At 33.4% G+C, this 72,089-nt stretch overlaps 1 protein-coding gene and 2 pseudogenes across 1 annotated transcript; 1 reads left to right on the forward strand and 2 right to left on the reverse strand.

The window, feature by feature from the left end:
• Nucleotides 1-26,221: 26,221 nt before the first annotated feature.
• On the forward strand, nt 26,222-29,363 carry LOC107914434 (zinc finger protein 2). Its single transcript, XM_016843353.2, has 3 exons — nt 26,222-26,473; nt 26,591-26,659; nt 28,461-29,363. Exon 3 carries the CDS (start codon nt 28,699-28,701, stop codon nt 29,149-29,151), a length of 453 nt encoding a protein of 150 aa, XP_016698842.2. The 5' UTR covers nt 26,222-26,473; nt 26,591-26,659; nt 28,461-28,698; the 3' UTR covers nt 29,152-29,363.
• Nucleotides 29,364-30,904: 1,541 nt separating this feature from the next.
• LOC107908033 (alanine aminotransferase 2, mitochondrial-like) lies at nt 30,905-32,213 on the reverse strand (annotated as a pseudogene).
• Nucleotides 32,214-32,293: 80 nt separating this feature from the next.
• LOC107943822 (ubiquitin-conjugating enzyme E2 35-like) lies at nt 32,294-38,535 on the reverse strand (annotated as a pseudogene).
• Between the last annotated feature and the right edge of the window lie 33,554 nt (nt 38,536-72,089).

Below are 72,089 nucleotides of genomic sequence, written 5' to 3' on the forward strand. Positions count from 1 at the left end.
TGTTATTTTTTCTTCCACTCCGTTAGAGTGTCGTCCAACCTAGTGAAAACTCTAGGTATAAATGTTACTCTTATTATTTTTTTCCAGCTTTTCTCAATCCTTCCTCTTCACTTGTCGACCCTCTCCTCTCCCTCTGCCTCTCCCTTTCTCATTCTTTCTCATGTTTTTGTTCTTTCTTCCACCTATTGTCTCCACACTCCTTGTTGCTGTTAAACCTCCATTGTTGTCCCCTCTTCTTCACTTGTGGTTGTTCTGGTTTGTTCCATTTTCCTTCTATTTTTTTCTTTTGTTTCCAATTGTTGCTGCTATTTTTACAACCATTTTATTACTATTTCCAGCTTCTAGAAACAATCCCCTTTTCTTCCAAAACTCATTCCTTGTTCCAACCCAAAACCGTCCCTTTACTATCGTTGTTGGTGGTGTTGTCGCCCTTGGAACACCATTATTTTTACTGCTATTTTACTCTTCTTTTGTCTCCCCTTAGAATAGTTTTTTTTCAATATTCCTCTGTTTAAAGCAATTGTTAACGTCCCCAATTAAGGGCAAATCTCTCTCATTTGACATCTCAAATCTAGTTAACGGGAACCATAAGTACGGAATTATGCGAGATCTTGTATCAATTTAGTCCGGTAAATTTTACTATTTTGGCCAAATCCCATTAGGATTAGGATTGATTTTTTCTTTGTTGATTTTGTGTGTTATCTTAATCTTAAGAACTGATTTTAACATCCTAGATCAATAGTGAAGTCGGATCTCATTTGCATTATTGTTTCTCATCGAATCAGTGCTCTTCTAAGGCTTAAGTGCAGAAGTGCAGATTATACAGTTTAGTGCTACGAATTTTGAAGCTAAGGTGTGGGTCTTACCTTTGCATAATTAGCATTAAATTGATATTGTATTATATAAATTGATAAAATGTGCTTGCTGGTTATGGCACGGCCAAATGGCCTAAAAGCGAATAAATTGAGTGCCGAGCGAGGTATGTACTTATGTAGTAAGGCTGATTGTTAAAGGCCCTATTTGGGATTGAATGATTGTGTATGAGATGTATGTTATGTATGATTATTTTCCATTTTTTTGGTTGATTTTATGTATATTGTGACATACTTCATATTGTTTAATATGTGACTTACTTATGTATTGATCATTGGACGCATGTATAACATACTAAATATTGTGACACTAGTTGTTGTGCAAGCCATGATTGATATTGTGTTTTGTACATATTTATGCTACATACCATGTATGACATTGATTGTATTGAAGGCATGAATACATGTCACTAATTCTGTTAACTAAAATTATGCAATGTTGGATAGTTGGTATGGCCCGTGGCGTAGCGAAAAAATTATTTTGGTGATCATCAACCATGGATTCATGTACAAGGAACGGGTGGGGTTGAAATAGGGTTGAAGTTTATACACATACTGCCTTTAATATTTAACTGTAAAATTAAATTAATTCAATAATTAATTTAAATCATGTGACAACTAAACATAACACCAATTGTGTTAATTCTGATCCCTTCAACCATAGGGTGTGACCCTTTAGGCTATTTTAACGTTAGTAATAATATTAGAACATTTCTAATGTTACAAGCAATGAATGACATCTAGCAATGCATCATTGCTACCCAGGTTACAAGAAGTCGTGAATCGACATAACCTTTCTTTGATAAATTTTTATGTATTATATCCTTTTATCCTTTACATATAGATTGGACACAAGTTATGGAACAATCACACTTGTATAGTCTAATGTCATATATCTTGATATTCTGTACGCACTACAATAAACAAATAAGTGTGATATCTCATATAAACATATTTGAGCATGACCATACATTTCTAGTTTCACTCCATCAAGTGGCCTAATATATTAATCCATTATGTAGGAAGGACAAATCCTATCTTGATCAATCATATCCTATTACATAGATTGTGCTATATCCAACATCAGTCTTTATAGTACAACCTGTTACGGTAGACATTTGGTTGTATCAAAATATACAATTCATAATGTTGGGACAATGTGCAACCTACAAAACCCAGCCTAGACGTTATGATCGAATTTCGAAAGCTAGATTAAAACCATTGGAAACCATTTACTTGTTGAAGGTAGCTAGGTTTTGATTGTTTTTACAAAAAATAAAAAAATGAAATATTAATCAATTTTTTTGGTGGAAAACACTTATGAAAACATGAACATTTGAAAAGTTCATTATTATACCAAGATATTGTCTTAAGTCATTTAAGCAAAGGTTTTGTAATAATCTTAATTGTTTCTTTTAAAATAATTTTCATAACAATCTTTCATACCAAATGCCGCGTGTCAATATGATATGCGAATTGTGAAAGTATACATGTCGGATCAAGTAATAAAGTGATGAGTGAGTATCGCTCGCACGAGAACCGACTGGAGGCACTAAGTGGTTAAGTTATTATAATGAAATTTGATTAACGTTATGGAAAAAACAAAAATAAGAATGCAATGTTAATTTAAAGAAACCAGATAGTGTTCATCAAAATGGAAGGGTCTATTTTGCTCCAGCAGTGTGCATAAGTGTTTAGATATCTTTGACCTTAATGAATCTTCTATAAAATCATGCATGGCCAAGAAAAATTCTAACACCCTTGACAATAGTGGGAGGTGGCAATTTTTCTATGACTTCAATTTTTGCTCTGTCTACTTCAATTCCTCGTTGTGATATCCTATACCCTAAAATAATTCCTTCACGAACCATGAAGTAGCATTTTTCCTAGTTCAAGAAAATATTTGTTTCTTCACAGCGGTACAAAACCAACTGTGCAAGTATGATATATGTATGAATATGATATGCTAATTGTGCAAGTATACACGTCAGATCAAGTAATAAAGTGATGAGTGAGTATTGTTCCCATGAGGATCGTATGGAGGCACTAAAGTGGTCAAGTTATTATAATGAAATTTGATTAACGTTATGGTAAAAACAATAATAAGAATGTAGTGTTAATTTAAAGGAATAATGATATGTGCAATATGCGTAAATGATAAATAATTGTAAATGCTATGGCAATGCAAGAATAAAAATGCGATGACAATTATGAGAATAACTATGCGAATAAAAAATAAATGAACAAATAAACAACAAAAAATGATGTGCCAAAGATACTATGGTAAAAGATAAGGTTACGCGTTGCTGAGTGGGAAGGTCAGGATTACTAAGAATCTACTTTTCCTGTCAGTAATGCCACAGCAAAATCATACTTAACCTACTGTCCAGAAGAGTTTTAAAGTAGTCTGCTTCTTCTAAAAGTAGAAACTTCAAGTTACCTTGCCTATGCCTTAGGCTTTAATTATGGTGCCCTACATTGTTCCCTTCTGTATGAATGTTGCTCTATGTCTAGAGTCAACTACAAGTATCTATTGTGTAGTTTCTCATATCCTTCAACCAAAGTCTAACTAATCTAACCTTTTCAAAATTTCGATTAATTTAAGAGTATGTTGCACAGTCGACTATGTCAGGGATTGCTCACATATATTGCAAAGAATAAAATAATTGTATGGAACAGTAAAATAATTCAGATTTATAACGCAACCATTAAAAATAGTTAAATTATCGTCAAAGTAATCCCAACCCTACGAGAATTAATTCATAGGTCGGCAAATAAAATTCAACTCAAACATCATTTTCATCCCTCTAATTTATGAAGGAATATATTAGAAATAATGGAAGAACGTCAGGAAGATAGTGTTCGCTCATCTAATCCGTACTCTAGCTGTGCAATGTCCTGTGGTGGCTAAGAGGCTTTCTATCTTTATTCACTCGTTACCTACTATTTTGCCTAAGGATCTCTACTCACTGTTTCGCGCTCTAGGGTTTCCTCATTTGCTTCTTTTTAAATTCCTTTATTTTTCTTCTTTCTTCAAGATAATTCCAACAGCCCAAAGATTTTCCTTCTCCTTTTTTCTAAGCATATTTTTCTGGGACAAGTAGAGTTGGGCTAAAATTGATATATGTTGAATGCTAACTGGACACCTTCCCAGCATTGCCATAGCATACGAGTTGGAAATTTGACCACCCTTTTTCCCCAGCAAAACTTCACTCTTTTATTTCTTGTTCCTCATCTTGCACTTGCCAATTCCACAAAACAAAACCATTCCACGAGTAATTAAAAGCACCTAAAATTGAAATGCAGCCCAAGTTCTAATGCAATGCTAAAAAAAACTAATGAAATGTCCTAAAATGAAACTAGATGTACTTAAGTACAGGCAATTAACTAGGTCTAAAGGCATAAAATATAACTCTTTTCAAGAGTTATCACATGCCCAAACCTTAGTTATTGCTTTTCCTTGAGCAAAATATGCATGCATAAATGCCAACATTTTTCCAATGCACCAGACCAACTCATACTGTCAGGCTATTCAAAGAACAACAAGTACATCAATTCTCAAAAATCTCCCTTGTCCTTAAAACTCATTTGAGTGTCAAAGGATTGCTCAACAAAGGTAGTACACCGAATTGGTGAGTATTCAATCACGTCACACTTTAAACTGAAAGTCACCCATGAAGCTCAAACATTTAACTAAAAAGATGGATGGAGCATACAACTACCTCCTTAGCTACTCAGTCCTTTTTGCTACAACAGAGTGCCCCTAATTTTATTTCCATGAAACACGCTCTTGCTCAGACTCACCTTTCTAATCAATAGCACGATGGAGTAAATAAAGTGATGTTGACCTACTTGGCAACTCTAAACATTGGAGTGCCTACTGTCCTGCATTAAATAATGCTATGGAAATATAATTAATGCTTGGCTCTAAAAATCCCTAAGTTCATTAAAAGATACCCACTATATACCAAAAAAAAAACAACACAATGAGTATAAGACATCCTACTTTTAGGAATTAATTTTCAAGCTTCTTGACTTAAGCTAAATTCACTAAATCCACTATCACATGTTCTAGGTATATCGAAAAATATAGAACATCAAAATTATAAGATGTACTTCTTATAGAAAAAACATGACTTTGGTGGTTACAATACAGTGGCAAAATATCTATATTATATCAAGTGCAACCTAAATGCATAATACACCCCCAAACATAATGGATGCATTGTCCTCAGTGCATGTGCATGCAACAAAAATATAGCTATGGATAGACAAATGTCATGAAAAAATGAAATGAAATACATAAGCATCAAAAGAAAAGAAAAAAAAACTTATTTGACTTGGGTTGTATTGTAGGTACTTTATTCAATTCTTTGTGTGGACTTGCGAACACTGACCTTGTACCTCATCTTTCTTTTCAGGGGGTTTACATCTTCACGTTCCTTATCTGTCTCTATGAGATCATCGATCAACTAATCAATTACATGATCTTGTGCAGTCATAGAGGCTAATGGAGATGGTGGCGTAGGAGTTTTGCCTTCTAACGTGGCAGGAGTTGTAGCAGTAGTAGGGTCATTTTGACCTTCCTTTCCTTCTTCTTGATCCTTCCCAAGCTCAACAGATGTTGACTTCTCAGTTTCCTCAACAACTTATCCAATATCAGTATTGGTTTCTTCATCTGCTGAGTCAGCTTCGGCAGTAGTTGGAGTTGGTTCTGCTTCAGTCTCAACAGATGGGAACAAAATCGTGGGGAAGATAAGGAATTCTGGCATTGGTTTCAAAAAATTCTTTTGTAAAGATCGCTTAACTGCCAAATTTCTATCCCTCACATATGAACAATACTAAGCCTGCTACTCTTTAGCTTGAATCAACTCTTCAGCGAGTTAGTACTGCTGACTTTCAAACAAGGATATTATTTGCTCTAGTTGCTTCAGGGAATTCAATATTTTCTAGTTGAATGAGCCCCAAGTGACTAAAGGTGATTTGTGGGAACACGCGTGGCAGTAGAAGCCTGACTTTGTTAAGTTGTCGAGGCATTATAACACCTTAGAGCTTGGCAAAAATTGCCCTTGTTAGTCGACCCTTATTAGGGGTAATATCCTCTATATCAGTGAGAGGAAAATTAGCACTCTTGCATAGTGCGGTAATGAGAGAAGGAAAATTTAAACTTTTAGCATTCTTCTCAGTAGAACGATGAACTTCTTGAAAAATTATTCTTCCTACATTAATCACTCTTCCTTTAATAATAGAATGCAATAACAACATCCTTTCCTTGGAAACAGTGGTATTGTGCGTAGATGGCATAAGTAGAATTTTCAAGAATGATACCATACTTTCCCAACCGGTTTCAATGAAGCCCTTTCAATAGTGTAGCATTCTTAACTAGCGACAATCCATTGTGTGCCCTCAACACATAAATCCTTCAAAACTTGTGTTAAACCCTTAGTTGTGATGTTATCTGCAAACTCAGTATGTTCATATTGTACCTCTCTAAGGCCAAACTGAGCAATTTTTATGGTCCTCATCAAACGTTATAAAAGTGCCCCACTCATAGATGAAAGGAGAGTTAGGGGAGTTTACATGGGGATAGAACTCCCTAACTACTCTGCCCAAAATATCCTCTGGGTGCAAACAGAAAATGCCCATCTATGCTGCTTTACTATCGAAGATACAGATTCGTCATACCCCATATAGGCTTCGTCCTTAAATAAGAATCCTTGCTCAAAACAAAAGGGACGTTTTAGAATATTATTTGAGTACCTTATAGCCACGACAGAGTTGAATAATGTCTTTGGTTGAGAAATGTCAGTACACGATGATTTTTTGGTTTTAGAAGCATTCTTGACTGAAGCCGTTAAGAAAGAATAAAGAGAAATCTTTAGGATATGTAGTTTAAAGAAAATTTAGTAGAGGTTGAAGATAAAGAAACTGTAAAGGTGAGAGCTTTATGAGAAACGTAAAATGTAAATAGTTGGGGAGAGGGAAATAAAGGGGTTAATGGTGATAGTTTTAGGGAAGATAAAATGTGCCAAGGAAGTTTGTGACGTGGTGAGAAGAAAATAAAGAAAGAAATTCTTGAGGGGAATATAAAATGACGTATCCCTACAACATAGGCTAAGTTCCTAAGACTCCAAAACAAATTTATTTGGTTAAACTGCTCGATGACTCTCTCCTTTGGACTTTTCTACCCAGTCAACCCTTGATAATTTAACACCTCATCATCCAGTTTTTCATGGCATAGTGCTCCTGTGTCATGCTACAGTAATCGTCGTCTAAGTCCACACTAATAAGTTTGGTCTTTTATCTTGCCCTTGAAAAGCTGCACTAATGTATAAAAATAAAAAGTGAAACGAAATGAAATAAAAATTTATTACATAACCAACGAATAAAAATAACTAAAAAAATAAAAAATGAATCTAAAGTAAAGCAAATAAATAAAATAAAATAAAAAATATCTAACTCAAGCATCTCAAAGGTTCATTCTTTTTCTGTCGCGCTCTACATGAGCACCCCAGTAGTGCTTCAAGCGTTGTCCATTTACTTTGAATGTAACACCCATTTTCATGTCTTTAATATCAACAACTTCGTGTGAGAATACTTGAACTACTTCAAAAGGACCTGACTAGCGAGATTTCAATTTACCAAGGAACAATTTGAGTCTAGAATTAAACAGCAATACCTGCTGTCCTGGTTCAAATTGCCTCAACATAATTCTATTATCATGCCATCGCTTGGTATTTTCCTTGTATAGTTTAGCATTTCCATATGCTTGTGCCCGAAAATCTTCCATTTCATTCAACCCTAACAATCTTTTATTGCTAGCAGCAGTCCAGTCCATGTTCAGCATCTTGATAGCCAAAAATGCTTTGTGCTTAAGCTCAATAGGTAAGTGACTTGGCTTCCCATAAACAAATTTACAGGCTGACATCCCTAATGGTGTTTTAAATGCAGTCTGGTGGACTAGTCCTTACGAGATGGATTCACCACTTTTTCCAAAAAAAAATTAATTTCTCTATTAGAAATCTCAGCTTGTCTATTCGTCTAGGGATAATATGCCATAGCAATCTTATGATTCACCGCATGCCTGCGCAAGGAATTGGCTACCAGTTTACAATCAAAATGGGATCCTTCATCACTGATAATTGCTCTAGATGTACCAAATCTTGTAAAGATGTTCTTATGAAGGAACTTCAATACTGACTTAGCTTTATTAGTTGCTAGGGCTACCACTTCTAACCATTTAGAAACGTAATCTACTGCCAAAAGTATGTACAATTTGCCTACTGGCAGTGGAAATAGACCCATAAAGTCTATTCCCTATACATCAAATAACTCAACCTCCAGTATACTTTGTAGCAACATTTTATATCTCCTAGGTAGATTCCCTGTTCTTTGACAACGGTCACACGGTTGACAGAATTCATTAGAATCCTTGAACAAATTTGGGCAATAAAATCCTGACGGAAGTACCTTAGCGGCGGTTCTCATTCCTCCAAAATGTCCTCCATAAGGAGTTGAATGATAATGCTACAAAATACTGTGTATTTTGTTGTCAGGGACATACTTTCGAATGATTTGCTCAAACACAATGTTTAAATAAGAAGGGTTCATCCTAATAATTGTGTTTAGCATCATGAAGAAATTTCCTCCTTTTATGGGTGTTTAAATCAGGTGGCATCACACTACTTACCAAGAAATTTACTATATCACCGTACCAAGGCAATGTTTTGGCAAATAACAATTGTTCGTCTGGAAAATCTTCTTTAATAAAGTTATCTTTGCCATCTTTATTACCAAATTTTAACCTTGACAAATGATCAGCCACTTGGTTTTCAATCCTCTTTCGATCCTGAATTTCCAAGTCAAACTCTTGTAGTAACAATACCCACCTAATCAATCTCGGCTTGGCATCCTTCTTATGACCAGGTACTTAATAGCTGAGTGATCTGTGTAAACTATGACCTTAGTACTCACTAGATAATGATGGAATTTGTCAAACACGAACACCATAGCTAACAACTATTTTTCCGTAGTGGTATAATTAAGTTGTGTATCTGTCAGAGTTCTACTATCAGAATATATTGCACATAGTATTTTGTCTATTCTCTGCCCCAACACTGCTCCCACGGCATAGTCACTAGCAACACACATTAGTTCGAATGGAGAGGTCCATTCTAGAGCTATTACAATTGGTGTTGCTACCAGTATTTTCTTTAATTCCTCAAAAGAAACCAGATAATGTTCATCGAAATCAAAGGGTCTATTTTGCTCTAGTAGTGTGCATAAGGGTTTAGATATATTTGAATAATCCTTAATGAATCTTCTATAAAATTCTGCATGGCCTAGAAAACTTATAGTGGGAGGTGGTAATTTTTCTATGACTTCAATTTTTGCTCTGTCTACTTCAATTTCTCATTGTGATATCCTATGCCTAAAAATAATTCCTTCACGAACCATGAAGTGACATTTTTCCCAATTCAAGACAATATTTGTTTCTTCACTGCGGTACAGAACCAATTGTGCAAGTATGATATGCGTGTGAATATGATATGCGAATTGTGCAAGTATATACGTCAGATCAAGTAATAATGTGACACCCTTGAAGTGACCCTAGTCGGAAAGTGGTTTCGGGACCACGAAACCGAGTCTTATAAATAATTAAAGGTTATATTTTGTGTTTATGATGTGAGTAAATGCTTGTGTGATAGTTCCATACTTCAATTTGGTCAGTGTATGTGAAAATTATTAGTAGGGACTTATGTGAGACAATTTAGAAATATGCTAGGCAAGTGCTAAAGTGGCCTATTAGTATATGTGGGAAAGTGCTTGTCCTTGCATGTCAAATTAGCCAAACTATAGGTAGTGGCCGACCATGCTACAAATTGTATAATCAAGTGTAAATTTTATATTAACTTTAATTAACTAGGTGCCATATTAGTATGGAGGATGTAATAAAATAAAGAATTGATAACTAAAGGAAGGGATGGGTGAAAGAAAAAAAAAAGAGATCATCATACATGTTTCTTCCTAGCCGAATCTAAAGAAAAAAAAAAGGGAACAAGAGCATTTGGTGATGAAAACAAGTTGTGTTCTTTGGTTCTTCTTGGCCGAATTGAAAGGAGGAAGAAGAGAGTGAAGCCATCGGTCATCTTAGGTCAATATTAAGGTAAGGTGTTCATATTAGTTCTTGAAATTTTAGTTGATCTTGAGTGAGATATCAAGTTATTTTTTTGTAACCCATGATGAAATTTTGATTTTTGGATTGAGTAAGGTTTTCGACTATGGTAGCTAATAATGGTGAGTTTTGTTGTTTCATGTTAAAGTTAGGTGAATGATGATAGATGAGTGTTTGAACCATAAAAAGAATTCGGCTACCTTGTTATGAACTAGGGCCGATTGTGAGTTGGTTGTGGTTGAAAATTACATGCTTGGTAGAATGGTGGATGAAAGTGCCGAATGTGGTCTTTGGTTTGGCATGAGGTGATAAATAAAGGTTTAAAGGTAGCCTAAGTTAATTGATACTCACTAATGATTTCGAATGGAAGCTTTGTTAAGTGTGAAATGAGTGGCCGAGAGAGAGAACTATAGACTATTGCCGAATGTATGTTGGGTTGATAGAGTCTCCAAATTGATTTTATGTGAGTATGCATGACCGAATATAATCGGCCACATGAGTAAAGAAATGGGTTATTTGATATGTGGTAAAAGTTAAGTGTTAAACGAAATGGAAATGATATCATATTGGAATATGTATACTCGACCACATGAATGAACACATAGATTGGTGTTGCATGTATTCGGTTATAAGTAAGCATATTGGTGGCTTAATCTTGGCTTAGACAATCGACTAAAAGAGAGTGTGGGTTAATATGTTGAGTTGATTCATGATTTCATATGTATGTGACTTTAATGTCTAATGTATATATATATGGGTTAAGTACCTTGATTTTCTCTTTTCGATGTTCAAATGATTAAATCAATTTATTTGTTAAATTAAGCTCAAGAGCAAAGGGGAACTAAATCCGATAAAGGGAAGGAAAAAGTGATCGAATAGCCGCCGAAATCGTTCGACCACATCCGAGGTAAGTTTTAAGTGATTCAACGTTGAGTAAATTCAGTCATAATAGGACATAATGAGTTGATTTAATAAGATATGATGTGACCATGATATGTCTTAAACTCAAATGGTAAGTTCATAAGTGTTTGGACTTGGAAATTTAAGAGCAAATTGTAATAATTCGCTTTGGATAGCAGCAGTAACGTGATTTTAGAAAATCACTATAAATTGTTGATGTGGAATTATAGGCTGAATAAAATATGTAATCAAAGCTTATTTAGTCTAGTTTCTTATAAAAGAGACCGTGGAAGCAAAGAAATTTCCTATAAAGAGATATTTAAAGTTGTGTGGGACAGTATCAGAATGACTCCGAAATCCCCTGTTCTGTTTTTAGAAAAATCATTATAATTTGTATAAAAATGGTTATAAGATAAAATTTATAAGCCTAGACTCCTTAATGAGTCTAGTTTCAAATGAAATCAAATAGAACACATTTTTAATTCCGTACAATGAGAAATTTGATTCGTAGTGAAGAGTGGTCAGATTAGTCAAACAGTGAAACAGGGGAAACTTTAAGAAAAATCTGGTATTGATTGGCCAAACCAAAAATTCTGAAAATTTTCTGGATAAGTTATGTATGAGTCTATTTCCAAGGAAAATTAACGGCACTCCATTTGGAGTTTCGTAGCTCCATTTACGAATAATTTAATGACTGTTGCTCAGAAAAAAAAACAGCTTGTGCTGAATTTGGGATTTTGTTGTAAACCTTAATAAAACCATTTGAGTTGCTTATAAGCTATCGATTAAACATTGGTAATCAAAGTACCAAATCCGTATTAAAGTGAAGCTATAAGCCACAAATGACTAGTATACCTAGTCAATTTTGTTATGATGAAATTGATGTACAAGTATATATATGTGATAGGGCCGAGTGGCCAATGTGATGAATGTGAAAGTATATATATGCGTGATAAGGCCGAATGGCCAATGTGATGAATGTGAACATGTGTATGTGTGATAAGGCCGAATGGCCAATGTGATGAATGTGAACATGTGTATGTGTGATAAGGCCGAATGGCCAATGTGATGAATGTGAAAGTGTATATATGTGATAAGGCCGAATGGCCAATGTGATGGATGTGGAAGTGTATAAATGTGATAAGTCCCGAAGGGCAATTGTGTCAGTGCTATATCCGGGTTAAAACCCCGCAGGCTTTATGCGAGAATATTATCCTGATTAATGTCCGTAGGCTTCGTGCTCGTACTATATCCGAGCTTTAAAGACCCGACGGCTAAATGCTAGGATTCAAGTAAGACTTTGATATTGAGTATCTGCATTAAGTTACCATCAAATAAGTATTATGTATTCAAGATGTTCAGGTACGTATTACTTACTCATCGGTGGAGTGATTTCGAGGTGAATTATCAGTATCAAAGAGGTAGGTAAATGTGATTAATATTATAACTCCAACTGTGAGAATGATCTAATTGGTAATGGTATGTTTGTATAATAAAGTATGCGATGAAATATTCTTATGTATTAGTGCATATTCTGCCCAAAAGCCTTATGATCTGAGTATGGGTTGGGTTGAGCTAGATGTGCCAGTACAAGGTAAGGATTATGATTTGTAAGCTTACATATATGTGATAAGGAATATGTTGGTTCTTTATGTGCCTATGGTAATTTAGTACTTGTCATGTTGAAATACTTAAAAGTATGGATGTGATTATGAACAAGTGGAAAGGATTATTGAGAGTTGAAAATCGATGAAGAATGTGCTTTGGAAATATTTGACCATCTAGGTCATTATTATTCGAAAGTATATATGTGGCAGCCAAGTGCTGCGTTTAATGATATTATAGATCGAGATGAAGCTCTAGATTAACTTCATCGAACAGTTGAAATGAATGACCAATAATAGTGATTGAGAACACTTTGTCTTGCTTAAAACTTACTAAGCATTAAATGCTTACTCCGTTTCTCTGTTTCTCTGTTTTATAGATTTTGGCTCGTCAGCTATCGGACTCGGGATTTTTGGAAGTCGAAGTCTCCCACACTATCAAAGCCCCCTTTTGGTACAATTTTGGTTGAACTTTGAAATGGCATGTATAGGACTACCCTTTTGTTGTTGGTCATGTACCCTTCGGTTTTGTGTAAATTTGGATAGCCATGCGAAAATGGCTTAAATATACTTTGATCATAGCATTATAATCGTTTTGTATGTTGTCCGTCGAGAGGTATGGAAATGTTGGTAACGGTTAGCCATGGGAAGGGTTATTCTTGATCACTTTTGGAATATGTATGACAAACTCTAGTTGATCCATGGAGGATCATGAAATAGGTAAAGTCTACCTTAAAGGCAGATGCTGACAGCAGCAGTGATGTGGATGTGAAAAATCACTAAAAATAGTAGGAATGAAATTAAATAGTGAATAAATTATGTAAACAAACCTTGATGAATCTATTTTCATAGGAAAGTAACGAAACGATCATATGGACAGTATGTTAAGAGATATTCAGGTTCTCGTGAGACAGGGCCAGAACGGTTTCTGGATTCCCTGTTCCCACTTTGGAAATTCATTATAAATTAACCAGAGATAATTAGGAGTCATGCCATATATGTATAGATTCCTCTCTGAGTCTAGTTTCTATAGAAACAAACGGCATCAGTATTGAAGCTCTGTGCAGGGAGATATCCAAATCGTAATGCATGAAGGTCAGTGTAGTCGCACCCTGTAACAGGGGAGAATTTAACTAATAAACTGTACTAATTGGCCCAACCAAAAATTCTAGAAAAAAATATGTAGATGGGCATATGAGTCTAGTTTTAGGGAAAAATTACAAAACTGATTTTCGAGTTGTGAAACTCAAGATATGATTTTTAAGGTGACAGTGACGCAGTTAGCCAACTGCCTGGAAATTTTTAAAATGGACTGCGATAATAAGCGAATTTAGTCTGTGAACCCCTCGTGTCCGACTCCGGCAACGGTGTCGGGTACGGAGTGTTACAAATAAAGTGATGAGTGAGTATCGTTTCCATGAGGATCGTATTGAGGCACTAAAGTGGTCAAGTTATTATAATGAAATTTGATTAACGTTATGGTAAAAACAATAATAAGAATGCAGTGTTAATTTAAAGGAATAATGATATGTGCAATATGTGTAACTAATAAATAATTGGAAATGCTATGGCAATGCAAGAGTAAAAATGCAATGAAAATTATGCGAATAACAAATAAATGAACAAATAAACAACTAAGAATGTTGTGGCAAAGATAATATGGTAAAAGATAAGGGTTAAGCGATGTTGAGTGGGCAGGTCGGGATTACTAAGAATCTACTTTTTCTGTCAGTAATGCCTAAGCAAAATCATACTTAACCTATTGTCCAGAAGAGGTTTAAAGTAGTCTGCTTCTTATAAAAGCAAAAACTTCAAGTTACCTTGCCTATGTCTTAGGCCTTAATTATGGTACCCTGCACTGTTCTCTTCTGTATGAATGTTACTCTATGTCCAAAGTCAACTACAAGTATCTGTTTAGTACTTGCTCATATCATTCAACCAAAGTCTAACTAATCTAAACTTTTTAGAATTTTGATTAATTTAAGGGTATGTTGCATAGTCGACTATGTCTACGGATTACTCACATATATTGTAAAGAATAAAAATTTTGAATGAAACAGTAAAATAATTCAGATTTATACTGCAACCATTAAAGATAGTTAAAGTATCATCAAAGTAATCCCAACCCTATGAGATTTACTATGAGAATGACATGAGACATTGGTGTGGCATCCTGATATTCAGGCTTGACGACCAGGCTAGGTATAGGGTGTTACATGATGAGCCATGAATGAAACCATGAGCCGAGTATATACTCTCTTGATCCTTTTTTCTTGGTCTCTGCACGAACTTAGATGTCAGACCATTGATATTGAGAGTTAGGTAGATACATAACGGAGGTTTCAGAAAAAGAAAAATTTAGAGTGAACCTAAGGAATGGTATGTTATATTGAGCCTAAGATTTGATACATGAACGAATGGGGTGAAATTTATTAAATTTCATTCACCGAAGCTGCCAATTTTCAAGCTTGGGAAATCAGTAGACTTTTGATGACTTTTTGGATGGCATCATGGCATTTCTATGTTGAGATGTCTTCATGGAGTTCGAAGAGCTATCTATTATCTTCAAAACACACTTTAAATCACTCGATTTCGAGTTTAAATCATATTGGGTTTAGGTTTTGGGCTTAATTTTATTATATATGAGTCCAATTATATATTTATCAGCTCTAATTATTTTATTATTTTATTATTTTATTATTCCGAATTTTTATTATTCTAAATTTTTAATAATTATTAGTTAGAGTTCTAATATACTTAAGAGTTTTATTTAGATTTATTTAGCTAGCTTATATATAGGCCTTTGCATTGTACACAAATCATTCATTTCATTATTATTCAACTTCTCTTTTGAGTTAATAAATTCTCTTTGAGTTTTCTTTTCAAGAATTTCTTTTGATTTTCTTTTGGAAGAGTTTTAACAATCTTTTCAAATTGTGGGGATCATCTTCAAACTTTTTCTGGCGAAGTTTTCTTTTTTGGAGGGGAAATTAGAGCCGCTTAAAGGGGTTTGTGGATTCTACGTGTTTCTAAGGCTTCTTAAGACTTCTACATACCACGTTCTATCTTTCCATCTATCTTATTTATTTTCTTCCTTATTGTTTTAATCTTTGAACTCATCATTCTATTTTATTCATATTGATTATTTATTTTTAATTGTTCTTTTTATTTTTTTTATTTGACTTGGATTCATTTGCGTTTTACGGTTGTTTTAAAATCCAAGTTTCTTTCAGAAAGTCTAGAGCCCTAAGTCAAATCTGTGACATGGGCAAACTTTACGATCCGCTTTCGCATTCATCCACCTCATTCCGTATCATTTGTTATAAGATTTGGACGTTTTAGGTGTTCTTATAAAATTGATTTCTAGCAAACAATCTTAAAACAAATTTGTTTTACTTAGAAAGTTTTCGAAAAAAAATATTTTTTAGTGGGTAAACGTTTTCCAAACAATCTAAAATTTTACATACTATTTCTTGGAATTGTTTTAGAATATAAAAAATATTTTTCATAAAAAAAAGTGATAAAAAAACTGTAAGAAATAAGAAAATACAAAAAAAAGTAAAAAAAATATTCTGTATGTTGAAATTTGTGCCGAAACTTTTTAGATCAGATCTACTTTATTTGAGGAGGCTTCAGTTTAAATTTTATGTTTTTTGAAAATTGGGATTACATCGAATGAAGTTTATCAAGTTGCTTCACAATTTTTCGGGTTTATACTTCCCTGTGTTCCATTATAACAGTAAACTATATTATAATTTAAAATGTTCACTTGAAAATACTGTACTGATTTTATATCTTTTTATTTGCACGATTTTTACTCCAAATATTTGCATGTTTAGTGGCAGTCAAGTAGCCGACCATGCTATATAAAGAACTCCAAATGATAAGTACGAGGAGTAAAACTAAGATGTAAATATGCATGCCAACTCATTGATAACCAAACCCCAACTAATTGACAACTTATATGCCAACTAAGCTTAAAACTAACTTAATAAAAAGATGAAAATATACATAAGTGTGGATTTAAACATGGAATTCGACCAAGGCATGCAAATCGACTGCTTGGGCCGAATTTAACAAGGTAATCCACTTATTTAATTTAAAACGAATTGAAATCTAAAACTAAATAGAAATGGGCCACTTTCACATGTTTGGTCAAATATTCAACTAAGTACATTGCAAATCATCCAAATGGGCTTCTTGATGTCCTCATGGGCTAATTTTCAACAACTTGAATATGCGATTCATTTATTGCAAGGTTGAGCTCGTTTAAGTTCGTTAGTGTGATCCAACATGTATCAACTCCAAGATTTTTCTTTTGGATTAAGAATTTCAAGATTTGGGATCTTGATTTTCTTTATTCTTGGAAACTTAATAAATGGTGGAATGCGATTTATTGATTTTATTGAAAACAAGAAATTTTGATTTTTTTTCCCTTCGTATGAGCTTGTAAGACCTTCGTCATGAACTCTTTAATAGTTGCATTCAATCTTAATTTGATTTGTTTCGCTTTAGACCTCATAATTGGGCCTTGAGGTAAAGAAAGTCCATCACGTTCATTATCCTTTTTTGGGACTTGATGCTTGCATTATGTATTGACGGGCATAAAGAAGATATTAGTCTTTGTTGTATCTTTCAATGTTGAAATTCGAAGTTAAATGTTGATGTATGTGTTAAGTTTAAGTTAATTAAAGATGGAATAAAAACAATTTGTTTAGCTTGAACGTTAAGTTCAAATTTCACTTCTAATATAAACTTTAATGACCAAAAAGTTAGTAATTATAAATAGAGTGAAAGTAAGAAAAATAGGAATGACTTTATTTTACTTTCAAATGAGAATTTCTAAAACCAAACTAGGGTAATTTACTTTGCATGAGTCACGTACTAAAGATAGAAGTGCCTATACATTGTATTTAGAGGCTATAGATAAATGATAATAATCTTTTATACTGTTTTGATTAAATTGATGTAAGAAATTAATTAAATGCTAACTCAATTAAGAAATAATAGAAAAAAACCTCTTATTTTTAAAAGATAACAAATATTAATATGATGATTTTTTATCTTTGTATATTTTTTAATAAAATATTATCATGATGGGATTTGAATCTAATACCTAACCTTTAAATTTCAACTTTGCCTTTTAACCGAAACTGTATTTGATTTTAATATAATTTTTTTATAAAATATGTTTTGCATAATTTTTGTTCACCTTCATCATTTATGTACAATAACAACAACAACAATCTATATAACTTTTCTTTTTGAAAGAAACAATTTATATATTTTTTTTATCAAGAGCGATGCACGTTTTGATTGTGTGTATAAATTAACATATAGTTAATAATTTTAAAATTTTTAATAAATTTTAAAATTTTACTAAAAATAAATTCAATTTTTTACTCAAAAAACGTTTTAAATTAATTTTTTATTTAAATAAAGTATAATAGAAAATCTATTTAATTTATATACATGTTTAATTGGAAAACATTATATCAAATGTTAAATTAGTGGTTTGTAATTAGATAATATGAAATTGAGGCATACTAAAATAAAATATGAAAGTATTTTTATAATATTTTCATAAATTTATTCTACAATAAATTTACTCAAATTATTATGCTACCATCGAATCTAAACTATTATTCTTCTAAATTTTAGTTACTTTATTAACTTGTAATTAAATTTAAAAAATAAAAGAAATAATGAATAATTAAAATGTCATAAATTTCAATTGATTTGAATTTTTTTTATTCGTGGATAGGAAATTGACAGAAATTAAAATAAGTAAATAAAATGTAATAGAACGAACTAAAACAAAATTTTAAAAATGTAACAAAAAGGATTGTAAAGAAGTGACACATCTGAAAGAAAAAAATTAAATATAAAAAAATGTTGGAGGACTTATTTATGAAATATTGAATATATTATATAAATTTTTAAACATATTGGATGACTTATTATAAAACAAAATTAAAAGGTAGTTAAATTTTTATGTTAAATTAGAAGGATTTATTATGAAATATAATTTGAAGGACACTATTATTATTTATATAAAAAATAAGGAGGGTGTTATGAATATCTTATTAAGTGGATGTCCATCAATATCAAGATAAGTTTTGATGTACTTTAAAATTCTAGTAATCATTAGAAGTAGATCATACGTTATTTATACTTTTTATGCCTATAAATAGAGACTTTGGAGAAGCTTTGTAAATATTTCGGTTGATCAATAAAATACGCTTTCTCTTTTGCTCTCCCATTTTCTTTGTTCTTTACTCTTTGTCTATTTATATTATAACACGTTATCAGCACGATTCTCTTTTAATTGTTTTTCTCCATAAGTCACAAAAAATTTCCCCTTTCACCAAGCCACACTTCTTTCAAGCAACAACAAATGCAATAGTCGGTCACTCAAATTTGCTACTCAAGTTGTTGTCTATTGTCTTCTAGAGCTACTGCTATTTCAGTCTTCAATTGAGGCATGCACATTATGGTACTTGTGATAATAGCTAAAGTGATAACAATGATGTTAAAGAATCTCAAGTATATTTTACTATGATTTATTTATTTTATCATGTGTATTATAATTGGATACTAATCATGACAACATGAATAGATAGATTTTGATTTGAAACCCACGCATGTGTTGGCGATGGTGATTTTGAAATAAAGAATCAATGGAGGCATTTAGAAATCCGTCCTACTAGATTTGTTGCATTCCCCGAAGTGAATGCAAATATAAAGAAAATAAAAGATGTAATCATGGACCACTAAAAGTGGGCACATAGTAATAAATAAAAGAACAATGAGAGTTCTCAAGATAAATCTTCAAAGGGTAAAGATAAATTATGTTATCAATGTGATATGAAATATTATTGGTCACATATGTGGTGTATGCCCAAATATTTTGTTTCTATTAATATTCTTTGAGAAAGGATATTAGAATGTAGTAATGAATTATATCATTACAAATAGAAAATATTTATCTTATTTTATACTGAAATAAACAAATATTATTCTAATATTTGATAGTTAGTTGAAAGCTCCAAAAGAACTAATATATCAATATCTAAAAAGCACAAAATTTATGATGGTTAATGCATTTGTTTTAAAAGATATTCATTATAATGGATATCATATTGGAATTGTGAATGCAGAAAAGATTATATTTCATATGAATCAAAAGAGGATTGGGTTATTGATTTATAATTATTGCTCTCGTTACAAATTGAATTGATCGTGACTATCTTTGTGATCTTCTTTTGTCATCGTTCCCGTTAAGAGGTTGAAAGTGAAATATTTAACTGTAAAAGATCTACTTATGAGTAATAGAATATGGTAAATCCATCTAAAGCTCGTTATGGTTGGATGCACCTGAAGCTGCAATTTCTTTTAAAACTGTGAGTATAACTCTACAGTATTCAGAATAAGTTCTCAATTAAAATTACGTGGAAAAATGTTATTGATAAGAACCTTGCAAGAGAGAACTTATTCTACTTTTCATGATTCAAATGTGCTTCTATGGTAGCAATATCATGAAAAAAAATTACTTATGATTGAACAAAAGATTTTAACCACGAAACCTAACCATTCCCTGAAGAGAATGTAACGATATGTAATAAATTCAAAAGACATAATTTTTAACATGGATGTAGTAAATTGGACTATAATAATAGTCATGTGAATGGTTGTAATAAATTTTCTCACCACCAGAAGTGGAAAAATAATGGAAGCAAGGAAAGAACAAAAATTCCGAAGAACTCTTTAAGAAGAGAGACAACTTATATATGAAAAGTCATTTGTTATGTATCTGTTGTACAGTTGGAAAATAAGAATCACTCTCAAAGTTTGCTATTAATAAATTTTGTTTGGATTCAAATTCTATTATTGGAGTTTAATTTGCTTACTTCTTATTGTCAAGACTCAACATAGAACAAAAAAGGTATGCTTTTAAATATTAAATCAACTTGATATATGATTTAAATATGTTGAGATGGTATTCTTTTTTAAGTTTTGATTACATGTGTTACATATTGTTTTAAGCATCTCATTTGTTCATAAAAATGAATATTAACTAATTTATAATGTCGCTATAGTAGGTTTTATAATTAAATAATATGTTTGATTAAAACATATCTAGTATGCAAATTCATGTTAACAAACCAATGAATTTTATGGTTATTCATATTTGATTTAGTTGAAAGAATTGTTAAAGGTAGTAGTTCATACATTTTATATTATTCCATTTGTTAATTATTTAAAAAAATGACATGAGCAATTGTAAATGAAAAGTTCTATGAGCTTGAATGGTTGGATTTTGAATTAAATTTCATGCATGTTTATGATGATGGTTATGTAAAAAAAATTTCTAGTTTTTCATTATGTAATATTTTTATGTTTAAGATATGACGTTTATTGGTATATTTAGTATAGGCTTGTTTCTATACATGACCTAGACAGTTGTTCTTGGTAGTTAATTGATTATGCAAAACTCTTATTAAAAGGATTTTAAAAGTATTTTGAATCGAACTCAGGACTTCTCGCATCCGAAGCGAGGCATTTGAAGATTTTGGCATATTCCCTAAAGCGAATATTGCATATAATTATTTGGAAATTATATTTATTGACTTAGTGACATTATAGACTTCACATTGATTTAGACATCTCCAATAGTACTTATATGTGGATACAAAGTCAAATAAATGATAGTAAATTTATCAATTTGTTACAATTTATTACAATTGAAACGTATGTTAAAGTAAACAAAAAGTTTACTGATACAAATGCATTTACTAATTGGTCTGACCAGTTAGACAATCTTGAACCATATATGACGAGAAAATTAATTGAGAATTCATATGAACATTCATTAAAGAACTAGAAGATTCTTTAATTTAAAGAATTCTCATTTGTTACTTGTTCTCAATAAAAATTGATTGTTAGAAACTCACTAGCTAAAGTTGAGATTTAATGTCTTACATTTCTAAATTGAATATGGGTCATTCATCCACCATGTGGATGGTTTTAGTTTTATATGATTTTGGTATATGCATTTACAAAATAATTACGTATGTGTTATCAACTTGCAACATGTCATTTGCAAGATTACTTGTTTAAATAATTAATTTCCGATCATGAAATTAAGACAATCCATCTTGCTAATATTGATGAGTTTATATTTCAGTCTTTTATTGATTGAGTTTGAAAATATTTTGTAAAAATTTGTTATTTATGCGCATAATGGTTTAGAGAAATTATTGATTGAGCGCCTTTGATTTATGTCTAAACCAATTCTTATGAGAACTAAACTTCCTATTCTAACATCGGATTTTATTGATTTACGTGTTGTACACATCAAGCCAATAAGTTATAAATACTCCCCATTACAATTAGTTTTTGATCAAGAGCTAAATATTTATCATCTTTGAATTTTTGTATGTGCGTATATGTTCCAATTGCTCCACCACAATGCACAAAGATGAGTGAATCCTCAAACAAAGTTGATAATATATATTGATTACAAGTTTCCTTGTATTATTATATGTTTTAAATGTGTTGGAGATTCAGTTATGACATGATTTGTGATTACTATTTTGACTCGATAGTTTTCCTGACATTAGGTGAAGAGAAATAATAACTTGTAATGAGTTAGGGGGAGAGTAATTTGAACCAAAAATTCAACAAGGATAACTCATTACAAGTTAACTATCAGATGTATTTACAAACTTAATGAGAATAACCAAGTGTTATAAACCATTTAATATTTTATTTTGAATCAAACTCTCAGTAAAACAATCAATTAGAATAAATAATAGATTGATCGATTCCAAAGATGAAAATTCTTCTAGATGATCATATAATAGAGGCGAGTGCTCCGAAAGAGACCTAAGACATAACTAATAAGTAAAGCTCCAGAAGAAATTCAAGTACCTAAAACTAAATTTTAAAATAATGAAAATGAGAGATCTCGATAAGTTATGTCAATTCGAGAAAATGTAGAACCAAATAATAAAAGTGGCCGAAAATAATTTTATATGTAATATTATTATTGAAATAATGAAATAAAAAGGACGATCTTCAATAAATCTATTGAGAAATATAGATATGGAATAATTGACCAAAATAGAAAGATGCAACTTAAGTACAATTAAATTTGTAGAGTTTTTGGACCAATAGTCTAAATATCTAAAGGTATAAAGCCAGTGAGGGTGCAAATGAAGTAGTTTTGAAAAAGTGGAATAAAAATATGAAGTTTTTTGCTAAACCCTGGCATTAATTATGAAAAGATATAATATTCTTTTGTGGTGAACGCAATAATCTTTAGATATATTATTAAACTGACAGTTCGTAAAAGATTTAACTTGTGTCTATGGTTGTTGTTACAACCTTTTATGAATCACTATTTAGTAAAGTTTATATTAAAATCCCTGAATGATTTAAAATGCTAGAAGCATATTGGAATTCTCGAGAAATTGTTCATTTATATGAATTGAAATGATTTGAACATATGTGGTAAATAGTAGTTGAAGGAGGATTATAAAATGATCCAAAATACCTATTTGTATTTTTATAGAGGGATCATAATTAAAATTTGTTACGATTAGTGTTAAAACTCTTGAAGAGATCAAAATATATTTTTTCAAAATTTCCCCTTACTCATGACTTTCAACAAATTGGTGATATAAATGCTTAGCAAATACATTCAAATAGTCATTTAAAAGACTAATATTCAAGATTGAATATATAGAATATGAGAAAATATGTGATGTTTTCATGAGGGGGAGTAAATACGTGCTGTACTCTTTTTCCCTTGACCGAGGTTTTGTCGCATTGGGTTTTCCTGGTAAGGTTTTTAATAAGGCAACATATTATGCGTATTATAGATATGTGTACTCTTTTTCCTTCACTAGAATTTTTTTTTCCCACAGGGTTTTTATTTTAGTGAGGTTTTAATAAGGCACATTATCTACCAATGGGCATCCATGGGGAGTGTTATGAATATCTTATTAAGTGAATGTCTATTAATATCAATATAAGTTTTGATGTACTTTAAAATTCTAATAATCATTAGAAGTAGATCTCTAATTCATTTATACTTCTTATTGACTTTGGAAAAGTTTTGTAAATATTCTGATTGATCTATAAAATGCTCTCTCTTTTGCTCTATCATTTTTTTATTCTTTACTCTCTGTCTATTTATTTTATAACAGAGGGGTTTATATTGTAATTTTTTTCCTCCACAAATGTTTTCTTTCAATTCTTGCCACATGTCAAATTTATATAGTCTTTTAATACATTAAACTTAAAGACCTTGTAATATATATATATGATATTAAAGGAAGGTCCATTTTATTGACACCTACAACGGTTGCGTTTTTTTTTAGTTCCAGTTTCTCTATTCTGTCTAAATTTGATATTTAATTTCCAGTTTCTCTATTCTGTCTAAATTTGATATTTAATTCCTATACTTTAATTTTTAACATAATTTGGTCTTTATATTTTTATAATGTTATTAATTAGTCGAGATAGTTAATATGATTATCTTTTTTTTACTAAAATACTACATGACTAGATATATTTTGAATGCCTTAAGAATCTTAAAAGACTAACACTTAGCTTCCCATATTTTTAGGTTTGCATTTAGTTTTTTTTTAACTATTACAAGACGATAGTCAAATTTTAATTTTGACTCCTAGACTCTGCTGCAACTTTCATATAATCTATATACTTTAATTTTTGGTATAATTTAATCTCTATACTTTTTTAATGTTATTAATAAACCTAAATAATTAATATTATTAATCATTTCAATCAAAATGATAACCTCAATTAGAGCTATCCAATTGGGACTGGAACTGTTCGCTTCATATCCTTGGTTTCATGCGAAGAAATTGCTGGTTGAGTCCGACTCAATTCCGGTTGTATCGTGGGTGACAAAGAAGGAGCTTCGACCTTAGCGTTTGTGGGATGTTTTTGCTGCTATTGATTACTATATTGCTATTATCAAAGATGTTGAATTTATCAATGTGCTTAGAGAAGCCAATGGGTTTGCTAACTCTTTGGCTAAATGCGGTGTTGATAGGGATTTTCTTTTCTTTATATGGTTTCAAGGAATCCTTCAAACTATGTAATGCTTCCTCTTTAACATTAATATACTTTGATGAGAAAAAAAATAGAATGATGTTGATGGTAAATAGTTGGATGGAATAGTCTAGTCGTTTTTTGGTGAATTTGTACTAGCAAAAATCTATATTGATCTTTAACTTTCCCAATTGACCTGAATTATGCAAGCTAAAGTTACGATGAATCTCCCTTGGAGTCTTTTATTAATAAAAAAATCAAGGAAAATACAAATCTTACTTGAACCCTAAATAATTACTAAATCTCTTAAGACTTAGTGTCCCTTTGGATAGACGTTTACCTCCAGTGCGGTGTGTTTTTAGCTTTATTTTTTTCTCATGCTACAGTATCACTATATTATCTAATCTCACTGCCACCATTGTTTTTACATTAACCCTAGATAAATGCACCGTCTATCCAAAGGGGCCCTTAGTCAACTATCTTGCAAAGTAAATAACATAAACCTCTTTAAGCCTAGTCAAACACTCATTAATCTAAGATCTTAAAAAAATCTGAAACAAATAAATAGAAAAAATATTAGAGTTAATGAAAACATTGTTGGGCTTATATATTTAATCAGAATTAAGTTTTATAATTGAACCCAATATAATTTAAAAGCTTATCCAAACTCAAAAACTCATCATTCATGAAGTAATCACATTTAAAATTTTTTGTTTGTACAGTCTTTACTAAAATGACCATATCTTGAGTTCCAAAAGTTGAAATTAAATTATTTAAAATGTGTTTTGAAGCTAAGAGAATGATCGCTCATCGTTTATAAGTTATCTCAACCCATAATACCTAGATCCTATCTAAAAATGCGTTACAAGTATCTAGATCCTATCTAAAAATGCGTTACAAGTAGACTTATAAATTGACAATTTTGGTGAAATTAATTTAATGAATTTCAACCTATCCATACATGCCTCATTCTTTTACCCTAACAAGCTTGAATTTTTGTTTTAAAGAAAAAATCATAATATGTATTTTCAACATTATTTTTATTGTTACATAACTATCAAGTAAATATGTATTTTTTAAAATTCAAAATGTCACATAATAAAATTTAATAAAAGAATTTTAAATTTTTAAATCTGAAAAGTAGAGAATTTAACTTTCTAAAAATAGATGTACGTAGATTAAATTTCAAGTGTACATAGTATATAGAAATTTAGAGTATATTCTAACATTTAAATTTTTAGCCTATAATTCAATACAAATAAATAATAACCCAACACTAAGCCATATATTGAATCCAACTAGTAATAACAAATAATGAGGGAATTCCATTGGAACCAAACAAGCCATATATTGTTGCTGCCAAACAAAGTAAGTATTATAATGAATCCAAAATGGAAAGAGAAAACACCCAAAAAGTGCAGAAAGTGCGCGGAGAAAGTGGCTTTCAAACGTGACCCTATCTCAAAGCTCATCCTAGCTTAGCATCAAACAAAAACTCATGGCAGCCAACCCGCACTAAAATCTATAAAGTATAAGTTCGAATGAAAAAGAAATTTACAAAATGCTATGCTTCAACAGCAGTCACACAGTCAGTTGAAGATGAGGTTCAGATGATATATATCTCTTTGTGGCACATAGAAGCTTTCCCCACATCCATATAACATTAAAATAGGGTGGGAGATATTAGTGTTAGTCATTCCATATTTAATGATTGGTGTACATGTATTTTATTACAAGATTGAGATTGGGAATTGGTGCCAATCTCGGTGATTGCTTTTAAAAAACTGTGGAACTCATTGTCCACGTGTTGGCATAAAAGAGAAGCAGGAATCTTCATGGTGAGTTCCTTCCATAACCTTTCAAAATACAAACATGTCCACCACGATCATTTCTGTCTCAGTTTTTCCATAGGATCATTTCCCATTAATCAATATATTTTATCCTTTTTCCTGTAGGAAAAACCAGGGATGCCTCCTATATCGTCTTTCATCACTGCTTTCAACTAAAACCTCGCATTTTCCCATGTGAGTCTCTCTTCTCTCTCAGTTGCTTGAAATGAGCAAGTGCTATTTTGTTTGTTTTCTTTTAGATTAATCAATGAAAGGGTATGGATATAAATTCATTCCTCTCTTCTTTCCTATCTTACTGTCAAATTAGCGGTCGTCTACTAATTATTGAGTGAATTTAATAATGTAAATGTGAGAGTATAGGCAATAAAAATATCATTATCTTAATTAAAAAACATGTCAGGTCCAATTAACTGACTTAGAGAAAGAACAAGGAAGAGTCATTAATACAAGAAAATATTTAGGTATCAAAGGGGGGGGGGTTGAAGTTCATGATTCCATGTCTTGTGGGTTGTTAAAGTACAAAGGAACACATGGAATTTAGCTGCTGATTCATTTCACAATATAATTAATAATAATATGTTTTAGCAAGGGAATTAATGTTCCTAGAGCTTGGGAATCTCTATGACTAGGTGACTAACGATATTGGTGAGGACGAGTATGTAGTCTTCTTGGTTTGGTGTTTGTGTCTTTGATTAATGGACAAAGCTCACCGCAATCATAGCCGACCTGCTAGATTATGATCCCACAATTATGGTCTAACAAATAATATGTTTTATAAAATAATTCTAGGCATAGTTTTTTTTATTGGGAGCTTAGTTTTAAAAGCACAACATAGTGGATGATTTGTCTGCTTTTCTACAGTTTTAAATCCCATACCCCATGTGCTTGTCTCAGTTCAAGTTATCTCAAAAAAATTAAAGAGAGACTGATAAGAGTGTGAGAGAGATTGATATAATTCGAGCAAGATGTCATGTAAGGTAAACGAGTAGTACCAAAAACCATGGTGGCATACATGCAGGAAAATAATAAAACTGTGGGGTCCCTAACAAAGGCATTATGGACGATTAAAAACCCTAGATCTGCTCCATAAAATTCCCAAAACCGTTTTTATGCCTTTCTGATTCTGGTTCTGAATGATGTTACCTTGGACTATGAATAGGAAAATATTGTACCATGAACATAATAATTGAAAACGTCTACGTTTCTTGTCATATCTTTCTGTAGCTTCATCACTCTCCCAAAGAGATTACAACTCTTTCTCCCATCAATATGAATTAAATGATTTCTTCATACATATGAATATGCAAAAGTATTATTTTATGGGATTATTTCATGAGGCAAGGGCAGAACTGATCTGATTGTCCGGAAGTTGAGTGGATTTTGGTGTCAGTCGTATGAACATTAAGGCATTTTCTATATGTAGAGCAACATTAATTGATCAAAGAATTGTACCAATTAACAGCAGTGGGTTCACTGTAGTGGGACTATGTGTAATCTTGTACGGTTGTTCAGTGCACCATATAGGATAATCGTTGGGCAAAATGTCAAACCGGTCTGTTATCATGTTGCATGTTTAGTGCAGTCAAGGCAGTTTATCTTGTTTATAATTAATACCTTTCTTGGAAAGCTGATTAATGCATCATCTGGATCTGATTACCGATTACGCATGTTGATTGGACCAATGACTAGATCACTATATTATACACAAAACTTTCAAGCATAAATCATTATAATAAAACTTTAACTGCTTTGAATACATATTTTTATATATCTATTTTTCTAATATCCTATTTGTTAGTGAGTATAGAGGTAAAATAACCTGAAATTTATTTGCTTGAACCGACAAAGGATTGAAATGCTGCCATTAATAAAGGCGACAACCCTTTGATTCCCCTCTGATCTTTGCACATAACTGTCTCTCTCTCTCTCCATAGGCCATCTCCTTTTTTACTCTTCTTACTATTTGTGGTTGCAGGAACAGTGAACCTTTGCACCTCATAATTTAATGCTTTTCTTAACCTTGATGTACACTATCTCCCCTTCTATCTTCCACAGGCTACTTTGATTTGCCTATAAACTCTTCCATTCTGTGGCTTTGCTTTAAGCTATTAGCTTCTCTTGATCTTCCGCCTACCTTTTATTGAATCATCATTATCATTTTCTGTATCAAATAAGTAAACTCGTCTCCTTAATTCCCTTTATTATAGCTTGATATGGATTATCAGCCTAATAATTCTCTTCGTTTAAGCCTATCCAACAATCAACCCAACCTAGAGCTTGTCCTTGAACCATCATCGTCTTCCTCGTCGCCCCACATTCCAGCTGCTCCTCGAATTTTCTCTTGTAACTATTGCAAACGAAAGTTCTATAGCTCACAAACACTTGGAGGCCACCAAAATGCCCACAAACTAGAAAGGACTCTTGCCAAGAAAAGCAGAGAGCTAAGCTCAATTGTCAGGGCACATGGGGGATCCAGTATCAGGGGTTCGAGCCATGACCAAAGTATGCAGTCACCAATAGCCACGTTTGAACAACATGGTCGAGCTGGCAGATTTGCTGGAGAAATGAGCTATGGAAGAACAGACGTAAACTACGGCTCCATGGGATACAGAAATGAGAATGTTGAAGATGAGTTTAGTCAGCTTGACTTATCCTTAAGGCTTTGAAATTGAAGTTGCACTCTTATTCATTTGAATTTGTAGTTTCATGTTATTCTTATTATTCGCTTATATGTTTGAAATGCCAAATTATTCTTAATAGAAAAAAAAAGAAAGTCTGAGGCATGCATGTGAACATTTTATTAGAAAATAATTTTGAGGCTAATTTTTCTTTTGTGCCTTTGATATACACATATATATATATGGTGAGAAAACGTTTGGATTATGAATCGTTGCAATAAAAAGTGAACAAGGAAACAATTGAAGCCACAATTGTTAATGCAATTTGGTTTTATACTATGTGACCGAGATCTTGTTTAGAGATCAATTTATTATTGAATCATACAAGTTCAAATTTAAACTCAATTAACCTAAAGATGGTTGTCGAAACTTTTTTTTTTAGTAAAAGGGTCGACTTTTATTTAAAAACGAAAATGGAGTCGCCACCAATCCTTTTTTATGAGGTGTGATCGAATTAGAGGTGACCGAGATCTTGTTTAGGGCACGTTTGGTTCGCTGTATTGGATTAGAGGTGTAATGGAATAGAGACATAATGGAATAGAGGCGTAATAGCAAATCAATTGTTTGGTTGAATGTAATGGAATAGAGGCGTAATAGTATTCTAGTGTTTGGTTGAATGGAATGGAGATGTAATAGCATAAGGGAAAAAACTAAAATGACTAGAATACCCTTAGCAGAAATTTGTTTAGATAAATGATTATTGTTACTGTTATTAAATTTTAATAAGATTATTAATATCAGTAATAAATAATTTAATCATACTTTAACATAATTATTATTAAATATATTTTAATTAAAATATATAATTTAATAAAATTCTTAATAATCAATATTCTTATATGAATTTACTCAAATCATAATATATGATACTATAAAATATAATTTGAAATAATTAATATTAAATATATTTTAATTAAAATATATGATTTAATAAAATTCTTAATATTAAATATTCTTATATGAGTTTTCTAAAATCATAATATATAATACTATAAAATATAATTTAACATAATTATTAAATATAATTTAATAAAAATATATAATTTAATAAAATTCTTAATATTAAATATTCTTATATGAATTTTCTAAAATCATAATCTATAATACTATGAAATATAATTTAACATAATTATTATTAAATATAATTTAATAAAATATATAATTTCAATTACTTATTTAATATAAATTCAAATTAATGACGATTAATTTATATTAGATATATATGATCTTGTACTAAAATTATTTTAAATTACCATATTATTTAATAATTGGAATACTGTTAATTTCTTACCAAATTATCTAAAAATGTTAAAAATTGTGTTTCGTAAAAATTTTAAAATAGCTGGCACAATAATTATGTTTTAAAAAACTATTAAATTTTTTTTACTGTACCATTCTAAAAAATTCAAATATTGTTTTCTTAAAAAATATTAAAGTGCGAATTTATCATCATACTATAGATAAATATTGAAATTTGTCACTGTACTTTATTTTTATTTATATTTTTCGTTATTTTTTTAAAAAAATATGAGTAAATTTGTAACTTAATTTTCATGTTATTGAATTTTACTACTAAAATTTAAATTTTATTAATTTTTGCCACTAAATCTTATATTTTAGTTAAACTCTTATTTTAAATTTATATTGAATTTTTATTTTTTTAAATTACAAATATCTTCACGAGTAAATATAATTCTTGACTTTCCTTTCTCATCATCTAAACAAAAGCACAATAAACAAATTGTCAAAAAGAAACCCAAATCCAATAGTTGGGAGATTCAAAAGCTTTCTCCAATAATGTGTTTCTTCTATAAGAAACAATGCTTATAAGCAGCTTGTCAAAGCTCAAAATCTATTTAGTCCTATGTCATACATCCAATGTCATTTGAATACAAATAGATAACTGGCTTTAAATGGCAAAAGATATAACCTTAGGTGGACTCATAACAAGACTAGCAAGAATTTGACCAGTGATGTTAGAACACAGATTCACAGATGCTAATTTGTATATACGCTCCCTCACATCAGCACCAAACCCAGTAACCTCCATGTAACCTCCCCTTTTTCCACACTCTCCATAATACCCTAGAGACAGTAAAAGAGTTTATATTCTGTGTCAAAATTCCAAACTTTGTATAAGCTCATTCACATTCCGTAAATGAAATAATAGAAATAAGATAAACCAATGTTACCTTTCGAGACCGACTGAAAAGATACCAAGTGTATATCCTTCTCGCCGTAACCCATAAATCAGGCAACCTTCTTAAAAGAGTGGAATTTTTTTTCAGGAACATAAACATTCTCCTGGTAAACCTGTGAAACCAAGGTGGTTATCAAGGTCAGTGCAAACTTGCCCTTGGGAAAGCGAAGTCATTGTTAACGAATGGTAAAGCAAGAACATATGCAAATCAACCTACCTCATCTGCTAGCAAAACAAGACCTTCTTCTTTGCAGAACTCCACGATTGCCTTCTGGTTTTCCTCAGCAAGAACCTGCAATCAAAATGAGAAAAATGAAATTGCAGGAACCTTTTTCATTTATAATATACTTTTCTGAAAGCATTTCATTGATACCTGTCCTGTTGGGTTGCCTGGATTTATTACAACCAAGGCCCTAACAGTGCTGCCATTAGACTTGGCTTCCTGCAGTAGTTTCTTAAGCTCAGATACTTCCAAACCCCATCCTGTAGCTTCATCAAGATAGTAGGGAACCTATAAAATCCAAAAGAAAGTTGTAATTACAACAACTGGCCGATCAAAAAATGGTTGGACGGTTAAAGAAAATCTCTATTGCCAATCATTTAACAAGTTCTACCGGGAAAGATAGCTAAGAAGTAATCCTCAAGAAACATAACACAACTTGATATACGTCAGTTAAAGCTTGGTCAATGAAGCAAAAAGTGAGTACTTACTTCACTAACAGATAATTAAAGACAGCTTACAAATAACTAAATACTAAATAATGCTTTAAGTTATTATATGCTTGGAAACTAGATGCATTAACAGTAAAAACGTGACAGATAAAACAGTCACACAAAGCAAAGACAGCATTCTCTACATGTAAACTAGTGTATCCCTAATTCATAATAAAACCCAATGTAAAGTCAATCAATATCATATATCAAGGGAAATCAATAAGCATACCCCAACAGATGCCAAAACATGAAGATCCTGCTAAACATTAAGAATAACTCAATGCTGACTACCTTAGGAGCAGCCATGGGATATTCTTCAGGCAAAAATAGTTCCAACTTGAAAACCCCTCCTAAACAAATAACCAAACAAGAAAATGCATCATATCCTATACATAAATGCAGAATGACAAAAAAAGTGATGAGATATTACCAGAAACAACTTCCAAAAACCAGACTAACCACATCATAAGACTTAAAACCATGCTAATTGGACTTATATTTCAACACTCAACATTGAAAACAAGGGCCCCTTCTTTCTCATTAAAAGATAGAGATGAAGTAAAATAAACACAGCATAACCATTTTCTCAATGACTAAAAATTGGCAATGGTGTCAATCTTTATATATTCAATCAGTTGAGACCTAACTATTATACAATAACTGCTAAAATTTTACATTTCTAACACAAAGAAAAAGCGCAACCCGTCAGATTAAAAAAATCAACTACCTTCATATGGAGATTGTGTTGGACCAAGGATCATCACATTGAAATATCACATATAATCCTCTGATGGTGAGGCACTAATTCCAGGCGCTGTATTTAATGGAAAAACAATCAAATTAAACATTTTTCAGCCCATAACATTTAAACCAAAAAAAAAAACCTATAGCAAACAATATTCAACAAGAATTTCAAAAAACGAAGCAAAGTATTTACCCGGTTCACTGAGGAGACGCTGAGTTTCCTATTTAGATCAAAGATAAAGAAACAAAAATTAAGCATGAAACATTGGCACAATTCACAGAAACAAACTAAGAAGACTAAAAACAATTTACTGAAGCTTCTGATTCATTAAAACCCCAAAACAATTCAGCTACAAATCAAACTCTAGAAACACAAAAAAAAAAGAACACACTATTTTTTTTAAAAAAAGAGGAAGATTTTCTGAGGGTTCCAATGAGGAAACCGAGAAGGATGAGAGTGAGATCGAAAGAGAAACCTTAATGATTTTTCGAGGGAGATTAGTGTTGGCTATTGGCGAGATCGATGGGAAGGAAAAATAAAAAAGTATGAGGGTTTTGGGAATCTAGAAATGGAGAGAGATAATAAAATACCAGTGCCATGCCATGCCCACCACACGTGAGAAAAACCTATATAAAAAAGAGAGGTAAAAAAGAGAAGGAGAAGAGGCGGTGAGAGTGGAGAAGAAAGCTAGAAGGAAGAAACAGAAGACGTGGATTTTGGGTAAAACAGAAGCGGGAATGGGGAGCGTAAAACAGGGACCAAAACTGAAGCAGCGCCTAAACTGAGCTCAAGGAAGGGATTAGAAATCGGTGGATTTCACCGATTAGGTCAGTAATGGTTTAGCCCCATAATAACAATACATTGAACCAAACAACGGATTAGAGGCGTAATAAGTGGGGCCCACCGATTAGGGGTGTATTGGCTATGCCAATACACCCAACCAAACATAGTGTAATTGTTTTAATAAGATATTTTGATTTACTAAAACAATGATTTTGGTCTACGAAATTCGAGAAAATAGGTTTGGGAGTCGATTACGTACGAGGAAGGATTAGCACCCTCGATACACCCAAAATTGGTACCTAGTTGATTAATTAGTGTCTTAGTGTCGAAAATTGAAAATCTTAAAGAGATTAAAAAAATGATCCTTTGTTAAAATATTGAAAATTGAATTTTTTTTAGAGAATGACATCTTTCACGTTAATCGGGAAAAAGAATTATGTCCCGTAAGTTAGGACACAATGTCTTAAAATCTCGAAACGAGAATAAACACCAGAAAAGTTATTTATTTTGAAAGGTATTCAATTATCCCAGTTTTAAAAAGAAATCATACTCTGTAAGTTAGAACAAGATTTTTTTTATTCTCGAGAATATTTTGATTAAAATTTCATGCTAGAAAAACATTCGGCTATTTGGAATTAGTGAGAAACTCGAAACCCCGTAAGTTAGGGAATGACCTTTTCAAATTTCCAATTACAGAACATTGTCTTATTTTAAAAATTTTCCTTTTTTTTTGAATAATAGCGAGTACAATACTTTGAACGAGGCATATTTATTTTGTTTGAAGTACAACAATGAATAAATGTGTCTATTCAAGATATGATTATAATGAAATAAAATAAAATGCTAGTGTATGAAAATAGAATAATGATATACTAAAAATAAAATGACATGTTAGTTAATGACAATAATATGAACATGGCAATAAAAACAATTCATAATGATGGTGACAATAATTATACAATTACTACTTTAATATTAACATAAAAAAATCAAGGAATAATAATAATGATAAAATTAAAAATAAAAATAATACTAGCAACATTAGCAAAATGTGAAAAAAAGAGAGTCTAATATGAATTTTAAAATATGAAAAGAGTAAAAAAAAAAAGAAAAAAGAAATGGATATATGAACAAAAATATAATTATAAAGGGTTGATATTAATTGAACATGAGACTAAATCAGAATTAAAACAGAATTAAGAGCCTAAATTGAAATAAATAACTAGACAAAATTGCACCAAAATGTGACGGGCGCAAAGAATGAGGGACCATGCGCAACATTTCAATATGGACCAAAGTGAAGCAATCATAAAATTATGCGACGAGATTTAAGGAAAAAAAACAAACAAGGACCAAATTGCAATGCGTCGCAAAAGCGGAGGGACCATGCGCGTAAATAATCCATGCGCTAGAAAACACGCGGATCCTAGCCTTGTGGGTCGGTTTCGTTCAGTTTAGCCTTAAAACGACATTGTTTTGGGGCTTTCTAAACCCCTCCAAAATTGCGCCGTTTTAGCATCCTATATAAGTTAAAAAAACTTCCAAAAAATTTATTTCCTCCTTTTCCAAAAAAAATTTCGAAAACACTCTCTCCCCTCTCTCTCAGCACCCCCCTTTGGCCATGGCTCCGGCCTTTGCCACCGTGGCGCCGCCGTGCACGGTGGCCAGAAAACTCAAAAAACCACCTTTTTTGTTCCGTTTTCGTGTAGAACCCCGATTTGGGGTTGAAATGCCTAAAAACCCACTAAAATTTGAGATAAATCAAAAAGACCTTTCGGCTCCCGAAGGTAGAAAATGAACAACAGGTAAGTTTTTTTTCTTTTTACTCTATGTTTCTTTCATTAAAATAGATTTTAAAAAGTAAATAATAAAAAGAATAAACAGAAAACGAAAAAACCAGAAAAGAAAAAAGAGCAAACACCTTTTAACCTTAATTCTGTTTTTTTTTAAAATTTTTTATTGTATATTCGTAGAAGAAGAAGAAAATACAAAATGCCTATAGTTGTTTTTATAGACCATTACAAACTGTTTGTTTTCTATTTTTTTGTCTTTTTGTTTGTTGTTTTTACTACTTGGCGTGCCTTTCCTGTTGTTACATTCAATTTTTGCAGGTGTTAGATGAGTGTGTGATGGCGTGCGGTGGTGGTGGCGCGTGTGAGGAGGCTAGCGGCTGAAGACGGTTAGGGAGGGTACGGTTTTCTGACATTGTTTAAGTTTTTGGGCTTATCGGGCCACCTAGGGTTTTTTTATTTTGGGTTTGGGCTGTTTGGGCCTGTCGTAAATGGAGTGGGACTATTTGTTTATTTATTTATTTGGTTTTTTTTGTTGGGCCCAGGAAAAAATGGCCTATTACAGGTGCCCCTCTTTGCTCATTTTCATGTAACAAGAATGGAGCAAAGACTTTAAAAGGGCCAATTTTTCCTGGTCGTGCCGAATCTCAACTTTTTGGTGCTTCTTTTCTTCAAGTAGCCTTATTCTATCCCACTACATCTTCAGGGGTATAGGAATTAGTGCTTCGATCCACTCCACTGTAACTTCAGGGAGGTAAGACTTGTGACTTCAATCTGCTCCTCTAAAACTTCAGGGAGATAAAATTTGGCTTTGGCAAATTTGATCCGACCTACTGTAACTTCAAAGGTATAGGATTTGTCGTTTTAATCCGCTCCACTAAAACATCAGGGAGATAGGATTGGTGGCTTCAATCTGCTCCACTGCGACTTCAGAAGGATAAGATCCGCCATAATTTGTAGCTTTAATCTGTTCCACTGCAATGCCAGGGAAATAAGATTCTCTGTCTTCAGTCTACTCTGCTACAACTTTAGGGAGATAAGACTGGTGGCTTCAATCTGCTCCACTGCAACTTTAGAAAGATAAGATCTGTCATAATTTTTTGCTTTAATCAGTTTCACTGCAACTTCAGGAAGATAAGATCTATTATAATTTGTTGCATTAATCAGTTCCACTGTAACGCCAGGGAAATAAGATTCACAGTCTTCAGTCTGCTCCGCTGCAACTTCAGGGAGATAAGGCTGGTGGCTTCAATTTGTAGCTTTAATCTGTTCTGCTACAACGCTAGGGAAATAAGATTCACTGTCTTCAATCTGCTTCGCGGCAACTTCAAGGAGATAAGGCTAGTGGCTTCAATCTGCTCCATTGCAACTTCAAGAAGATAAGATTAGCCATAATTTGTAGCTTTAATCTGTTCCACTACAATGGCAGGGAAATAAGATTCGCTGTCTTCAGTCTACTCCACTGCAACTTTAGGTAGATAAGGTTGGTGGCTTCAATCTGCTCCACTGCAACTTCAGAAAGATAAGATTCGCCATAATTTGTAGCTTTAATCTATTCCACTGCAACGCTAGGGAAATAAGATTTGCCGTCTTTAGTCTGTTTCGCTAGAGATAAGATTCGCCATAATGACTTCAATCCATCCTATTGCAACTTCAAGGATATAGGATCTGTGGTTTCGCCGATCTGTTCTCTAGGGAACATGACCTGTAGAATCCATTTCATGGACCTATTTATGCCTAGTGATTAGGATGTCATAATCGGAATGAATCAAATGCTCCTAACTAGGTGTGTATGAATGATATTTGCATGCATGCAGATTGTCATTTTCCAAGAATGATCCTCTTTTAATGCTTAGGTTAATATTGCTCGTTGTTCATCGAGGTTCTATCACTGACACATTACCCTGCCTTCTTGTTCAACTAGTATTTTTGACAGAAAACCCGAAGAAATAGCCATAATTTAGACTATTCTTTCTCAAATTTTTCCAACCCTTAGTCTGGTTAGTTCTAAATAATAGTCTTGTTTCAGGTCCTAGTATTATTTAGAAGCTTTCAGAGTAATACGCAGAACTTCTTTTGTTTGAATATTATCAGTCCATTAATCATTATTTCAATGAAAAATACTTGAAAAATATTATCACAATGGAAAAGATGAAATTTTATTGAGAGCAAAGCTCAAAATGAATAAATTAATCAAGATAGTAAATTTTGCTAAGATACGAAATGAATAAGATGAAAATAGGCACCCCAAATATCGTAGCATGAGCTTCTCTGCACAAAACTTCTCGGGGACCCTTTGAACTTAATACGTGTTTAGAAGTCCTAGAAGACTTTGTTGATGCCCCAAGATGTAGCATCCCTCCTTTTTATTAATTTAGAGAGGACAAGACTACCACATGCCCCACCTTTGATCAAAAAATTGAATTTCCCATTCCTGGGTTTTCAACTCAAAACCCTTTGGTCTCAAGGCGTTGAAAACATAAACTAAAAAATCTCTATTGACGATCTAATTAAATAGAAAGGATAATTAAATAAATAAAATTATACAATGAATACTAAAGATTCCTTTTGAACCTTCAAATTTCTATTTCAACGAGTTGTTATTTATCAATAAAAATTAAATGCTTCCTAAGAAATTTGACATTTTACATTGAATTAACCCCTTCACCTTCAATCTCGATGATTGACTAAAAAAGGGGTTATTATGATTTCGAGCAAGCCGCTATGGTGAAATCGGTAGACACGCTGCTCTTAGGAAGCAGTGCTAGAGCATTTGAACTCATAGGATTAGGCAGGTCCTTGTTATCCCTCCCGGTTAAAATCAACGCCTTTTAGATAAGGCCATCCACATAAGGTCCTTCCCAGTTTGGCATTCACTTTCTTCTGAAGTCTTTTTGTAGGGGAAGGATCTTCTTCGATATCAGGTTCCCCTCTTGGAATTCTATAAGGTGAACCTTTTTGGTGAGCTTGCATAATTTGTTTTTGGTACATTTGACCATGAGGATAGCCCTTAGCCTCTTTTCTTCGATCAACTTCAACTGATCATATCGGGATTGGATCCCTTTTACTTCATCCAACTTCAACTCTGATAAAACTCGGAGAGAAGGAATCTCGACTTCAATGGGCAAAACTGCCTCCATCCATGAACTAATGAGAAAAGCGTTGCCCTAGTAAAGGCTTTTTTTTTGCCTCCACTACATTGTTCATTTTGGGGCGATATGATGTTAATCTTGAATAAATTGCAAACTTCTGATATTGTGTCGTAGTTCAAATTTAGTGCATTTGTCAAATATGATACTTTTTGGCATTCCATACCGACATGATTTCTTTTTCTTTCAAGAATTTACTAACTTTCGACTTTGTGACATTGGCATATGAAGCAGCTTCCACCCACTTAGTGAAGTAATCAATGACCACAAAGATGAATCGATGACCGCCAGAAGCTTTTGGCAAGGTCGGCCCAATGACTTCCATGCCCTAATAAAGAAAGGTCATGGATTCCATTGATTCTTTGTAAGATAGGATCTATTTCTCATCTTGTTCTACCATCTTTAACAAATCAAGAGATAAGTTACAGTCTCAGTCATCTTTAAAGTCCTGTGGTTCCTCTAGACACATATCTTGCTCGAAAAGAGGTTCTGAGTCAATAACAGTGTCGCTCATATCATTGATATCTAGAGACCTGGTATGGGGGCGAAGGAAGATTCAAAGAACAAAAGAATTGAAGAATATTTATCTGTATAGTATGATTATGAATGAAATGGAAACAATAAAAGAATATTTGAAAGATACATTTTATTGAAATAAAGATGTTAGACATAAGCCCATCTCACAAAAGGATTCTTATTGCTCCTAAGCTTAGAGCAATAAGCATGTTTTAGACATTACTCCGAATTAGGTCTAAAAAATTCAGGGATCTCTTCCACAGTCCCATTGTTCAAAACACTCCCAGGTGTGTAAGGGCAAATGCCTGATAAATTCTCTTCCCCGACTCCCTTTTTGGATAAGGAGTTAACGCTTAAATTCCTCAACACTCCTTCCGAGCCTTTGACTTCTTCAAGGAATTCCAACTCTTTATTATCCATTAGGCTCTACACCAAATCTTTGAATTTAGCACACTATTGGATTTCATGGCCTTCTTTAGCGTGGAACTCACAGTAGCTCCTCATCTCTTTTGGTATCTCCTCCGAATTCTGAATGATTAACCCTATGTCTATCATTTGTTTCAAAACTCATTTCAGTGGGGTTTTTACTTCTGCAACATTGGTTTTGGTTGTATTTCCTCCATTCTCAATTATCGCGTTTACCCTTGGGTCTAGATAACGGAGTAATGGATTTCCTGCCACATTAGGTCCTGATGGATCGTTAAACTTCACGATGCCCATCTTGATAAACCTAACAACTAGCTTTTTAAATGTAGTGAAGTTTTCAATTCAGTTTCTTGTTATTCCCGCGTGATATTAGCATTGGGCATTTTCATCATACCATTTCAGGAATGGAGGTTACACGGTTCTGAGTAGAACGGAGATACCACATGCGAATCAAATAGATTCTGATACAACTCTCTATATGTCATCGGGATTGGTGTGAGCTGGAGTCTTTCTGTGTTTGGCTTTGAGTTGGATTCTTGCCTTGAAGGGACTTGATAGCTAGTGGTTCTGGCTTACAGTGACTGATTTGGAATGCCCTTTATTATACATGCTCAGGTTATTCACTTCATTTTCCTTGTTCTTTGGGGTTGATCTTTTGACGCTTTCCCCCGCTTCTATCTTCCCACTTCTTATTCTGTTTTCAATCATCTCGCCAGACATTACCATATCTGAGAAGCTCATGGTAGCACTTCCCAACATGTGGTTAATGAATGGGGCTTTCAAAGTGTTTATGAAAAGCATCATGGTTTCTTTCTCCAGAAGTGGTGGTTGGCCTTGTGTCACCACCTCTCTCCATCTTTGGGCATATTGCTTGAAGCTCTCATTTTGCTTCTTTTCCATGTTCTACAGTGTAGTTCTGTCAGATGTCATGTCTGTTACATAGCTGTATTGCTTCATGAAAGCCTGTGCCAAGTCCTTCAATGAGTGGATTTCGACACGGCTTAGCTAGTTGTACCATTTGGCAGCCGACCCAATTAGACATCTTAGAAGTAGTAAATTAATAATTGATCATTATTAATGTATCCTTTCATTCTTCGGTAGAACATCATGATATGAGCTTCAGAACAACTAGTCCCATTATACTTTTCAAATTCTGGAGTCTTGAATTTCGGTGAGAGTACTAGATCTAGGACCAAACTCAGATCCTTGGCGTCAACACAGCAATGGTAATCAAAATTTTCCATTGCTCTGAGTTTTTCCTCCAACCACCAGTATTGATCTTCGAGTTGTTTTGGCAATTCCACCTTTGCTTTTTCTATTTCTGATATTTCGTCTAGATTAGAAACTACAAGGTTGGTTGGACTATTCCTCGGATTGGAACCTGAGCCTGTTGGGTAGTTCATTGGTGCTGAGGTACCGGTCTGATATTGTTGGGGTCTAATAACAATGAGTGGCCCGTGTGGACGAGCATCTGGTTGGGCCTGGACACTTATCAAGGTAAAACCTGGGGGATAGACAACGTTTTCATTATCATCCCCAGAGTTGACCACTGGGCTTTTCCCTTTTTCAAGCCTTCCAGCCAGTAACTGTATTAATTGGCTCATCATATTTCTTTGGGATTCTAGCATCTGATCCCTCATGTCTTATTGAAATTTGGCTAATTGCTCTTGCAGCGGCACTTGCAACTGATCTTGTATATCCTTCTGTACTTGTTCTAATCTTTCTAATCTTTGATCCATTTCTTTGGTTTTGCAGCGGGTACTGTAGTGATATTTAGTTGGTGGATTTTCGTTAGTTTCCAGGGTAACTGTAACAATTTCAATTAATTAGGGTCCTTTTGTGAAATTTAATGCATGCAATGAAATGTAATGCAGATGGATGGAATGAATGTAAAAAGATACATTGATTCGGATTCAATTCTATTAGAACAACTTTACTAGAAAACAAATCTCTTTGCATAAAACAAATATTTACATATATGACCTTACCCTAATACTCAAAGTGAAGACATCAATCCCTTTCCTTATACCCGTTTGTTAAGATTGAATCTCGCGAAGTCTCCAAAGGGGTGCCTTATCTACCTCATTTTTGCTTGATCCAAGCTACAACCCATTGTTTGCTCATCCTTGCGATGCTCGTTAGCTTCTTTAAGAAAGTTAGAACGTTTTCTGCTCTTGAATAATCTTTGTTAGCTTGAATCCTCAAGCAAAGAAACAAAGTTGTGTACTCATTCATCGGACTATCACCCTTCCCTCGCTACCTTTTCTCGGACTGTATTCGGACGACCGTATTGTCTTTCATTTTATCACAAAATCCATTTTTCATGACAAACTCTCTATTTAGCAACTGAACGTGAATCAACACCTTTTTTCTATGATGAAAATGCAATGCAATCACAGTCAAAGCAAAACAAAGTAGGACAATACATTATACAAAGCTAAAGTAAGCAAGGAATAATAAACAAGGCACCTATTTGGGTGACCACTAGGGGTTCGATGTGGTTCTACCTAGGGTAGGCTTTTGGGGCCCACTATATGCGGTTCGATTCTAAAGTAAGGGTACCTGAACTGGCAGATTTCTCGATCCTCACCCATTATAGGCTCATATAGACCGAGTTCAGTTCAGGGAGATACATTTCCCTATGGTTGCATGGAGATGAAAATCTCACGAAGACATAGGTACGGATGTATCCCGAAAGCAATCCACTATCCTGCACGGAGGTGAATACCTCACGAAGGAATAGTTCCTCACTCATACTCGAGCGGTCATGTAATGCAATGTGCAGAAACATATCAAAAATTCAAACTAGTAAAGCGATTATAAACCAAAATGATGAAGATCGTAACAAAACGGATGAACTGCAACAAAATGATCGTAAATTTAAACAAAATTTTCAATTTTCGACAAAAAGACAAAAAGTGATCAACACATGGCTTGACTCTCTTATTTTTAGTTCCCCAGCGGAGTCGCCAAGCTGTCGAAACCATTTTTTTGTAAAAAGGTCGACTTTTATTTAAAAACGAAAATGGAGCCACCACTAATCCTTTTTTATGAGGTGGGATCAGATCACCTCATAATTTAATTGTTTTAATAAGATATTTTGATTTACTAAAATAATTATTTTGGTCTACGAAATTTGAGAAAAAGAATTTGAGATTCGGTTACGTACGCGGAAAGATTAACACCCTCGATGTGCCCAAAATTGATACCTAGTTGATTAATTATGGTCTTAGTGTCGAAAATTGAAAATCTTGAAGAGATTAAAAAAAACGATCCTTTGTTAAAACATTGAAATTGAAAATTGAAAATTGAAAATTGAAATTTTTTTAGAGAATGGCCTATTTCACATTAATTGGGAAAAAGAATTATGTCCCGTAAGTTAGGACACAATGTCTTAAATTCTCGAAACGAGAATAAACATCGGAAAAGTTATTTATTTTGACAGGAATTCAATTATCCCGGTTGTAAAAAGAAATCATATTTCGTAAGTTAGAACATGATTTTTTATTCTCGAGAATATTTTAATTAAAATTTCATGCTAGAAAAACATCCGTCTATTTAGATTTATCGAGAAACTCAAAACCCCGTAAGTTAGGGAACGACCTTTTCAAATTTCCAATTACGGAACATTGCCTTATTTTGAAAATTTTCCTTTTTTTTGAATAATAGCAAGTACAATACTTTGAACGAGGTGTTTTGATTTTGTTTGGAGTACAACAATGAATAAATGTGTCTAAGCCCGATTCAAGATATGATTATAATGAAATAAAATAAAATGCTAGTGTATGAAAATAGAATAATGATATACTAAAAATAAAATGACATGTTAGTTAATGACAATAATATGAACATGGCAATAAAAACAATTCATAATGATGGTGACAATAATTATACAATTACTACTTTAATATTAACATAAAAAAATCAAGGAATAATAATAATGATAAAATTAAAAATAAAAATAATACTAGCAAAATTAGCAAAATGTGAAAAAAAAGAGTCTAATATGAATTTTAAAATATGAAAATAGTAAAAAAGAAAGAAAAAAGAAATGGATATATGAACAAAAATATAATTATAAAGGGTTGATATTAATTGAACATGAGACTAAATCAGAATTAAAACAGAATTAAGAGCCTAAATTGAAATAAATAACTAGACAAAATTGCACCAAAATGTGACGGGCGCAAAGAATGAGGGACCATGCGCAACATTTCAATATGGACCAAAGTGAAGCAATCATAAAATTATGCGACGAGATTTAAGGAAAAAAACAAACAAGGACCAAATTGCAATGCGTCGCAAAAGCGGAGGGACCATGCGCGTAAATAACCCATGCGCTAGAAAACACGCGGATCCTAGCCTTGTGGGGGCTTTCTGAACCCTCCAAAACTGCGCCGTTTTAGCATCCTATATAAGTTAAAAAACTCCAAAACAATTTATTTCCTACTTTTCCTAAAAAAATTTCGAAAACACTCTCTCCCCTCTCTCTCAGCACTCCCCTTTGGCTATGGCTCCGGCCATTTGCCACCGTGCACGGTGGCCAGAAAACTCAAAAAACCACCTTTTTTGTTCCTTTTTCGTGTAGAACCCCGATTTGGGGTTGAAATGCCTAAAAACCCACCAAATTTTGAGATAAATCAAAGAGACATTTCGGCTCCCGAAGGCAGAAAATGAAGAACAGGTAAGTTTTTTTTCTCTTTTTACTCTATGTTTCTTTCATTAAAATAGATTTAAAAAAGTAAATAATAAAAAAAATAAACAGAAAACGAAAAAACCAGAAAAGAAAAAAGAGCAAACACCTTTTAACCTTAATTCTGTTTTTTTTTAATTTTTTATTGTATATTCGTAGAAGAAGAAGAAAATACAAAATGCCTATTGTTGTTTTTATAGACCATTACAAACTGTTTGTTTTCTTTTTTTTTTGTCTTTTTGTCTGTTGTTTTTACTACTTGGCGTGCATTTCCTGTTGTAACATTCAATTTTTGCAGGTGTCAGACGAGTGTGTGATGGCGTGCGGTGGTGGTGGCACGTGTGAGGAGGCTAGCGGCTGAAGACAGTTAGGGAGGCTACGGTTTTCTGACATTGTTTAAGTTTTTGGGCTTATCGGGCCACCTAGGGTTTTTTTATTTTGGGTTTGGGCTGTTTGGGCTTGCTGTAAATGGACTGGGACTATTTATTTATTTATTTATTTGGTTTGTTTTTTTTGTTGGGCCCAGGCAAAAATGACCTATTACAGGTGTCCCTCTTTGCTCATTTTCATGTAACAAGAATGGAGCAAAGACTTTAAAAGGGCCAATTTTGCCTGGTCGTGCCGAATCTCAACTTTTTGGTGCTTCCTTTCTTCAAGTAGCCTTATTCTATCCCACTACATCTTCAGGGGTATAGGTTGATAAGGATGCTAAAAATATCCAAAATTAGCAGCCAAAGACTCCTTCCATGGCCGGCCATAGAAGTGGCATATTTGAGGATTTCAAACATGCTATTTTTAGGTAGGGGCAAATCTTGGAAGGTATGTATAGTGGAGGGGTTTGAACGCAAATTGGAGTCTTCCAGAGCTATTTTGCAAGCAAAATAATTAGCCAAAGAAGCTGATTGGGTTAGCATGTGGGATAGTTTTGGGCTACCAAGTGCTCGATTGGATGGGTTTTCTCGGTTGAGCTCAACTGTGCCCCTTTTCATAATTAATTAACAATAATTTATTTAACCCAAATTAAATTGGATTAAAATTAAAATTATTAATATTATGAACTAGTACACATAATTTGGACCATCTTAGGCTGAAAAATAAATTCGCCTTGATGCTTCAAAATTGCTTCTTGGTTTTGTGCTTTTAGTAGTGTTTGTCGAGCCATTTTTAGCCATTTATGCTAATTTGTCGAAAAGGATCAAAATTAATCAAAATTTATTATAAAATTAAGTAAAATTAAACATGTTAATATTTTAAATACAATTTAATTACTTTATAATAATTATATATTTTTCGACAAGACTTTTACCAAAACTGCATGAATTTGAGTTTAAAATGGCATGAAAGAGTGTGTATATTTTTGTGTTTCCAAGGACAAGAAGCGTAGGAACCTATGGAGGATGACAAGACTGAATCAGTTGGTATTGCCTCTGATAATGACGAAGAAGAAACAGCTAACCCACCTTCTACTGCACCTGCAGATGGAACTACAGTTGTCCCACCTCCATCAACTGAACAAATGAATGAGCAAGATTGTGAGATCAATAGGATTAATGATGACCTCACAAAATCTAATGATGTAGAGGATGATGTGCCAAACCATTCATTGAAATGGAAGTCCCGTTACAAACATGTTGCGTGAAATCCATTCACTCCAATTAAAGTAAAAAACATTCACTCCAAGGATTCAATTTTTTTTTCCATTTGTTTCTCTTTTCATTCCATCATGCATTCATTTTTTTGTCATATCATTATATATATATATATATATATGTTTTTCCATTATTGATTCTTTTTCTGTTCATGTATTGAGCACAATGCATCCCTTTGGTTTGGGGGTGTCTTGTGCATATATGATGCATTAGGTACTTAGTTAAGTATGTTCATTTTAGTATTTTTGTTCATTTTTACATTCATTTTTTTGTTCATTTTGTCATAACATACATAAATGCAAAAGATTGTTAGATTGTGATGAGCATATTTTTGCTTATGATGTTCGATGAAGAGCTTAATTCTTCAGTAAACCTAGAAAATTGTGACAGTGAATTAGGTGAGATTAGCTTAGGATGGTTGCTTGAAAATTGACCCCTAAAAGTAGAATGTACTAATTCCAATTACAATTAGTTTATAGTAAGTTTCTTTTAATAGACTTAAAGATTCTTGAAGCTAAGTTTAGTGATATGGCAATGCTTAATAATTAATACATGATAAAACTAAAGAAATTTTTTATAAAGAAATGCCATGAAACACTCCAATGCTTGAAAATGGCGAATAGGTCAGCAATACTTTGTTTGCTTCATTATGCTATTGATTAGAAAAGCAAGTTTAAGTAAGAGTGTGTTAAAAAAAAGGGATAAGAAAGTAGTTTAAGAGCACTTCACTGTAATACTAGGCTGAGTACCTAAAGAGGTAGTTGTTTGCTCCATCCATCTTCTAAGTCAAAAGCCTTAGCTTCATGTGTGCGTTCCATTCAAATTGTGACATGATAGAACACTTGGCAATTTAGTGTATACTCCACTGAGATTGTCAAGTAAAGAAACCATGTGATAGGATGAATCCCCTATTAAAAATATATGTAATTGAGTTTATGCAAGGCCAGATTTAAAAAGGAAACTAAATATAGATGAAAGATAAACTAAGTACATTAGGAGGTACTTGCTATAGTCAAAATTGCATGAGTAATTAGAATTTTTATTTTTAAGGCAATATTTTCTGCACTAATTTTACTAAACGAGCTTATGAAACTTGAGCACATTTTTAGAAATAGTATATTGTTGAGAATTTAAGTACAAAATATGCTTTACATGGTTTGAAATTACTAAGGTAATTATGTGGTTGTGGCAGTTCATGCATTCATTCATATTTTGCTTGAGGACAAGCAATAACTCAGGTTTAGGGATGTGATAACTCTTGAAAATAGTTATATTTCAGACCTCTAGACTTGTTTAATTATTTGTACTTAAGTAGATGTATTTGAATTTTAGGATATTATATTAGTATTTTTAGAACATTGCATCATGAAGCTTGGATTGTTTTTAAATGTTATTATGGTACTTTTACTTGTGGGTGGAAAGGATTTGTTTGTGTTTGAATGGCAAGTGTAGAATGAGGAAAAGAAATAAATGAGTTAAGTTTTGTCATGGCACAAGGTTGGACAGATTGAAAACATTAATGCCATGTCAATTCCAAGAAGACACCGAGTCAGCACTCAATTCGTGCCACTCTTAGCCAGTTGTACTTGTACCAAAAAGATCTACCTAAAAAAGAGGGAGGAAAATTTGTGTCCTAAGAGGGAGATCTACCTTATAAAAAGTGAGGAAGATTTGGAAAATAAAGAGAGTGAAAATAATCCTTTCTCAAAGGAAGGATTTGGAGGCAAAAAGAGAGGGTAGCAGTAGTAGCTAAAAAACAGAGCAGAACGCGAGGAAGAGGATCAAGGCAGTCAACTATGTCTCTGCAAAACATTACAATGTCACAGTTGAAGGCTAGATCAGCGAAAGACTGCTTCCTGAAGTGTAACACCCCTAACCTGTATCCAATGCCAGAACAGGGCTTCGGAGCATTACCGGACTTACAGATCAAACAAATAGACATTCCATTTTTGTATCACATTCATATTAGAAACCAATCAAATTCATTCATATCGTCCCTAATACTAGCCTTCGAGGCCAAAAATAAACATTAAAAATAAGTCGAGACTAAATCGGGTACTCAAAGAATTTCTAGAAAAACATTGAAATTTTTCAAAGGTGTAGGGGACACACGCCCGTGCCCCAGCCCGAGTCCAAACTAGTGAGGTCACTAACTTGGGTCATACGGCCAAGCCACACGCCCGTGTGCTAGGCCTTGTGAAAAATGGTGAGCATACTGATTTGTGACACATGTCCAAGCCACAATCTCATGTGCTAGGCCGTGTGAGCCTACTAACTTGTGTACTTTAAAAGTTATAGGGGACACATGGTCGTGTCACCTGGCCATGTGTCACACATGGTAGAGACACACGCCCATGTCTCTGCCCGTGTGGACAAAAATAGGCCATTTTTCAAGCTTTATTTCTCACCCACATTGATATCAACCTAAACACAACAATTTACATATGACCAAGTCATAAATAGGCATGCAAAACCAACCAAAATCAAGCTTAAAACATGTAATATCATCACATACAACCATGATGGCCATGGGCACCTCAAGTGACCATTTAAAAACATGTCAACTATGTATCTAAACTTACCTAAATGACCAAACACATATATGCATAATTGTGCCAAAACTTAACATGTATGTCACTTACCAAGATCAACTATTTGGTACCCAAAATATCAATTCACAAATTAGAACATTTACATGATAACTATACACCAAATATGATAAGGCCATTTACCTATATACATAACAAAAATATACCCAAAATACAAGCCAAATCAAATGGCAAAAGACATAACAAAACACGTAGGCTATCATTAGCCAAAATAACCTATACATGCCATTATAACCAAAATTATATAACCAAAAGTACCAAATTAGCTGATAGATAGTGTGATATAACTCCACCGGCTTCCAACCCGAACGAGCTACCGAACGATTATAAAACACGGAAAATAACACAGAGTAAGCATTTAAGCTTAGTAAGTTCGTTTAACCAAAAATTTAACTTATCATTTAACCACAATTTAGGTAAGTAAATCAAAGCATATCACAACTCAATTTGGCCCAAAAGTCTAACACATATTCGTCAACCAAGTTAGCCATGTAGTCATATAAAAACCTAGAATCATATATAAGTTCAACAACTATTTAAATTCCATATACATGAAACATCTATACCATGTATTCATATATCATATATAGACCATTTCCATGTAATTCACGAAAATACCTGTGCTAGTTTGTATCAAACTCATAACCATGTAACAAAACTGTGCCCCTTGAACAACTTAGAATAATATCGGATACATGGGAATCTCGCACACTATGTGCCAACACGTGGTCGAAGCCACTACTGTCTCATATCTCATATCAATGCTCTCTTTCGAGCCATATATGAGTCTACTCACACAAGCTGTCAGTCAAGACGTAGTTACACAGTGATGCTCACACAAGCTATCAAGAAACTACAACAAATGCTGAAAACTCAGCCAGCAGTAAGAAGTACGAGACCAACACCCAAAACACTGTAACCCCTAATGACATGTCATTGGTATCCTATTCCTTCCTATGGTTCAAACGGGATCCGAAAGTCGCCAAAAATTTGTTGGATATTTTCATAGACTCGTAATACCAAAAATATAACATGAAAGCATTTAAATCAAATATAATTTAATGCTAATTAAATATATGAACTAGCCTCAAACACGTACGAAGAAAAACGATTGATTAATCCAATACTTTTTCTTTTCTTGATCTATATAATCAAATTTAACTAATTCAATACAAATCACATTCAAATTATTCCAACGCACATTTTTGGAAAAATTACCATTTTGCCTCTAACTTTTAATTCTTTGCAATTTAGTCTTTAGGATTGAAAAATGAAATTCATTAAATTTTATCCCTACCCAAGCCTAGTCGAACTATTAACATATTTATAGCAGCCCATATATTTCACAATTTTACACTTTACCACATAAATTATAACATTTCTCAATTTAATCCCTAATTGAAAATTTCATCCAAAATTCCTTTACAAAAGTTCTTTATCTAACAACCATTATTTTTCTACCATTAAACTTAAAAACCATAAGATATTAATCAATGGAAAAACTCAAATGCTTCAATAGTTTTACAAAGTAGTCCTCGGGCTAGCTATATTAAACTATAACGATCCTAGAAACATAAAAATCATTAAAAACGGGACAAACGATACTCACATGCAAGCAAAAATAGGGTGGCCAAATTAGCAAGCTTCCATGGCTCCTTTCTTTTTAAAAAATTGGTTGAAGAAGAGAAATAAAGATAATAACTTGTTTGTTTTATTTAATTTATTAATTTATTACTTATTTACCAAATTACCCTTACCTAACTTTAAAAATTACACAATTACCAAGCCATGCACATCCAATATCACCTTTAATGGTCTATTTAACACATAAGGACTTCCACTTTAAAGTTCTATAGCTCTTTAATACTTTTAGCTAATAGAAATCAACTTTTGCACTTTACGCGATTTAGTCCTTTTTATCAAATTGAACATGTAAACGTTAAAATTTCTTAACGGAATTTTTATACGGTAATAATATCATGCTGTAGATCATAAAATAATATTAAAATAAATTTTTTGACCCCAGATTTATGGTCCCAATACTAATGTTCTGATTTCACTGAAAATGGGCTGTTACATGATGTTTTTCCTTATTTTCTTTAACATTGCTTCTTTGTGCGATTAAATGTTTAAGATGTTGAATGATATTTCGAAGTTGGGTTTGATTAATCAGCTCATGAGCTAAATCTCATTGGGTTGGGTTTACTAGATGATACTCTAATTTTCTATTAATGTTGAAGCTTTGATCTGATCTATTTTACTAATTCATTCAATTTGTTCTTCTTGAATTGCATGCATGCAGACTCTAGACATAGATGAATGTTTAGTATGCTTATAAACATAATCTAATTCTGAAAAGGCTAGGTTAGTTGGGTTGAAATTGAATGATACAAATGGTTGTTCGACAAAATACCCATAGTAGTTTCTAGACAGATAGTAGTGTTTGTATAGAATAAAGAGAAATCAGTGTTGGAAATCAAATCTGAGGCCTATAGACATATATCGCTTTAGGTGGGATAACCTGAGGTTCTGCTCTCGAAAAAAGTAGACTATTTGAGATCTGTTCTGGGCGGTAAAATGGTTAAGAGTTTGCTGAGGCATTTTTTACTTATAAGGTAGATTCGTAGTAATCCCAACCTTCCCATTCAACAGATTTGATCCTCTCATTCATGCCCTGATATCTTTGTAGTAGTATTTTTTGATATTTGTTTGTTTAAATTTTTCGTACATTAACATCATTTTAATCATCATTACATTTCTGTCACTGTTTTAGCATAACATAATTCATACACTTTATAGCAATAACATAACAAAATTAATCTTAATCGATCCTTGTGGAAACAACCTTACTTACCATTATATTACCTAATACGACATGTATTGTAATCCCTAAAACTGGGCCTAGATGCTATGGCCCAACCTCAGCGATTAGATGGGCCTTGAAGATGGAAAAAATGATCTTTAACAGAAAATTCACTTACCTTTTCAAAATATTTGATTTTGTAAAACATCTTGTACTTTTCATTTTAAAGTTATGTGTTCCTTTATAATTAAAAATTTTATTTGAAATGTAAATTACTTTTTGAAACCCATATTTGTAGCGACTAATAACTAGTCAAACATTTCTTTGATTGTTTTAGAAATCACATAAAAACAATTCATGCATAATACCTTATTATATCAAAATAGTGTCCCTTACCACATTTCATGCTATGAAATTTAAACTCCCAAAACCATTTAAACAAACTCAATTTAAAATCCATAGTAAAAGATAAAAAGAAGTTCAAAAAGTCCATAAAAACACGAAACCATTTCCAAAATCCTTAAACACAAAAACATATTATACCAAGAGCCCCTCCAAAGATCTAAATTCGAGCCTTAAGTACGAGGATTACCTGTGACACACGAATACCAAGGGTAAGCTTCAAAAGGCTCAGTGTGAGATCAAAAGAAACACTTATTTTAAAACTAAACACATCAAAATGTCACAAGACGTTTTTCACAGAATTCACATATTATCTCATTTATTCAATCAAACATGGCATGCTTATGAACAATGCACAAATATAGGATTTCCTACCCATCTCCGCTACACCAATATCGTGTTCACTAGAACTTGTCCATCCAATAACACACTAGCTTGTGGACAAGCCACCACATAGATACCGATGAACGGTCACATAACACATCGTGGATAAACCACCACATAGATACTGATGAGTTGTCACATAGCATATCGTGCATAAACCACCACATAATTGTCGGTACGACCACATAGTTGTAGTTAAACTACCACATAGCTTCCTTATTTCACAATCTCACCACATGCATGTGATATAAGAATTTAATATGATTCACTTTTTTCATTTTTCACATTTTCATGCTCAGAACTTATATTTCTTATTTTTTACACATATGCATGTATCATGCTCACATTTTCACATATCACATAATTTTAACTTAAGCAAGCTTTAATATACATTGATCTTAACATACACATACACATATATCACATGTTTAGGTCCTCACATATCAATTTAGCAATAAATCGCATAAAATAGAGTTGAGATCAACATTACATACATCACATATCACAAATCATGGATTTTCACAACACTTAATAGTTTAGGTCACTTACTTGGTTTCCTCTTCGATTGAGTTTTTCAACTCCATACAAGTACGTAAGGTACTCACAAGTTAATTAATTAAATAACATTTTAATTAAATAGTAATATTAAGCTTCACTTAAAACGAGAGTTAAATCCCATACCTTAATATAGATCTAAACCGTTTGCTCTCTTGTAGAAGTTTTGTTTAGGTCTAGTCTTGATCACAAATCTAAACACATGATTAACCCATTTTAGTCATCATCTATTTGAATAACATGGCTTTTATGGCAAGATTTAATGTGAAAATCTCACCAATACTTACCCTTAATACGAATGCTCGAATTCGTCACTCTTACGATGTTCACTATTGATTTCTCAGAGGATTGTTAATCAGTCCTTCATGTTAGCACAAGATGGTATTAGTACTAATGATTTTCAAAATAATAAAAATAAAATAGGAATTATCTAGGCCTTATACCATTCGGTCATGTCACAAAATTTTAAGACAATGGATTTTCAATCCAAAAACATCGCTTACACTTGTTTCGTTATGAGATGATCCAAGGAATGAAAATAGAGTGAAATTGGTTGTTGGATAATCTAAAATAATCAAATAAAGAAAATAAAATATGTGATTTAGTCACTAGGGTAATCGACAAGAGAAAGAGAAAATAAAAAAAGGAAGAAATCGGTCATCGCTGACGATGGCGACTGTGGTCCGGCGATGGTGGCGAATAGCAGTGGTCTGGCTATGAGGGTGTGGTTGTCCAGTAGTGGTGTGAAATACAAGTAGGGAGGAGGGTTCGGGTACTTTTAATTGAAAGAGAGGAGGAAAAAAGGGAAGAGAAGTTAATTGGTGAAGGAGAAAGTGACCCGCGATGGTTGTGGCAGTAGACACAGCGGTGCACGGTGTAAGAGGGGAGGGGAAACTAAAAGGAAAAGAGAGGGAATGTTGGTTATGGACGAGGGTGAGGTGGTGGCACAAATAAACTCACGGTGGTGGAAAGAAATGGTGGTGGTTGTGGTGGCCAAAAAGAAAGAAAATGAGGGTAAAAAAGTGAAAAAGATGGAGACTATGGTAAAAATGGGGGTGATGGATGGTACAAAGAGTGGTGTAGCTTGGTCAACCATGACCAGGTTCAATGCACCACAAGCTTATGGCAAGAAAAGAGTATTTCGTAAGGGAGTGAGACAAGGAGGTAAAAGGAGGATGTGTTTCATTTTAAAAAGACAAGTTTTACTTACTAATGGTGGAAAGGAATCCTCCCTAGATGGCAACATAGGTTGATGGCAAGGCTAGCTATCACATGCTAAAAATGTGCATAAATTAAATAAAATAATATGTGCATAAAGGTGTTCAAACTAGAGACCTCAAAGATAGCTAAGGAGCTCCCTACCACTAAGCCACAACACTTTCTTGTTTTCAATAATGCACGAATAATTTTTAAGACATAAGAGCTAGCAAATTCACCCTCTTTACTAAATAAAATTTATTAAGAAAATGGGATGACATGTATACTTGCACATTTTGCATACTATTTTCACACGCGACATGGATCTTGACAAATGTCAAAATACATACAGAAATTGTCCCTTTAATGACCTACACAAATTGGAGAAAATATAAAGGGAAATCCGATGTCGGTGCTATTTGACCAGTCAATTAATTCATTTGACTCCTAACCCATAACATTACAGAACTTATCTTGCACATCTTCCAAGCACACTTGGCGTACCAGACCTATGGCAATAATTCATATATGGTGTGGCCTTTAAGACACTTTAGCCCCAAACAACTTTAAAATATACCTAGTATGTACATCATGCTCAACCAACATTCTGAGGTGTACTATTCAGTTATCGTGCTCTTTCTTCAATTAAAGAATAAATAGTGGTTTTAGGACCACAATTCTGACATGTGAGTCCATAAATATTGTTTATTTAATATTTATAAACTTATTTAAGTTTTGTATTAAGTTTTGGTCTGGTAATTTTGTCGTTTATCTAGTTAATTAATGAAAAAAGAATAAATCTGAAAAACTAAAAAAGTTAAATCACTAATTGAATTTTATTAATAAAAAGTTTTTAAAAGGAATTTGTTTGAGGATTTATGTGGCAATTTGTAACATTTAAACATGTTTGGATGGTTGGTGGCTTAAATTAGTGGAATTATATGATCATTATATGTTATGTAATAAAATGGTTTTAATTAAAAGTAAAATAAAGAAAAAACAAAATACATTTTGTCATTTTCAACCTTGGAAAAACTAATTCTAAAAGGGGAAGAAACCTAGCTCACGGTTTAATTACTCTTTCAAATTGGTCAGCCATTTTTAATTTATTTCTTGTAATTTTTATATTTCTGGAATTTCGGGAGCTTGATTTAGCTAACCTAGAGACTATTTCGTAAAACTGTTAAAGTTTGTTAAATTTTCATTTATTTCTTATTTGGTTAGCTTAGAAGCTTAGAAATGTTAATGGATTAGTTTGGAAAGTAAAAGTTGTTACTTTTGAACTTAGGGAATTCAATTCAATAAGTTCAAAATATTGTGAATATTCTGAATTTTTGTGTTCTATTGGACTGTTGTAGGACTTAATTCAGACCAATTTCAAAATTGAAGGTCTAATATGAAAGATATATTAGTTTCGGTTTTAGAGAACTCAATCGTAATAAATACAAAATTTGGAGACTTGTTGTATAATTAAAATTTAACTATTATATGATGTTCATATATTGTTATATGTTATTTGGATTGGTTAATTAAATCAAATTATACTTTCGATTTCAAAGACTGGAGGACGTATGAGGAAAGGGAAAACTTATCGAATAGTCCCTGTTAGTTAAATCATTACGATTTCAACAGGTAAGTTCATACAATATAATTTAATTTTTTATGTTAATGTGTTATATTAGATTTTTTAATATTGATTCTCAGTGAATTGGAAATGTGTTATAATGTGAGATAAATCTCGATGAAATTAGTAAAAATCTCGTATACAAGGTAATGAGTTTTGCCTAGGTTTCAAGTTCCTACATATGTTGCAAACTCAAGAATACAATAATATGTTGCGGACTTGAGAATACAGGTTTAGGTTTTAAGCTCCTACATATGTTGCAAACTTGAGAATATATGAATATTAAGCCCTGGCCAGGCTGTTCATCGTGTATGTTTAACCCTAATCGGTAACCCAACACTATTACCTTAACTTATATGCAGAGTTCTTTTATGATGTTTCATGGGAAAATACTAACAATATAAAATGATGATATGCCATTGATGGTTGGCTAAGTAATGTATATGTTCCAGGGTACAAGCATAACTTGGCTTGAAGTGAAAATCTGAACAAATTGTAGTTATATTTGTGTTTTAACTCATAACCTTGCATGTTTAATGATGTTGTTGAACCCTAATAGGTATAATTGTTCAAAATGATATTGTATGTGATAGAGATTTAAGGTAAGAAATTGTTATAATGTATGAGCTTACTAAGTATTTTATATACTTGTGTTTTTACTCCCTTGTATATTTTGGACGTTTAGAATGTGTCGATCGGATTAGTGAGAAACTCACACCTACTGTCACTTGATTTGGTAGATCTTTGCAAACTAATGAACATTTTTTGGTACTTTGGTTATGTGTAAGCTTATATATGTAATCTTTTTGTGTTATGTGGTGGGTACTAATTTAATACTTAATAGGCTGATGATGTGGGAAAAATTTTGAAAGGCATTTTGTATATGCTTAGGAAATGGCATGAAATGGGTATGCATTTTTATATTGTGCTAGGTAAGTATTTATGTTTTGTATGATTAAGTTGAATTTTGAAATGGTTTAAGACAATTACAATTATGGTATCTTTTGCTTGAAGAAATAGGTGCATATGCTTTAGACTATTTGGTGAATTTGCACATTGGTATTCTAGCTCTAAGAATGATGGTTGCATATGTATGTTTAGGTATGGATAGCTCGACATGAATGGTAAAGAATAGTTGTTGTTTAATGATTGAGTTTTGATTCCAAATATGGCCTATTGGTTAGGCACATAGGTTAATTGAATTATTCTACGTTTTGGTACATTTAGGTGTTTCTTAACAGGCCATCAAGGGTCTTTTGCTTTACTTGTTGCATTAGAAAATATAGGTTATGTTTGCTTCTGGTGGAAGGCTTTTTGCACACATACAATTTATATCACATGTCATATTCATATTTCCATATTTGTATAATGGAATCATAACAATAACACACAAGCCATACATCATATGTCATGAGAATGAGATCTACACATATATCAATATCACATAGATGTAATTTTCACAAACATCACAATCACATAATATCATCATATTACACAATATACTTTTCAAGAAGTATGGATAATGATACTTACTTAGGTTTCTCATCGATAGGGTTTTCAACTTTTTTTTATGAGTACTTAGCGTACCCGCGCATAAATAATAATTAACATACCAATATAATAAAAGTAAACACTTATCACGTGGCATAAGTTAAAGATCCCACACCTTATTGTAGATATAAACCTTACGCTCCCTTTGTAAAAGTCTCGCTTGGATTTAGTCCCAATCACAAATGTAATCACACAAATATCTATTTTTAGTCATGATATAACGAAAACAAGTCTTTCAATATAAGATCTAATGCAGGAACTCTCACCAATAATTTCCCCTAATTTGAATGCTTAGATCCATTACTCTCACGATGCCACACTATTGGTTTTCTAGAGGGTTGGTGTTCAGTCCTTCATAACATATGGAGATTGAAAGTTAATCTCAAGAAAGAAATTATAGTTGAGTCATTATTTGAGAAGGAGGGAAAAAATAATGAAAGATGATGATTCCATCACATTGTATAACTTACACTACTAACTAGCACAACGAAGTTAGAAATAAATCCCGAAGAAAATTTTGGAGGTTTAATGATCTACAAGCGATCATGTGACTAGTGAGATTTGTACACAAGTGGAGTGAAAAAAATTTAAAGAATAAGTCAATTGGAATAAAAAGGTGAAAGAGATCGGAAAGGAGAGGAAAAGAGGAAGAAAACCCAAATCCCAGTGACAATCGGCGTCAGCAACGACGGTAATGGCGATGGTCCGACAGTGATTCACAGTAGCGGTGAAGGGTGGCGATTAGAGGTGGAGAAGGAGTGAAAAAGGTTGTGGACGGTGGTAAGGTAGTGAGGCAACTAAGGTTCATGGTGGAGAAATGGAAGCAAAGGTGAAAAGAAATGGTGGTGGCTGCCAAAAAGAGAAAAAATAATGGAGGAAAAGAGAAGAAAAGAAAAAATGCAAGGAAATGAAGGTGGTGGACAGTTTGGGAGGCTTTTGGGGTGGTCAACACCTTTGTTTTGGCAAGAAAATAGTGTAAGGAAGGAGAAGGAACAAATGAGCAAAAAAGGGAATGTGTCTCACAACTTATGGCGAGTTTGACTTGCTAAAGGAGGAAAGGAATCCTCCACATAAGACAACAAGGGGGTGGATGGTTGGAATCTATTGTGAACATGAGAATTGTGCCAAAAATAGAAAAATAAAACAAGAGAGCAAGGGGATTCAAACTAGGGACCTCTAGGATAGATATGGAGCTTCCTACCACTAAGCGACAATATTTCCTTGTTTTCACTATTGCACAATTAATTTTAAATATAAGAGATGATTGTATCACTCTTGTGTAATTAATTGAAAAGTGGGATGTGACAGAGGGATTGATAGATACATCATAGTGGTTTTGTAAAAATCAGAGTGAAATATGAAGGAGCAATGTGATATAGTGATTACATGTTTAACAAAAATGAGCAAAGAAAAAGAAAAATCTAAAAAAATAAAAAAAGTGGAAAGTACTTGAGCAATGAAAAACAAAAGCATTGTTAAGTGAGATATGTTGAAAAAAAGTCAAAAGTGACTAAAAAAAAATCACAACATTCGAAATCTCAAACCATTAGTGCACAAAAAATCGTGAGCTAACTGTAGTTACTTTATCATGTTGTGACTTCCAACGTGAAGAAAGAAGGAATGTGAGATAAGGAAAAATAAGACGATAAGCAGGCAAGGGTGATTAAGGGGAAGGATAGGGAACAATATGATGTGTCAAAGTACTATCGTGCTTGAAATTGTTTTGTTGTTTCATGTTCTTGAATTCCATACCAACCTTAAGGCTTAGAATGTCACAAGTTGAAAAGTCTTATGTGACCTAGGTAAATCTACTCATGAATGGAAATTATATTAACTGATTGCGATGATAACTGTTTGTATTCTACCAGGATAATCAAATTACTTGTATGATTTATCGATGGATCAATATATTCAAACACCTTAGTGTTTGTTTACTTTGTAATATACTAAACTTAAGTGTTTGAAACTGAGAACGATAAGTCATTTATATATCATGCCATAATTTCATGAATATATGATTTTTCCTAGTTATGTGTTCTAAAACTTGTCCTTGTACTATATTTACTAAAGAGTCTGTCTTTTTATTTTTTGTTGCTTTTATGTTTCTTTGCTTGAGGATAAGCAATAAATTAAGTTTAAGGGAGTTTGATCTGTTACAATGTAACACCCCAAAATAGGGCCTAGGAGTTTTAGGGGTAATTTAGGAATTTTAGTCTTAGAGTTTCAGAATTTTGTGACATGGTATATCGTTAATGTTTTCGATTATGGTTTTTAGAAAATCAAGTCAATTTTTGAAAAAGAGTTCTAAAAACATGTAATTTTAGAAAAAATACTGATTTGTTGTGAGCATTTATGCTTCAGTTTTCACAATGGTTTTCTCCTTGAAATTGTTTGTGTCGTTCCTTGCTTCTGTAAACACATTTCACTTGAATTTGTTCTTTAAACCTTCATTCTTTTGATTTCCATCATCACTGAAGTATTTATTCTTCATAATACTTCAAGCAAACACTAAAAAATTCCATTAATTACTTCATCTTCTCCACTTGTGGGTTTGTCAGGTTTGTATAGAAACTCATTTGTTCTTCCATCAAAGTTAACCATTCACTTTCTTATTAGTTTTTAATGTTAATTGGCCTTTGAAACTAAGGTTTTAGTTATTAAATTGCATGTTTTAAATAAAAGCTAAAAATAAAGTCGTTAATGGTGAATTTCAAATTTTTGAGTAAAAATGTGATTTCAAAGTGGTAATAAGTAGGTTTTGACATGATTAATAGGTTTTTAAATTCGCTGTGAAGTTTCATTTAAGATTTTTTGAGTTTTAATGAATTTTTGGAAAATAGTCATAAACATGTCGAAAAATTCGATACCATGATTGAGTAGTTTAGCGTACATTGAATACTGAAAATTAGTTATAGGTGAATTATAAGTTGAATGTAATTGCTTTTTAGAGAACAGACTGAGTATAGATCGAGATATTCAAATTTAGAGTTTGCTATGTTAAATGTTTGGGTTACAAGAGAACTTAGTTTAGGCTTATGTTTTGGATTGCTTATGGTGAGTCCTTAGTTGATTTTTTAATGTGCTATTTTGTGAATTATTGTGTTGAAGCTTTGGATTCACTAAGACCATCTATGAGTTAGGAAATGCTAGTTTGAGCTTTCAGGTTTTTGACGAAAGCGTATTGGTAAGTCTTTGGAATGATTGCTTCTGGACATGATTCAATGTGTTACTTGGAAATTTAGTTGTAGCTTGAACCCCTACTCTAAATTTCGATTGTAAGCTTTCTCGTGCTCATGAATACCTTATGTATTATTTACTTGTGTTATAGTGAAAATGTGAATTGAGATGATATGCCATTACATGTGTTATGTGTTCATGATTACCCTTGTGGAAGTGTATATGTGTGCATATTATACATGATAAGGGATAGTGATTATACTGTGGTAATGGTACGTATATGCAGTGATAGTGAGCTGAAAATCGATAAGTAATATGTGTGTTTAATAACCTATATTTTGGCCTTGTGGTTCTTGAGACCATTGGATATAGTTGGCATGTCATAAGATTACGAGTACTTAGTTATATGTTGTATGATTTGGGTGTTGAAGCCCTGGGACATGTTTGGTCAGTTGGAGAGTGTTACCTTTATGTTTCGCTTGTGGGACATGTTTGACTCTATGAGTCTATGTGGTGTGTTGGTGATTCATGTATCCAACCAGTGGTGATAATGCCCACTTTTACGTTTCATAACTCAAGTGCCAATTAATCTACATATATGATCGTATGAATTGTGATGTAAGCATGAATTTGTATGTATTGACCCTGTAAACAAACTAACGAATATGCATGTGAGGTAAAATATGTCAACTAAGTTAAGGTTGCTACAATTATGCTACATGTACTTTTTACTAATGCTTGATGAACTATTTGCACGGTAGTTGTTCTAGGCATTCATTAAGCTTGTTAAGCTTACCAACTCTCTTCTTAAACCATAACAGATTAGTCGTGTGTCAGTGTGAGTGGTTTGGTTTCCAAGGGTTGATCCAAGCAAGTCAATTTTCGTTTCTCCATAGATGTTAGTGTTAATTGTTTACGTTTTGGGAATAAGGTAATGTCGTAGTCTTTTATTGGTATTTTTCATGATGTTTTCGGATGCTTCCACAGTCTATTCGTTCTTAGGATTATGAGATTTGTTTCAACATATCTTCAGCAAAATACTAAATGCTCACAAGGCATAAAAGTGTTGGTGATTCTCGATGTAATAAAATTCAATCTAAATCTTACCCAACGTTACTCCTCTATTTAATCTGAGACTTAAACATGCATATTAACCTCACCTTCCGATGATGGCAGTACAGCACTATTAAGAACAAGTGGAATAAATTCCTCTAATCCCCACTCAACTTCCGTTGAAATGCTTGTTGACTTAAATTGTCACTGCACTTTCCAGTCTCAGTGACTGTAATAACACTTCTGTGTTAAAAAAATTCAAAACCCAAGATTAACAATAAAAGCAAGATTAAATAAGAAAACATTTCACCAAGAATTCATCAGTAATTCCATACAATTAGAAATCAAAGAGTAATCACCAGCAGTCAGAAAGAAATAAGAAAGAATCAAGTGGAGAATTCTATTCCTAGACAACTCGACTGAATCTCTTTATTCCCTCTTGTCTCGCACTTAGATCTCCTCATCAGGAGCTAGTCTACATCCGATTTTCATGTTGGCTCACCCATAAGAGGCTTAAGCTGCCTTGGACACAAGCTTCAAGGTAGGATGATGAAGATGATGATGGAGAAAAAAACTCCATTTTTTTCTTCTCACGTCCACCTTTTATGTCCTCCTCCAACAGTACAAGTGTCATTTCCTCAAAATTATTCTATCCTTGTATATACAGGTTGGTTATACCAGATTGGACAGCGTACGCAGTTTTGGTTCTTATCCAAACAGCTGTCAGGTGTAGCGACAATTCTAGACACAATATGGGATTAACTCATGCAATGACATTAATGCAATAAGATATCAAAATTAAGGATAAAATAAGCTAGGATTCATTGAGTTATAAAATGAAATTTACTAAATTTAAAATGCTAAAATGTATGCTAATGATAACTAAATGGGAATAATTTAACCAATAAGTAAGGGGGAAAACCTATGTTCTCTCTAGTGCTATCAAACCCTCAAACTTGAGTTTTTCGTTATCCTTAAGTAAAATAAAAACTGGCTAGGCTACAAAAATTTTACTAAGGCAAATGATGATTCTATCAACTTGAACCCTCTAATTTCCCAATGGATAAATCACATTCAGATGAAAGATTATTGCAGTGACAATTCATAAGCATGAATGAATAAGGTTGCAACTTCATCAAAGCTAGCATCATGCTTTAAAACCTAAGTTCTATATACCATTACAACATTTATTGTACAATACTAAGTATATATATACATATTTTTTTTCGAAATAAAGGATATCATTGCATTGCTGTGCCCTTGTTCCTGAGAAGTAATGATGAGGTGCAACGAACCCTTAGGGAGTACGTAATTGCACTGACACACACTCATGCAATGACAGGCTTTGGCCAGATTGATTTTTCTAACACTTGTATTGGAGTGTTCCCTTTTAAATATTCCATATTACACCCACTTTGAGTGTCTCTACTTCAGAACTATATATACATATATAAGTAGCTACAAAAAGCAGATTCATTCAAGGTTTAAGAAATGATGGCAGTCATCCATTACTAATGCAACCTATTCCATTCATCAAAGGATTGAAGCTACAACCTTCTGTCAAATTTATCCAACTCATTCATTGATAATTTACATGATTCAAGAATTAAGCATCGAATGTAAAAAAAAATTTGAACAATTTTCATTAACTATAATTAAAACTTGCATGCTTTATTTCTGAATTTTTTTTTGAAATGTGGGTGCATTTCCAAGCCCTATGTGCATTCCCCCAAACTTAAAGTTTGAATTTTCCCCAATACACTAACATGAAAATGTAATGACAATAAAAATGCAATGACAATATATATTTATCAAAATAAAACCTACAGCTACATGCAATGTAGGAATACTATAACTATAGCTTAAAATAAACTAACTCAGTTATCCGCAACCGTCGATGTGGCTACATGATTTTTCTTTATCCTCATTCTCTTCTCCTTATTCTTTCATTTTTTATCCTTGGAGCGCTTTATTTTCTTTTCTTTGGGCTTTGCACAGTCTTCGAATTACTCCTCACTGCCCGGATCTGCCCCGACATCATTGGCTATTGTTTGTGTAGGAGACGCCACTTAGAGTGATCCAGTGTAGACCACTATTGCTAATAAATTACATTACTCCTCACTAGCTACCTCAACAACTTCTGTTGGTCTCACTCCAGCTCGCTCCAAATTATCAATATTTGCACCCACATACTCGATTGTGGTGACAAACTTCTCAACAAAATCTTCTTCTTTTTCTTTCTCATTTTCAATAACTTCTTCTTCAGCAACAACTTCCTCTTTTGCAGCAGTAACTTCCTTCTCAACAATAGTGACCTTTTGATAAAAAAATAGCATCCTCAAACAAGCTATCTATCTTTCACAGGTATTCTTTAATGTCCCTGGATTCTTTTTTTTTCTCAGTATCAGTGACCTGCACAGTGAGTGGGGATGCCACCAATCTATCTCGATCTTCTAAGTCGTCATCCGAGGAAGAGAGGTCATAATTGCGAGTGATTGGTGGAAACAAAGGGAATTCCAGTAGTTGGGATGGGCTCAGTTGGCCAAATGTGGCTACAATAGAATAGTTCTAGACTCTGGTATAAGCATAAAAAAAAATTCAAGGATTTCTCCATACATTCTATTATAGCGACGAGCAATTTACCATTTTTTTGACATCCTTCCATTTGCGCCATAATGATGTCTTTGCATTCAAGTTTGTTCCTTTTCTATCAACTTTGGCTTTGCCCTTTCTTGTCTTGCTGGTCTCCACCTCCTTCAGTATCGGCGTGTCCTTACCTCGAGTCATTCTTTCTACAGAGGCTTCATTGATTGGGCCCTTATTTTCCAAGACTTCCTCACCAGCACGGGGCACGATTTCTCTTTGTTGGCATAATAACATCACCAGTGATGCGAAAACAAAGATCCCAGTCTGCCTTGCGATGCAGTCAGCTATTTCTTGGTGAATATTGTGGCTACATCAATTTTTCTTCCCTTGACAATAGAATGTATCAGACACATTCTATCTAGGGTGGCTATGGTGCTGTGAGTGGAGGGCTTTAGCCTGCAGTTGACAAAATGAATCCAAAATTTTCCTTGCAGCGTCAGGAAGCAACGGTGCATCGTGTAATTCTGTTTATGGGAACCTGTCCACACTACTCCCTCAACACACAAGTCTCTGACCAAAAGGTCTCATTTTTCATCTATGATGTCATCCATGAACTCAGAGTGTTCGTCGACATCGACCTTTGTGTTGTAGAGCTTGTTGATTGTTACAGCGTCGCATGGTATTAAACCTTCTCGAACGAGAATGAACTCTAACTCATGATCGTAGAGATTAGCATAAAACTCACGTTCGAGTGAAGGAGAGAAGCTGCCAAGATGGGTGCAAAAGGTTTCCTATTTTAACTTCGAGATGGTTTTTGAGAGTTGCCTACCCTAGTCTTGTTGTGGCGAAAGGGAAATGCCCTGCTCGGGATGGAAGTTTCACTTCAGTATATTGTCATGAAATCATTCCTTTGTCACTTTATTTAAGAAGATTACTTGCTCCTTTGTCTGCACTGGCCTAAGGGACTCCGATTCACAAACTGTGGTAGCAGAGATGCATGTTGCCCAGCAGATTTGGTGGCTTTCTGGACCGAGCCTCTTGTTTGGGCCATCATTTATTGAGGGAGAATGATTTAAAGGTAAAAATATATGATTTTGAGAAGAGAAAATAAATAAAAATGGTTGTTTGAATGCATTATAGTCGATACAATGGGAGGGGTGTAACACCCCGAACTCGAGACCGACACCGGAGTCGAACACGAGGTGTTAACAGACTTTAAACCCCTTATAAAAAATATTTCCCAGACACTGCCAATCTGCGTACTAGTCGCTTTAAAAATCATATCTTGAGTTTCACAACTCGAAAATCAGTTTCGTGATTTTTCCCTGAAACAAGACTCATATTCCCATCTACATATTTTTTTCTAGAATTTTTTGTCGAGCCAATTAGTACAGTTTATTAGTCAAAGTCTCCCATGTTACAGGGATCAACTACCCTGAACTTTGTGCATTACGACTTGGATATCTCCTTGTACAGGGCTCCAATACTGATGCCGTTTGTTTCTATAGAAACTATACTCAGAGATGAATCTATACATATATGGTATGACTCCTAATTATCTCTGGTTAATTTATAATGAATTTCCAAAGTCGGAACAGGGAATCCAGAAATCGTTCTGGCCCTGTCTCACGAGAACCTGAATATCTCTTAACATACTGTCCGTATGATTGTTTCGTTACTTTCCTATGAGAGTAGATTCATCAAGGTTTGTTTACATAATTTATTCACTATTTAATTCCATTCCTACTATTTTTAGTGATTTTCCAAATCTACATCACTGCTGCTGTCAGCATCTGCCTTTAAGGTAGACTTTACCTATTTCATGGTTTCCATGATTCAACTAGCCCTTTTTGCATAAATAGCACAATTTATGAAAGTGATTAACCATCCCCGTGGCCAATCCTTGTCAAGCATATCCACACCAAATGATTATAACATTATACTCAAACACATATAAGCCATTTTCGCATGGCTATCCAAAATTTATACAAGTCCAAAGGGTCCACGACCCACAACAAACGGGTAGTCCTATACATGCCATTTCGAAGTTCAACCAAAATTGTACCAAAAGGGGGGGCTTTGATAGTGTGGGCGACTTTGACTTCAAGATCCCGAGTCCGATAGCTGGAGAACCAAATCTATAAAACAGAGGAGCAATGAAACGGAGTAAGCAATTTATGCTTAGTAAGTTTTGAGCAAGGAATTCCAGCACAACAAAAGTATAGCATTCATATAGCTAAACGGATAATTTCATATGCACAAATTTACGATATCGTACTTGCTTCACATTATCAACCCTTATGTACATACACAAAAGATCAACTCAGCCAAAGGTCGGTAGCTCGTTTATCAACTGAGCGAATACTTATTTGTAAGGGCTCAACTAAATTCAAGCACATACGAAACATACCTCAATGTTGGGATGTTTCGAGAGTATTAACTGGAATTTTACAGCAAGTTCATTCATTCCCAAATCACGTACCTTCGGAATTTAACCGGATATAGCTCCTCGTTCAAATGCCTTCGGGACATAGCCCGGTTATAGTAATTCGCACAAATGCCTTCGGGACTTAACCCGGATTTAGTAACTCGCACAAATGCCTTCGGGCTTAGCCCGGAATTAGTATCTCGCACAAATGCCTTCGGGCTTAGCCCGGAATTAGTATCTCGCACAAATGCCTTCGGATCTTAGTCCGGATATTGTCACTTAGCACAAGCCTTCGGGACTTAGCCCGGACATCATTCAAATAACCATGCACATTTAACAATAAATCATGGCCCATTCGTATTTCATTTTCGTTAGCAAAACTCAAACACAAGACATTTATCATTCTTGCAAATTCGGCTCAATAGCCACACAAAGAGCATGATTTTAATTTGCTTAAAACATGATCTAATCACATCATAATTTAAGCTCTCTTACTCAAGAACTTACCTCGGGTGTTGTCGAACGATTCCGATAGCTATTCGACCACTTTTTCCTTCCCTTTATCGGATTTAGTTCCCCTTTGCTCTTGAGCTTAATTAAACAAATAAATTGATTTAATCATTTGAGCATCGAAAAGAGGAACACAAGGCACTTAGCCCATATTTATACATTAGACATTAAAGTCACATATGTACGGAATCATGAATCAAACTCAACATTTTAGCTAATTTTTCCCCCTTGGCCGAATATGCATGTCTATTTTGGGGCCGATTTCAACACTTAATACATTCTACAAGTATGGTCACTTGTATTGACTAAACACCCTTTTGTTTCAAGTTCAAAACTTGGCTAATACACACATATACACACTAGTAAAGCATCCTCTCCCTTTCCATCAATTTAACACATGCATTGCTCATTAACATGCAAAAGTTATATTCGGCCTTAGCACACAACTTGCTAGCCGATTCTTCTCCATTTAGCAACCAATGCACATATGTGCTCACTCAAAAATGCTAAAAAGGAGGTTCAAGAATCATCAAGCCACCATCACATGCATCATTAACAAGCTTCATATTTAGCATGCAATGGCATTAACACAAACTCCACCTAGGCCGAATCTTAACTCATCCTCATGCCTCATCACCACAACATCAAACATCAACCAAGAATGATGCATCCATGGCCGAGTGTCATTTCCATCACATAGCAAGATTTAGACCATGGGCTAGGTAGAAATCAAGCTAACAACTAAAACATGCATGCATCTCATGGAACATCATCAAACATACCTTAGCCTAGCTACATGCATGGCCGAACCTCTTCAACCTTTCTCCTTCTTTCCTCCTTAAAATATTTGGCCAAGGATGAACCAAAGGATGAGCATTTTTTTTTCTTTGCTTTTTTCTTTCTAGTTTCGGCTAAATGAAGATGAGAAAGGATGAACAAAAATTTTCTCCTTTCTTTTCTTTAGCTCACGACAATGGGGGGGGGGGGAAAACAACTACACACATTTTTTTTTTGTATTCATCATACTCCTTTTCATTAATTTATGCCCATGCCCCTTATTTTATTTTTTCCTACATACCTCACTAGGCCAACATGTTCCCAACATGTTTCCACCCATAGCATGGCCAACCACTAGCTCAAATTTTGGGTAATTTGACATGCAAACCCATCATTTTCACAACATGCATTAATAGACCATTTTAAATTAGCCTATCATATTTTCACCATGTCTCATATCAATCCCTATTTAATAATTTCTCATGCAATTGGCAAAATTGGAGAATGAAACTTCCACATACTCATGTACACACATAATAAGCATAGAATATGGAAATCAATTATTTTTATGACTCGGTTTTGTGGTCCCGAAACCACTTCCCGACTAGGGTCAATTTTGGGCTGTCACAAGGGGATTTATAGTCGGTGAAAGAGGAAAATTGAGAGGCGTGTTGTTTTGTGGAGAGATGTAAGGCTGGCGAGAATAGTTGTGTCCGATAAAAATTGTACCCGTTCAGAAGGAGCAAATAGGTGAGTGAATTTTGATCCAACGATGGAATATGAATTTCTCTAAATTCTGATAAGCTATAAATGATAGTACAGACTTATGGAATGCACTGACAGTAAGATTTCAATGCGTCAACAATGGTACCTAATTATTCTGTAAAAAGGAAGGAAAACAAACTTTAACAAAATATAAATAAAACAAACTAAAATTATGGAGTAGGAATTAAAAATTAAAATTTTTTGACCAATTTAATGGTCTCTCATTGCTTTTGATCATTGTTGCCAAAATAGTGTTTGAACCTCTATCCATTCACTTTGAACTGGTGTGCATCATTAAAATCTCGAATTGTGACCGTTCCATGAGAAAATATGTCGACAACTTTAAAAGGTCTAGACCAACATGAACACAATTTACTAGGGTGCCATTTGAGTCGAGAATTGAATAATAAAACCTATTGACCCGTGATAAATTATCGCTGTAAAATAATCTTGTCATGCCATCATTTTGTCTTTTCCTTGTAAATTGCAGCATTTTCATAAGCATTTCTCCTAATCTCCTCTAATCTAGTGATATCTAGTAATCTTTTCTTTTCAGCTACTTCATAGTCCATGTTCACTTGCTTAATTTCCCACATTGCTTTGTGTTCCAGTTTGACTGGCAAGTGACATGCTTTCCCAAAAACTAATTGATACGGTGACATCCTTAATGGAGTTTTGTACGTTATCCGCAATGCCTATAAAGAGTCATCCAATCAGAAAGACCAATCTTTCCTCGAAGGGTTTACAACCTTCTCAAGAATGTTCTTACTTTTTCGATTCGAAACTTTGGCTTGTCCATTGGTTTGTGGATGATAAGTAGTAGCCATTCTATTATTAACTCTATATATTCTTATTGCGGTCGCCACTTGGTTGCAATGAAAGTGTGTACCCTGATCATTAATCAATGCCTTTGGTGTGCCAAAGCGGGTGAGTATATGCTTGTGAAAAAAATTTAGCACTGTCTTTGCATCATCCTTTAGGACTGCAATAGCTTCAACCCGCTTTGAGTCATAACCAAAAACTACTAATATATAAAGATTTCCAAATAAACTCAGAAACAATCTCATATAATCCATACCCCAAACATCGAATAATTCAACCTCCATAATTGGCTGCTGTAACATTTCATTGTGTTGGGATATAGAACCAGTGTACTGACACCTATCGCATTAATTCACAAAACTATGGGCATCTTTGAATAATGTCGTCCAGTAGAATCTTTATTAGAGAACTTTAGTAGCAGTTCTCATACCACCGAAATGACCTCTCTAAGGAGCATCATGAGAATGCTTCAGGATTGAAAGTATCTCCTCTTTTGGAACACAACATCGAATAATATTGTCATTACATACCTTGAATAAATATGGCTCATTCCAATTATACTTCACTACATCACGAAGAAATCTTTCCTTTTTTACAGCTTGTGACACCCAATGGTAGTTTTCTAGATAATGAACAAAATCCGCATACCAAGGGGTTGCATCTACAGGAAATAATTTGAAGTATGTTTCTGTCTTTACTACCAACTTCCAATCAAGACAGATGGTCTGCAACTTGATTCTCTAAACCCTTACAGTTTTTTTATCTCGATGTCAAATTCTCGCAATAGTAATATCCAGCATATTAGTCTTGGTTTGGCATCCTTTTTCGCAAAGAGATATCTTAGTACTGAGTGATCAGTAAATACTGTAACCTTTGTGTCGACAAGATAGGAACGGAACTTGTCAAAAGCAAAGACTACATCAAGCAATTCTTTCTCGGTGGTGGTATAATTGAGTTGAGCCTTTATAAGAGTTTTGCTAGCATAACAGATGGCGTGAAATATTTTTCCCTTTCGTTGTCCTAGAACTGCACCCACGACAAAGCCATTTGCATCGCATATAACTTTAAAAGGTTGAGTCCAATCGAGTGCAATGACAATAGGTGCATTTACTAGCTTCTTTTTTAACTGAATAAAGGCATCCAGACATGCATCGTCAAAGAAGAATTTTTTATTCTGTTCTAGCAATGAGCACAAGGGCTTTGCAATTTTCGAAAAATCACTAATAAACATTCGATAAAACCCCCCATGTCCCAGAAAACTGCGAATACCCCTCACGTTTTTTGGTGGAAGTAATTTCTCAATGATTTCCAACATAGCTTTGTCTACTTGAATGTCTTAACTAGAGATGCGGTGTCCTAACACAATACCTTCAGTTTCTATGAAATTACATTTTTCCCAATTCAAAAAAGATGTGTGTCCTCACATCGCTTCAGTACTTTATCCAAATTGTCAGCGCAATGATCAAAATCATTCCCATAGACTGAGAAATCATTCATAAATACCTCTAAAGTGTCTTCGATCATATTTTAGAATATTACCATCATGCACCTTTGAAATGTGATTGGTGCGTTGTAGAGACCGAAAGGCATACGGTGAAAAGTGAAAGTACCAAAGGAGCAGGTGAAGGTTGTTTTTTCTTGATCCTCTGGTGCAATAGCAATTTGATCGTACCCAGAACAAGCCATTCCAACAAGCCAACCCAACATTTGGTCAATGAAAGGAAGTGAGAAGTGATCCTTCTTTGTGGCTTAGCATTCAATTTGCGATAATCCGTACAAACTTGCCATCTCGTGGGAATGCATGTAGAAATTAATTCGTCCTTATTGTTGCGAACCACAGTGATGCCACTCCTTTTATGTACGCATCGCACTAGACTTACCCAATTGCTATAAAAAATTAGGTAAATAATTCCAGCATCAAGCCATATTATGATTTCCTTCTTGAAATTTCTTTCATCTTCTTGTTTAATCTTCTTTGCTGTTCAATCAATTGCTTTCCTTTATCTTCCAACTTGATCATCTGCATGCAGAAAGAACGACTAATTCCTTGAATAACGGCAATACTCCAAGCAATAGCTCATTTATGTTGGTTGAGAATATAGATCAATTTCTCTTCTTGAGTTACATCCAGTGTTGCAGAGACAATAATTGGGAAAGTATTGTGATCACCTAGAAAGATATATTTAAGATGAGGAGGTAGTGGTTTCAATTCCAAAGTAGGAGCTTCTTCAATAGATGGTTTGAAAATTGGGGTTGTTCTATTGGCTAGGTCTAAGGATTCAATCTACCATCCATACTTCAACCATGCTATCACAATTGTCTAAGCATTTGGCATCAGATGTCACTGTAAACTCTTTAGAAAGTACTGTGCTTTGGTTATTGAATTCTTCCTCAATTAGATCATCTAGCACATCTACTGTATAGCATTTTTCTTTGTCATGGCATTGAATAGATTCAAAAACACTGAAGGTGACTTGCTCATCATTAAGTATCATAGTTAGTTCACCTTCATAAACATCAATCAGAGATTGACCGGTGACTAAAATTGGTCGTCCCAAGATTATGGGAACCGCTTTGTCAGCCTCACAGTCAAGTATGATGAAATCACCCGAAAAAATGAATTTATTCATACGAACTAAGACATCTTTTATTTGCCCTTCAGGTTGAGCCAAGGATCAATCAGCTAGTTGTAATGTCACTACAGTAGATTTCATGTGACCAATTCCCAACTTTCTGAAAGTGGATAGTGGGATTAGATTATTGCTAGCTCCCAAGTCGCATAAAGCCTTACCCAAATAATGATTGCCAATTGAACATAGGATGGTAAAGCTCCCATGATCTTTCAATTTAGGGGGCAACTTGTTTGTCAAAATAGCACTACAGCCTTCTATAAGTGCAATAGTTTGAATATCAGTGAGCTTCTTCTTCTTGGAAAAGAGGTCTTTCATAAATTTCCCATAACTTAGAATTTGTACCAAAGCGTCCACTAATAGAATGTTGATCTACAGTTGCTTCAGT

Source organism: Gossypium hirsutum, chromosome D08 (genome assembly GCF_007990345.1).
Source record: "Gossypium hirsutum isolate 1008001.06 chromosome D08, Gossypium_hirsutum_v2.1, whole genome shotgun sequence".
NCBI classification, from domain to species: Eukaryota; Viridiplantae; Streptophyta; class Magnoliopsida; order Malvales; family Malvaceae; genus Gossypium; species Gossypium hirsutum.

Bases quoted from the DNA above. Each gene is read 5' to 3' on its own strand.
- LOC107914434 (XM_016843353.2), top strand. From the start codon at position 28,699: ATGGATTATCAGCCTAATAATTCTCTTCGTTTAAGCCTATCCAACAAT.